This window comes from Trichosurus vulpecula, chromosome 2 (genome assembly GCF_011100635.1).
Source record: "Trichosurus vulpecula isolate mTriVul1 chromosome 2, mTriVul1.pri, whole genome shotgun sequence".
Lineage (NCBI taxonomy): Eukaryota > Metazoa > Chordata > Mammalia > Diprotodontia > Phalangeridae > Trichosurus > Trichosurus vulpecula.
This window is the reverse complement of record NC_050574.1, coordinates 13,230,317-13,293,638: the sequence shown is the minus strand read 5'-3', so window position 1 is coordinate 13,293,638 and position 63,322 is coordinate 13,230,317. Positions and strand designations below refer to the sequence as shown.

The window sequence follows — 63,322 nt, the reverse complement described above, 5'->3', positions numbered from 1 at the left end:
GCAGAGATGATGCTGAGGTCACTTTGGACATCCGCATGAAGGGCTTGCCTCAGATTCACTCCCTCTTTCTCTCCACCTTGTCTATTTCCCTAGTAGGGAGATGAATGGAGGCAAAGTCCGTAACAGTCGGGCAGCCAGCATCACCACAACTTCCTGCCTTGCCCCTTCCTCAGGCACTCTTTGAGGCCATGGAAAAGTCAAAGGCCTGCCAAGAACCTCCCTCCCACCCAAAACGAAAGGGCTCAGAAATGCCAATGTGGCTAGTTAATACAGAAAACTCCATTCCCCAAAGGAGAGAGAAGAGAAGGCATCCTGAACCTATGACTTTGCACAGGTGGAAGGCTCTTAGGAATTGTATTTTGCAGATTTTCTTCCTATGTCCATCAGTTCAACTGATTTTTCTCTTCAACTTTCATGCTTTAGAAAAACAAAACTTTTGTGATCTGAGATGGCTGTCTGGGAGAGAAGGGAAGTGGGGAAAGCTCGGGTGAAATTCTGCTGATGGACAAGAACAAGACCTCAATAAAATTTATTTCACAGAACACTACTGTCTTTGTGAAGAGCATTATTTCAGCGCATTCTTTGTATGTTTTTAACAGTGTTCTAAACACTTATGTGCATTGCCCTCCACACCATTATCTTTGTCTCTGTCTCTTTCTCTTTCTGTCTCTCTCTTTCTCTCTTTTTCTAAATCTCTCTCTCTGTCTCAGTCTCTCTGTCTCCGTCTTCCCCACCTCTCTCTCTCTCTCTCTCTCTCTCTCTCTCTCTCTCTCTCTCTCCCTCTCTCTCTCTCTCTCCCTCTCTCTCTCTCTCTTGCTCTCTCCTTCTCTCTCGAATGGATATAGATATATAGATATATATCTATATATACATATTCCATTGTGTTACGCAGGAATCTCATTTACTGCAGCTTAATATAATTTCAAATTGGTTGAGAAGTGACACACAATCTCAAGTTTGCTCTTCTAATACCAGCATTTATTAATAAACCAATAATATAGGTCTCAATCAGTACCTACCAAGAGAAACGATAATATAAGTCTCAATCAATAACTCCCCATTGTCGTACATTCTTACCCCAATTGATCAGCAGCAATGGGGGAAGCAGCTACATCTGGATCACGTGGCTGGGGAGTCCTAGGTTTGCCCCCAGAGTCCCGACCGAAGGTCCTAGTCTACCGCTCCATACCACTAGCGAGACTCCAAAGATGGCTCAGGATTACCCCCCTTTACCACTGCCTTCGAACAACGAAGACGCTTTGCCAAATGAGTGGGCGATTGATTGGTGGGAAAGGAGCTTTTCTCAAAGCATTCCTTGGAAACATTCCTCTTGAAGAATGCTTGATTCCGGCAAAGGGTGGCCAACCCTTCCTGTGAAACAGTTCTTCAACCTCTGCCTAAGAATAAGATTAGTTAGGATCACATTGCGGGCATACTGGGTGAGGTCAGAAAGTCCGTATGAATTTGCGCATCACATCTAGAGAAGAGCATACACAGGAGGATAGCAGTTTTTAATCATGAGTCCTTTTAGTCATGGACCATTGATCAGAGTGCTTCACTTCGTCATAGTTGATTACCTTCACCATATTGCCGTGGCCGTATATGTGTTGTATGTGCTCAATATAAGTGTCTGATCACATCTAGGCAAAGAACTAATAATGACGCTTTCCACGTATACTATCTGCCCTCCCCCAGGCACTGCATTAGGCACTTTACGCTCATTTCAAGCAAACTGAAGGCACTTGCTTAAAGTTTCCCAGTTAACAAATTTCAAATCCCTGCGTTTTCCCAGTTTATCTTAATGCCAAATACCATCATAAATTCTGACTTGTCCTAAGCATCAAATGAGGAATGACACATTTCTCCTAACGTGGGACCGGAATGAATTCAGTCATACCTGGATCTATGTTCCCAATGCCATTCCACAGCATGTGCGGTTATGATTTTAATACTGTTGCGCTATAGTGTACACAGTTCCCATTTATTCCAAACATTTCATATTATGGGGTTCTCTATTTAGAGCCAATGCACTGCCGACGATACTAAGATTGGCAGTCTCATATGAAGATTTGCTCTACCCGCATCGTCACACTGAAGAGCGTGTTTTAATGAGTTCAAATCGGGATTCCACAATCTCAAAAGGAACCCATAGCTTACGAATTCACTCACGACCCCCGATGATTTCTTAAAATGAAAAGGAGTCTCATATAATTTACAGTCAAGTCTCCCATTGTAAGACACACAGCAATTTTAAACCTTATTTGAATATTCCCCGGGACTTAACTTTAGCTCACAAGTCTCCCTAAATTCGAACTAGATGTTCCAATCACACTCAATTACTTTGTCTTTCTTTCCCGATTCATAGAACTCTTTTGGGAAGCCAGGAAAGGGTTAAGCGCGGGTCCTATTCGAAAGTCGTCTTCACCCTGACACTTTCAAGGACAGAGCCCCCGACCTGCCTCTGCATAAGCAGGCAAGTGCAGGTTGTCTCCTGCTGGAGCTTTACAGTCACAGTAAGCCTTTTCCCAAAAGGTTCCGAACTCTCCAAGCCTCTCTTCGCATTATCAGCGCAAACAGATTAGCACTTTCTCCCTGCCCAAGCACCTCCAAATCCTACATGTTTAAACTTTCTCACTTTTCTTCCTCTGTAGGTAGCCTTCCAGTCGACTTTGATTAAAGCTTCTTGAAAAGCGTGCATGCATGTCTTGTTTCTTACCTTTTCTGATGCCGACTCTGAGCCGAAAAGATTTCTCCTTCCGCTCCCCACCCCCCCGCCCCCACCTCGCTTTTTCTCTCGGTCTGTCCTTCTACGCTCCACAACCTGGCCACAGTTCAGGAATGTAGACGAAGGGAAAGCATCTTTTTGAAAACTGAGAGTGCTTCACATTAACGAGCAGGCAAAGAGAGATTGTTCGGCAAAGTTGGTGATTTGTTTTGTTTTGTCCTTATCCCACACTTCTCTTACTTTCTCCTACCTGCTTGTCGCAATCATATCCCCGATAATCTACACTGCTCTGAGTATATTTTCTTTTTCTCTCCCTCCCATCCACCCACTGAAGCTGCCGCAGTCAGCCAGGCAGGGCGGGAGAGAAAGGGAAAGAAACTTTTTCCTCTATACCATCCTCTATTGCTCCTCTTCTTCGGGAGCCCACGCCCCCAGAAGTCCCCCTCGTCTCTCGTCTTATCACCCTTTTGCCTACATTCTTAGCTACCGTCAGCCTAGCTAGGCAGGAAGCCAGCGTGTCTACACATTCTCCTCTTGCTCTACCGCATCCCCTAAATCCCCAGCAATGAGAGCAGTTGCTTTTCAAATCTCACTTTCTAACTCTACCTCCTCCTGCAGTTTGCGCTTCTGAGTCTAGGACTTGGATTGTGGCTTCCCTCAGCGCTAAGAGAAAGGGCCAACCCACCTCTTCCACTACCCTCTTCCCTTCTTTCCCAAACTGTATGCAACATAGGTCTTTGGCCCACAGGTCTCCAACACCCTTGCCACCTTGCCCTGCACATGCAGGTTACAGATGATCCCGGAATTCCCCCTGGTCTCCGCCCTACTCCCTTGGGCATTCCTCTGCTCTCCAGCCAACTATGTCAATTGTCACGTCCGAAATTACCCTAGCTGGCCATCTCTGTACCTTGCCAGAGGTGAATAGCCCCATGCACTGGGCTTTTCTCACCTTCCCCAATTAGAAGAGCTAATTTGCTACTGGAGAAAGGGGCTGAGAGGTCCGCATTGGTTATAAGAAACGGCAGTTGAATCCATCGAATTACTTGCATGAAACAGGGAAGTCTCGAGTGGCTCCCACACAAACAGTCGCACTAAGAGAGCCTAGCAAAACCGAGGGAGAATGATAGAAATCAGACAAATGGAGGAAGAGCTATAGAGTAGATCATTACTGATGGAGGAGTGTTGGGAGTTTCTGCTTAGTAATCACATCATGTCCAAGCTTGGGCATTAAGCAAAGGTGGATGGGTAAATGTCCAAACAAAAGACTGCATATTGGAAATATGGTGGTCAGGACTGGGCGTTGTGGCCACGTTACGGCTGCCATTGGTCACAGTATCTAACTTGGGACTCTGTCCGAATTATGAATTTTAACAGGTCACCATGGCCAGGTTTCCCTCTTTCATAGAAGTGAAGTTTATGGCTTGCATTTCTTGTTATGTTGGATGGTCTTTTCCCCCAATCTGGCCCCCAGGGATGGTCAAGGCACTTAGGAGAAGGCACACCCTCAGGTCCAGTCACATTGATTCTGCCAGTTGCCCTAGCTGCCTAGACTACTGGGGGATTCACTCCCTTAGACTGAATCCTTTAGTCTCTCCTAGAAACTCAGCCAGCTCCATTTGCAAAACGCTCAAGGATTATCTCTGAGCCTACGGAAGCCCCTTGCTTTCCCTTGGTCTCTCTACTAGCATGTTTCTTGGTGCCATGGCTGCAACGTGCGGACCATAAGACTTAGGAGCTCCAAGGCCTGGGGCGACTGAGGATGATTTGACTCCCTCTATCTAGAAACTCTTAACTGTCTAGTCCGAAGAGGGCAACAGCTAAAGCTGGTGCCTTAGCTCTATGTCGCAGGTGTATTGCTATGCTGCTGTCACACCTGCTGTCTCAACACTTGCTGTGAAAGCTGTCTCTACTGCAACACGACGGCAATCCTCCATTCAAGTGTTTAGCAGACTCCTAAGATTCGTGGAGAAAGATTGTTTCTGAGGAAGGCAGAGTTGGATGCCTTCAGGAAGTGTCTCAGGACTAAAGGTCATTCCATGGTGCTTCGGAGCTGAGTGGGGGGAGGGCAGTGGAAGGGAAGAGAGCACCTAGGTGTGAATCTTGCAGAAGGGCTGGAGGGAAGGAAAGGATTTTTCTCCTGTGGCATTCATCCTGTGGATGGGGGTTGACACCTTCCCAACATAGAGTGCACAGGGCAAGAGATCCTTGGGGGAAACCATATAAAAGGCCAGCCCCAGCTCACATTCAGCAACACCTGCTCAGAACAGAGATTACAATTACAGCTCTCTTCCCCCCTGTCTTCAGGAAGTACTCCAGCAAGGACATCAAAGGTAAGTTAGCTCCCAGGGAGATGAGTCTTTCTTTGACTTCTAGGAAAATGGAGAGGTAGTCTGCTTGAGGAACTGAGGACAGATAGTCTGCCTAGGGGACTTGCAGTCAATGGAGTTAGTGAGTTTGACTCAGTGCTTGGGACATGGTCCTAGGGCCCTGATGCCAAACCAATTCCTTGCCTGCCTAACCTTGCAACGCACCCTCTGCACCAACAGCACATTTCCTGCCTGCAATTTCCTCACTCTCTCACAGGCTTTTAACAAAAACCAAACAAAAACAAAACAAAACATAAAACCTAGAGCCTGGCAGTTAGTAGGCCAAGAGGGGAGGAGGGGGATGAGAGGAGACCAAGCCCTTTCAAGGGGAGCATGTATCTAGCTGGATGCCCTGCTAATGAGGTGTGCAGGATCTGGCCTGCCTAGAAACGGTAGTCACATGGAATGCATGTGGGGATCTCCTGAGCTAGGCTCCAGGAGAACTTCTGAAGGATGGGCAAAGTGAGAGGCCTGTTTGTAGAAAGAAGCTGAAGTGGCAGTAGGTTGGCGGAGGATAGCGATTAGAGGCAGTGGGGCTCATAGAAGTCACAATCTGCTGGAAAAGGAGGGAAGCCTTGGAATCCAGCATGCCTGTAGACGGCTTTGTCTTGGCAGGGAGAAGGGTTACTCTGGAGGAGAGAGAGGTGGGGGAGGCACCAAAATGATTTGAGAGGAAGAAAACAGCAGAGGGACTTGCGTTCAAGGACTCTGATGCCATCCACTTCCAAAGGAGGTAATGGCCTTGAGCTGAGGATACAGGGAGAGGACATGCTAAGAAAGGCTGCAGGGGAGGGAGGGAAATGTCTAGGCTAGCTGCTGTGGGGAGGCTGATGGTGAATCCAACAGAGACTGGTCAAAGGCCTGGTAAAAGCTTCCAAAAGACAATGCCATTCAAGAGTAATAATATTTGCCTTTCCTTTTCACCATCATATTTACCCTGTAATTTTCTTCACAGGTGCCACCATGTCAGTTCCAAGTCACCCAGAGTACAGTGGAAGTGAATTGAATTCTGATGAAGGACTCCATTCGCTTCCTTTGCCAACTTGGCCACCCCAGTTTATCCCTGGACATTTGGAAGACTTGGAAGATGCCCTCTTGTGTCCTGACCTGCAACCTGCCTACCAGACTGATGACGGTAACGACAAGAGCAGTGATGACAGTGATGGTGGCAATTCTGACGGCAGCAAGCATTATCACAGGGACAATCACAGCCATGATCATCGTGCCAGTCGTGTCTACAGCAATGGCTACGGTGAGTAGTGAGGAGGGGCTGCGGGGAGAGCCTTGAGGAGGGCTCAAAATGTTGGGAATATCTCGGAGAAGAAGGGGAAGGGGGAATCTTTTAGGAAGGGTTAAAAATTGGGCACTTTTCAAAACTCGCTGTAATTCCAAGCGGTGGATAATGACAACGTCCCCATCTTAAAAATATGATTGTCGCCACACGATTTTGCTCCCTTGTGGAGATTGCTTGAATGTAGCTTGCCATCAAACGATCCATCATCCCCTTTTTCTCTTTCACAGTCCAACTCCAGGAACCAAGAAAGGCCACTGCTGGCTGCCACCTTCACAACGTGCCAGCCAAGTTGGGACTCCACCACAGAAGAGCTGCAGAGAGAAGTGGAAAAGTTGTAGGAGTGAAACGGAAGGTGGTAGAAGTGCACAAAGAGTGGCAACCAAGATGCCATTGGAAAGATCCTGAAGCTTTGTTTTCAGGCTCCATTTTTGATGACGGTGTCACCATCTCAGTATCTGGTCATCCAGGGAACCGTGGACGGGAAGTGACTTCTGATGAAGGACTCATCGCATCACCCCAGTTTGTCCCAGGACAATTGCAAGATCTGGAAGATGCCCTTCTCTGTCCAGAGCTCCCACCTGGCTACCAGACATGGAACAAGAGGCATTCTCATCGCTGCATGGGTGGTGCCAGAGCTCTGTCCCAGCTGAAGCGCCTTTCCTGACTTTGATCTCTGGGAGCGGAGCTAGGGGACATCAGCTCCCATTTTCCAATTTCCTGCAGGAAACTCCAGACAGCCAATGTCCACTGACTCTAGAGCCTACCACCTGAGAAGCAGAGATGATGCTGAGGTCACTTTGGACATCCGCATGAAGGGCTTGCCTCAGATTCACTCCCTCTTTCTCTCCACCTTGTCTATTTCCCTAGTAGGGAGATGAATGGAGGCAAAGTCCGTAACAGTCGGGCAGCCAGCATCACCACAACTTCCTGCCTTGCCCCTTCCTCAGGCACTCTTTGAGGCCATGGAAAAGTCAAAGGCCTGCCAAGAACCTCCCTCCCACCCCAAATGAAAGGGCTCAGAAATGCCAATGTGGCTAGTTAATGCAGAAAACTCCATTCCCCAAAGGAGAGAGAAGAGAAGGCATCCTGAACCTATGACTTTGCACAGGTGGAAGGCTCTTAGGAATTGTATTTTGCAGATTTTCTTCCTATGTCCATCAGTTCAACTGATTTTTCTCTTCAACTTTCATGCTTTAGAAAAACAAAACTTTTGTGATCTGAGATGGCTGTCTGGGAGAGAAGGGAAGTGGGGAAAGCTCGGGTGAAATTCTGCTGATGGACAAGAACAAGACCTCAATAAAATTTATTTCACAGAACACTACTGTCTTTGTAAAGAGCATTATTTCAGCGCGTTCTTTGTATGTTTTTAACAGTGTTCTAAACACTTATGTGCATTGCCCTCCACACCATTATCTTTGTCTCTGTCTCTTTCTCTTTCTGTCTCTCTCTTTCTCTCTTTCTCTAAATCTCTCTCTCTGTCTCAGTCTCTCTGTCTCCGTCTTCTCTCTCTCTCTCTCTCTCTCTCTCTCTCTCTCTCTCTCTCTGTCTCTCTCTCTCCCTCCCCCTCCCTCCCTTCTTCTGCCTTCCTCTCCTACCCGTTATTTCTCTTTGCACTCTTCCTCTTCATTTGTTTCTCACTTTGGAAAAGCACCTCATTTCAGCGATTTCTTCGGTGGAGGAGCTGGAGTGGCAGTAGGTATTGGGGGCCAAGAAAGGTTTTTCTCCCTAGCCCCTTTCTTGCTGCCTCGCTCATGATTTCCAGTATTTTGAGGCGTCGGCCGCCATGGTTCTGAGGCCCGGGGCCTCGCCTCCGTGCTGGGCACTGTTGAGAGGAGAGTGGGGATCCGCTTGTTGAGCCGGCTTCTGTCCATACTCAACATCAGCCCCTTCGGAAGACCTCTGATTTTGGGAAAGGCCCGAGGAAAGTGTGCCCGTTGCTGGACAATGGCCAAGGTCTTGTCCTGTGGGCGCTTGCCCAGGCCCCAGTGCTTGTGTGCCCTGAGAGGAGGGGAGGCGTCAAGAGGCTCCGGCCAATCAGTTTGGCCGCGCCCTTCTGGCCCTGGGTCTGCATATGAGGGCTCCAGGTAAGGGCTGGACTACACCGTGGCAGGGTGACAGAAGAAAGAGAAGCTCCTCGGCTCCCGCCCTCTTCACCTTTCCTGGCCTCGCCTCCTTGCCTGGCTGGGTTTTGTTGGTTTGTCTTTCGTTTTCGCTGCCTGGCCTTAGGGCTCCACCGCCCCACCTTCCCCCAAAAGCCGGCTCGCTCCGCCTGCACCCCTGTCCGCCCTCAGGGCAATTCCAAGGCAGAGTCCCCAGAGCACTCTGCTTTCCCCAACCGCCCCCCTCTTCGCTCTCTTCCCCTGAAGGGGGAGCAGGGCCGAAGACAGGAGTGCCCTTTGCCCTTCGAGGTCCCCAAAGCCTCTGCCCAATCGGCCCCCGCCAGCGCTACCACCCCCCCCGCCCTCTCGCCCCCCCCCCCCCCCCCGCGAGCCGCGCCGCCCAAGGAGCCATCCTGCCCCAAACCTTGTTCGAAGAGCTGCTGGAAGCGCTGACGTCGCTCTGTGACTCGGGCTTCCTCCAACTCTGTGCCCAGCTAGCCGAGTTCCAGCTCGAGTTCCCCGACATGGACACTCAGGTGCTGCACGACATCTCGGCCTGGGAGGGTTGGCTGCAAGTGGGGGAGGGCCCCCAGCCCTGCAGCTTCTGCTCAATCTCTGGACCTCCGTCTTGGACCTGGACTTTGACCACATGCATGCCATCCCTGCTCAGCCTGTGCAGCAGCCTGGTCCAGGAGCCGCTGCCAGGGACCAGCGGCCACACGGCGCTCTGCCTACTGGCTCAGGCTCGAAGCTCGCTGGCCCAGGCCCAGCCGGGGCTCCTCGTCGGCCGCCGCCGGGAGGTCGACTACTAAGGGCTCTTGTTCCAGCTGCCGCCATGTGACGAGGACGCCCTCGCCGACCTTTACACTCACCCCTCCTTACTGCCTAGCCACCTGCTCGCCGGTCACAGCCTGGGCCACCTCTCCATCCTTGCCCACGTCCTTCGGGCCATGAGCCAACCACACATCCTGCACCCACTGCACTGCCTGCAAGGCTTTTTGGACTCGCTCCAAAACCCCCACTGCTGGGCCATTGTGCAAAGCCAAGTTCTCTCCTAGCCACGGCACACTCTTCCCTCACCTCCAAGCCTCCATCCACAGCCACGTTCCCAATTACCATTACACCCATCCACCACCACCTGCTTGCTTCTCAGCACTGCAGTCACTCCTTGATGCCTTCCTTCATTCCCAAACACTCCCTCCCAAACTCCACTAGCCCACTCGCACCTTTCACTTCACCTCAGCCTCAAGCTCTGCCCACAAAAAAGAAATACCGGCAAACTCAGCTGGCCTCGACTACCCTCGAAAACCAGGGCCGGATGTTTTACACAAAGTGCATGGAACTAGCCCGCCCACAACACACCCCCTACATACCGACACGCGAGAGCACACAAAGACACAAAGACACACACACACACACACACACACACAGGGAGAGAGAGAAATATTCGAAACCTGGTAATGGCCTTTCTCCAGCACCAAAGGCAAAGGTACCTCCTGCCAGCCACACCAAGCCTCTCTCACTTACACACTCCCTATCCGGCAATTAATTGCCTTTTCCAGGGATCTTTTCTCTCTTTTTCAGGCGATTTCCAGTCTTTCCTTGGACCACTCCGGTTACTCACTCTCTCTCTCTCTCTCTCCTCTTCTCCTCTCCTCTCATCCCCTGTCCCTCTGGTTATTTCTCCTTCACCCCACTCTTTTTTCTTTGTCATTTGTTTCTTTCTTGGGAAAAGCACCGCATTCTAGCGATTTCTTCTATCGAGGAGCTGAAGTGGCTGAGCAGGAGTTATTGGGGGCCAAGAAAGGTTTTCCTTCAGGAGCCCCTTTCTTCTCGCCTCTGGATAAGCAGGTAAATGCAGGCTGTTTCCTCCTGGAGCTTTAGAGTCACAGTAATCCTTTTAGCCTTTTCCCAAAAGTTTCCCAACTCTCCAATCTTCTGCTCAGATTGTCGGTGCAAACAGATTGGCACTTTCTTCCTGCCCAAGCACCTCGAATTTCTACATGTTTGAACTTTCTTGCTTTGCTTTTTCTTTAGCCTTGTAGTCGACTTCGATGAAAACCCCATGAAAACCGTGCATTTCTTGTTTTTACCTTTTCTCTTGCCGAATCTGAGGGGAAAAGATTTCTCCTTCCCCTCCCCTCCACTCGATTTTTCTCTCGGTCTGTCCTTCTGCACTCCAGAACCTGGCCACAGTTCAGGAATGTAGGAGAAGGGAAAGCATCTTTTTGAAAACTGATAGTGGTTCACATTAATGAACAGACAAAGAGAGATTTGTCAGGAAAGGTTTTTATTTGTTTTGTTTTTTCCTCATCCAACACTTCTCCTACTTTCTCCTACTTGCTTATGCCAATCATGTCCCCATACTCTTCACTTCTCCGAGTATATTTTCTTTTTCTCTCTCCCCCATCCACCCACTGAGGCTGCCACAGCCAGCCAGGCAGGGTGGAAGAGATGGGAAAGAAACTCTTTTTCCTTTATGCCATCCTCCATTTCTCTTCTTGGGGAGCCCATGCCCCCAGAAGTCCCCCTTGTCTCTCCCAATCACACATCTACCTTCAGCCTAGCTAGGCAGTAAGCCATCATTTCTACATACTTCTCCTCTTTCTGCATCACATCGCCTAATTCCCCAGCAAAGATAGCAGTTGCTTTTCAAATTTCACTTTCGAATTCTACCTCCTCCTGCAGTTTGCTGCTCTGCGCTTCTAAGTCTAGGACTTGGATAGTGGCTTCCCTCAATGCTAGGAGAAAGGGCCAACCCACCTCTACCACTACCCTCTTCCCTTCTTTCCCAAACCTTATGGAACACAGGCCTTTCGGCATATTTGGGGTATCCCCATACTCACTTGGTGGCTCACAGGTGTCCAACACCCTTGCCACCTTGCCCTCCATACGGAGGTCACAGATGTTCCCAGAATTCCCCCTGGTCTCTGCCCTATTCCCTTGGGCACTTCTCCGCTATCCAGCCAACTATGTCAATTGCAGGGTCCAAAATTACCCTAGCTGGAGAACTCTGTACCTTCCCATAGGTGAATGCCCCCACGCACTGGGCTACTCTCGCCTTCCTCAATTAGAAGAGCTAATTTGATACTGGAGAAAGATACTGAGAGGTCCACATTGTTTATAAGAAACGGCAGTTGAATCCATCGAATTACTTGCATGAAACAGGGAAGTCTCGAGTGGCTCCCACACAAACAGTCGCACTAAGAGAGCCCAGGAAAACCGAGGAACAATAATAGAAATCAGACAAATGGAGCTTTACAATTCTTAAATGTAACAACATTTAGATTATAAGAGAAATTGCTTTTCTGACAACACAGATGATACAATTGTTCACCAAATTACACAGTAAAAGAGATTTTAGAAATACAATACCATAAACAATTATCATGTTTTTAACTTTGAAATCAAAACCAATTAATTACCAGTCTGGTGACCTTAGTTTAGTCTGATGAGTTTCCAAATTGCTTTACACAGAAAATCATTCATCTCATCACCACTGACATAAAGTCCCCTTCTAAGAAGATCCACATAAAGTTAACAAATATGAAGCAATTATATTTTACTTAAACCATTTACATTCAGATAGCATTTGTTTTATGCCAAGTATCTTTACAATCATGTGATCCCCATAATATCCCTGGGAGTGAATTCCACCACCATCCCCTTACAGAACAGTAAACTAAGGTAAATAGAACTTCCTTGGGGCCATGCAGTTAGTAAATTTCTTAATGCCAAATAACAATATGTACTTTTTTAATTATATAAATATACATCTAAGTCTGATACTCTTGGGCTTTTAAAAAGAAAATCCACAAATTCATATATTCTCATAACATTTCAGTTCCCTATTCGTGTTCACATTTTCCTGGGAAAGTTTGACAAACAGTTTGAAATCACCTGTTATAATCAGGTCAGTTTGCAATGTGCTGGGTCAATATTCTAACTGCTTCTTTTGGCCCAGGCAAAAAGGAAACCACCCTCAGTGGTTTTGTTGAGGTTTAGTCTCTGTCCACCTATGGCCAAATACTGTTGTGGTTTCATAATGTGTTGTGGTGGAACCGTCTCAAGGAATTCAGAGTCAGACCACCTCTAATCCAAGTATAGGCATTTATTGAGAATGACCCCTCTCATGAAGCAAGCTAAGTTCCAAGAGGAACCAGCAACTTCAGAGAAAGCAAGATGGATTTTTATAGGGTGAAGATGCTGTTTACCCAATCAAAATTTACATAGAATGTAGGAATATGATTAATATTACAAAGGCAGAAGGAATTTGTTAAGGGATTAGGTAACGGAGGAGGGATCCCATCTACGGTTTGGTGGTTAAACATTCTGGTCATGCTGCCCTCTAGCTATTGTGCTATTGTCTGGTCAAGATAGATAGTTAGGTATTGTGGTCCCGTCTTAGGCTAGATAGATGATGTGATTGTGATTGAATACAAGAATGGGTCTGGGGACAGTAGCTAAGTAGAGGTAGTGTGGCTAGGTTCCCATCACACGGACATTCCTGATGCTTCTGTGGGAACTAAGAGTTCAGGGACACACGTGTTGTTCTCATGAGCAGTGAGGCATAAGTTCGGACATCGACAGAGGTGGGGCTGCCTAGATAGGTACAGTGGGGCCTATAATGAGGTTAGAATATTGGGGCTGGGGGCAGCTCTATTAGGATTCCACCAGTTATAGTTTCCACATATTAACAATGAGATAGCTGATTCTCTGGGCAAGGTGATTCAGAAATGCATTCGCCTAAATTGATATTGGGTTGTTTCAAGTTTTCAATATATAGTAATGTTTTAGTACATTGTTACATTTCTAAATTGTGTAATTTGTTAAAGTGTTGTATCAGTATATTGTTGAAAAAGCAATTTCTCTTATGATCTAAATGTTGTTAGGTTAAGAATTGTACTATCAGAGAAAAATGGTGAATGGTTTAAGAAGCTGTTAAGTCATTATATTTGACCACGTAAGAAATCATAAACTCCCAAATTTTGTCTCTATTTTTTTGTGGGTTTTTTTTTTGGAGGGGGAAGGCTGGGCAATTGGAGTTAAGTGACTTCCCCAAGGTCACACAGCTAGCGTGTCAAGTGTCTAAGGCCGGATTTGAACCCTGGTCCTCCTGACTCCAAGACTGGTGCTCTATTCACTGCACTACCTAGCTGCCCCTTTGCCTCTATTTAAAAGGAAGTTTCAGTTAAAATTGTTTTGCTATCACTTATGGAATTTGTGATATTGTTAACTAAGATTTTGTGAAGTCTCCTCTTGTAACTTTTGTCAAATGTGTGCAAGAGGTTTTTGTGACCAGGGAATTTAGGAATTTTGTGGTATTTAAGAATTAATAATATCAGGATACATTGTAAGCTGTTTTTAAGACAGGGAAATATTTTTATGAAGAAATGTTCTGCAAAATCTTTTGTATGATTTTTAGAAAGCCTACTAAATTTCTATCTGTAACCTAATTTATTGCGCTAATTTGATAGTGATGACAACTATATTCAAACCTACCATGAATTTTCTGAGTCTCTGGGTGAGACCCTGATATTTGAGCAGTTATGCTAGAGGTTTTATGGGGATTGAAGATGGATGACAGGATAGGAGATAAAAAATAGGAGAGACACGGAATTTTATGGTCCAGGGTAAGGGGGATGTTCTATGGTATTTCAAGGTAAAGGGAAGAGACTTTGGGATGCCTTCAGGTTAAAGAATAAACTAGGAAAAGGGACAGTTTTAACACTTGGAGCACTGTTTGTATCCTCATCAGTGTCCTTGGATCAGCCTTAAAGCGGTGCTTTCAGAGAAACAAAGTCATTAGTTCCTGCTTTAAGTACCCTAAGAAAGGACGCTAGTCTCATTCAAAGCCCCATTCTAAATTTTTGAGTAGAGGTGAAAATGCTGGGTTGGCTAAAGGCTTCTTAGCATTCTCTGGAAGTTTTGAGATTGAGTAAGGAGTTTTTGAAACACCATCACTACAATCTCCTCATTCCCTTTCCCCCATTCCCTCCTCTTTAGTCAAGATAAGAGAGAGAGCTTTACCTTCCCCCTCCAGGTGAAAGGAGGGAAGGGAGGGGAAGGAGCAACAGCTACCCTGGGGGCCCCATAGGTAATGACCCTGGGCCCCTGGGGCTGGAAAGCCTGGAAGCATTACCCAAGCAGTATGAAGTTAGAAAGCAGCTGGCCTTAAAACTTGGGTAAACTTGCTTTCCTAAAGTTGTAATAAAGAATAAAATCCCTGGAATAGAACATTCTTTCTGAATGTTACGGGAATAATTAAAGGGAAAAGTAATAAAGGTGTATGTCTGTATGGAATAAGGTCCTTAAATGTTTCAAAATGATGTAATAATAATTGGGTATTAGTACAAATGACTGAATTAATTACTTAAGCTAAATCAAAAACATCTTCAGTTTGGGGGAAAAGAATTTAAGGGCAATTTTCTTATAGGGAGGTAACTTGTGGAATACTTTTGCATTGATGGAAAAGTTAATTTTATTCAAAGTTTGTTACTATTGTGAAGCTGTGGTACCCGAAGACCTAGAAGGTTTCATGCAAAGAAATGGGAAATTTGATTTTATGTTGTTACTTAATCAGGACCTAAAACAAGTGTGGAAATGCCAGCTATTTAAGGCCCACTTTAAAGATGTTCCCTAACCAATGTGATATTATAGTCATATCTGAAACTGATTACTGGATCTTGCTATTCAAGACCTTATGGGACTGTTAACTGACTTATTCTGAGTCTGACTCCAGGTATGGATATCAAGAAATGCTTTTGGGCCACTGATCCATGATGTCAGCAGTCCTGAGGGGTATGAACTGCAGAGGGTGATCTCATAGGAAGGTTGGGGAAATTACCGTTCTGCATAAGCTGAGGTAGCATTCTCCTGACTCAATTTCCCCACTATGACACCTAGAAGACTTTAATCCCAGCTCAATGCAGTTGGCAGTCTACACAACTTCTGCCTGGAATTGACATGAAGTCAGGGAAATGTTGGTCCCTTGCTTTAGTTATATCCTTACTCTTTTTATGGAAAATTTCTATAATCAAAAGTTTTGTAAGTATAATACCGAATCTATTAAATAATAAATAAATTAAATTAAATAAATAATAGATTGGTATTAAAACATCTGAAGTTACTATAGTAAGGTGTAAGTATAAGATTGAGCTATTTGGCTTAGTATTTTAGCCCTAACAGCATCTAACTACTTAGACTTAATCTCTGTTATGTGTGTGTATGCGTGTGCGTGTGTGTGTGTATTCTTGTATAAGTCAAGGTCCTTTAATTCTTCATAATGGCATGGAGACAATTAGGTCAAGGGATTACAAAATCAGGATATTATTCTGTTACCTAGTTAATATCATACTTGTCTCAGTTTTGTTACAACTAATGTTAAAAAGAAGAATGGTTTGTGGTCTAAAAGAAGCATAACATGAGCAGAAGTTAGAATGTTTTATGACTTGATATGTACTATGTTAAAAATTGATTATTTAGTGTATTTATTCCTTAAGGGAATCTCAGTCCTCCTGAAGGGGAATGAATAATGGGTTAATGTAAAGTATAAAAAGTTGGTTCTAATGTATCTTGAATGTGACAACTGGCCAAGGTTCCAATTCTGATTTTATAAGAACAATAAGGGTATAAGGGTTGAATGGTAGTTTAAAATTGTGTCAAGATCAATTTTGTAGGAGAATGGACACAAGAAAGCAGATGACAAGTAGAGGCTGTGATGCTGTGATGTTGTGCTGGACCAGAAAACTTCATCAGATGATATTCCCCACCAGACAGCTGTATGAGAGAAGACTTCTGAATCTTAAAGGGACAACTGATTGTTAAATTATTGTGTTTTTTTTGGGTCTCTGTATCTGTATTTACAAAGGGGACTGCCTGCTTTGATTTGTCAATGTGTCAATCAACCTATCCCCCTTCTCCTTTCTCATATTTATTATCTCACTTAAAGGGGAGATAGGTGAGGGAAAGAATTCATATGAGAAAGTGGGTGGAGAAATTATTAACTAGATGTAAGAAAGATGTAGAAAGAGTTTGAATGAAAGAAAAGAGGAGGAATTGTGAGAAACAAAAGAAGGAATTCTGCTTCCACAAGATTAGAGCTACTCCCAGTTTTGAGTGATAACAGGATGTAAGTCAGAGGTAACTGGTTCTAACTGAAGCTGTGACCTAGCAGAACCAGGCTCCTGGTTAGGTAAAAGGTCAGAAGCTTGTACACATGCTTAACAAGCTGTTTAATATTTTCTAACATATTCCCAGGGCAGAGCAAGCTAATTTGAATGCACATGTAATACATGACTAAGGAGGGGGGAACATATCAAGGAGGAGAACATGAAGCGGGGGGGAGGGGGGGTTCAGGAGGTTGCATCTAGCTAATGGAGAGCAAAGGGGGAAATTCAAATTGGAAACATAAATAGCCATAGGGCATAAATGGCTTTGCATTTGTCTGGGCAAGTATACTCCACTAGGAAGTTACCCATTCACTAGGAATATAAAATAAGAGCTTTTCCTGGCTTCAGAACGTGTGTTGTTCTTTCTAGAGTGAGCACGCTTCTCACACACAATTAGTGTCTGAAGCCAGATCTGAACTCAGGAAGATGAGTCTTCCTGACTGCAGGCCTGGCATTCTACTCATTGAGCCACCTAGCTGCCCCATTTCTAAGCCTTGTTGTAACCTTAAAGAAGCACTGAAGGAGTATCTGTTTGCAAGCAGCAGACATATTCTTTTCCTTAACATCCATGACCCAGTTATTTGTGACTTCAGATGCCCTTCAATGAATCTTATTCTAGATATTTAAGATATGTGCCCTCAGCCAGCTTTCATTTTACTCAAGTGACCAACCAGAAAATCTTACCCATTAGACTGAGAGTTCCTTCAGGTTGTGGATTGTCTTTTGCCTCTCTTTTAATCCTCAGAACTGTGGATAGAGATTGCTGGCCTGATGGGTCTAGACCCCCACATGGGGGTGGAGGTGGGGTGGAAGAAGCCCTCAGTAACACAGGTAGGGAGATGAAAGGTGGTAGATAGTTTTAATTCACATCCTGTTCAAGGACTAGTACAGACAGGTCTCAGTTTACATAAGCAGACAATTCCACAGATCTCTACATAAGGCAAATTTACCTATGGATGTGGGTAAGGGAAGGAGGGACACAGGAAGAGGGTCACGTGCCAGTGGAGAGACGGGGTGGGCATGAGGTTCAAGGATACCTGGGGGCTGGGGACAGAGACGTGAGAGCAGAAGAAGGAACATGGAATGGGGTAGGGGAAGGCAGTATGGGAGAGGGGTTGGGCTATAGGGAATCTGGCCCAAACTGAGAGAGAGACCATGGTGGGGAGAAAGGAGAGGGAAGGGGCCAGATATGTGGAGGCCAGACACAGACAGGACAGAAGAGGACCAGTGCCACTTCCAGAGGATGGCAAAGGTCTCCTCTCAGCTGGAATTTAGGAAGTCTCAAGCCAAATCTCCAAGGGGACAGTGGTCTTTCCTTCAGTCTGTTCTTCTGATTTCACTTGGAGGGCTTTTTTAGGTTTGAGAGGGAGAGGCCATGGAAGGCCTAGCTATGGGGCAGGAGCAGAGAGAGTACAGTGCAGTAAAGTTAATATAGGTGGTTTTTTGGAATGTGGATTTCTTTCAGAATTCTTTACATAAAGTTGAATTTCTGTAATGTGAATTTATGTAAAACAAGAACTGTCTATAGTACTAATCTTATTGTTAAAATGATAAACAAAGGCACTGAAATGTTAATTTGCCAAAGGTCATGCAGCCTTTTTTTGGATTTGATCCCAGGCCTCTTTACTCATGCTTCTTTTGTGGTAAGATAGCCACTTGGGGAACCTAACGGCTCAACTGACTAAGGAGAGAGAGTTCAAGAAACAATGGTCTAAGATGCATGAAGGTAACCTTGAGTCAAGCGTCAAGTATCTCCAGGCAATATCAATCCCAGTCAATTCATGCTTAATATCAGAAACATCTATTATCTTTTTTTGCAGCACCTTGTGAGCACTGAATTGGAGCTGTTGTATGTTTGAGGGTGATCTCAGCAGCTTTAATAAAGATACTAGACTTAATTTGTAAGTCAAAATCTAACAGCACCACTTGTGCTGCTGTACCTTTGGTTGTCAGGAATTCCTTCAGGCAGTAGGTTTGTCTTCATCTAAGTGGATACTATGATGTTTTTCACTTAATTGGCTTCCTGCCAACCCTAGATGAAGCAGAAGAGTAAGATGCTGAAGGAGGAGTATGCAAATGGATCTCTTTGGTGCCACCTGGTGATCTCTTTAACCATTTATGTGTGTGGCCATTGAGCCTAAAGAGAATCATGTAACATTTGGGTACAAAGATGCATCCCAGTAGCCCAGCACTGGAGGCCAAAATGGAGAAGATTTCTACAGCCACCACAGCCTTCCCTTTGGTGCTCTGGTAGGTGGGGAGGAAGGAGATCCAAACACTGCAGAACACCAGCATGCTGAAGGTGATGAACCTGGCTTCATTGTAGGTGTCAGGAAGGTTCCTGGCCAAGAAGGCTACAATGAAGCTCCCAAGGGCCAGGAAGCCCAAGTAGCCCAGAACACAGTAGAAGGCAATGACAGAGCCCTCATTGCACTCAATGATGATGTACCCCAGCTGAGAATGGGTGTCTGCAGCTGGGAAAGGGGGAGATGTTCCCAGCCAAATAGCACAAATAGTAAGTTGGATGGAAGAAAACATAAAGACCAGAGAGTTCAATATTCGGGGTCTCATCCACCTCCTAATTGTGCTCCCTGGTCTTGTAGCCTGGAAGGCAAAAATCACAGTGATGGTTTTGGAAAAAATGGAGGAAACTGCCACTGTGAATACAAAGCCAAAAATGGTTTGTCGAAGGAGGCAGGTGACTTTAGTTGGATGACTTAGGAAGAGCAAGGAGGAGAGGAAGCAGAGAGCAAGGGAGATAAGAAGAATATAACTTAGAACTTCATTGTTGGCTCTGACTATAGGAGAGCTTCGGTGCTTTACAAAGACTCCAAGAATGAAAATGGTAAGAAGTGAGAAGGAAAGAGCAGCACATGTCATAGCCATGCCCATGGGCTCTTCATAGGCCAGGAAGACCTCGGCCTTGGGAACGCAGTGATTCCTGTGATTGTTTGAGTACTGATCCTCAGGGCACTTTTCACATTGCTCCATATCTAAGAAAGGAATCATTTCAGTGATTCATATACATAGTTGTCCAATATTTGCCATGGAATAATTACATCAGCTGGATTGGTGACACTATCAAGTCATTAGTCTCTTCCCCACAACCCCATCCCAGTTCTATCCCTGACAGTGCCATCCCTAAGTCCACAAGAAGTTACCCTTCTCCTTTGCCTGGAGTGTGACTCTAAGGGTAAGTTGTTGCCAGTAATTGTACAAATTTTAAAGCAGCCCAAAGAAAAATTGACCTTTACTGGGGATCTCAGTAAAGAGTTGGCATCCCACTTGGTTGAAAATTAATAAGATTTAGGACTGGAAGAGAACTCAGTTGCCACCAAGTCCAACTCATATCTTAAAAAGAGATTCCAACACTACAACATATCTGACAAGTGGTCACATAGTCTGTTTAAAGACTTCCAAGGAGGGAAGGACTCACTACCTCTACAAGTGTTCCATTCCATTTTTTGGGTGTTAGGGAATATTTTTCCCTAGACATCAAAATTAAATTTCCCTCTTTGCAACCACTATTCATTACCCATAACTCTGCCTTATGAGTCCAAAGAGAGCAAATCTAACCCATCCTCCATGAAACAGTACTTAAAATTCTTAAAGACAGTTATTAAGGCCTCTTATTCTCTCCTCTTAAGTAAGAATCCCTAGTCCTTTAAATGATTCTTACATAGCCTGGACTTAAATTTCTTCATCCTTCTGGTTGCCCTCCTCTTGATAGTCTCAAGCTCATCAATGACCTTCCTGAAATGTGGCACCTAAAACTGAACTAAGACTCCAAAGATGGTCTGATTGAGACAAAAGTACAGTGGGACTATTACCATCTTTTTGGTAATTGAAATTATGTTTCATTAGATTGTGATCCCCTCAAGAGCAGGGGCTGGGTTTTGCCTTTCTTTGTATCCCCAGATTTTAGCACAGTTCTTGACACATAGGAGGCACTTCATACATGATTATTTAGACTGAACGAAGGTTATCCAAGATTATATTATCTTTGGATGGCTATCATATCATACTGTTAACTCCTACTGAACTTATAGCACACTAAAGCACTCAAATAAATTTTAGACAAGTTGTTGTCAAACTATGCATCAGTCACTGGGGAATGTAAAAAGGCCCTGTCAGCTCACACTAATCTACCATGTGAGTACCGTGCAGTAACATTTTTCTCTTACATTGAAGGTTTGACTTTGTCCACTACATACAACTGATGAGGCTTCTACTATATACATTTGCTTTGGTAGAACATCATTCTTCTACCTCAAAAATGTTTAAGGACAAAAAAAATTTATGGACAGTGAGTTTTTCTCTAGCCAACATACAGCACAAAACCTGATAATAAAGGAATCTGGGCTTGGTTTTTGAACAGCAATGGTCTTGTCTCCTTAGACTTCATTTTGTTCTTCCTCAAATTCATTTGTAGCTGAGAAATAATTTCAAAAATATTTAAGAATGTCATAATCCTCAGATTAGTAGGTAAGTTATTGGTAGTGGAAATCTTTGATCTTCACTCTGAAAATGGCAGGTGTAACCTTCTTTTGGGGTGCACTGCCTGGCTTCTGGTAGGTAGATGTGACCAAAGAGCTGTCAACCAGCCAATTCCAGACAGGGGTCCCAAACTTTATGTCCTAGCAGACATTATTATGCCTTGAAATAGCTTGGATGATCCAGAAAACAGCAACAGGGAATAAAGTCAAGTAGAGACAACAAGACTAGGAAAGTAACACAGAGAAAATATGTAGGAAGCAGCACACCCAGGGGAGTAACCTAATCAGTGACACCATCCTCAGTGAGCATCAGGTCCAATCCAGTCAAGGTGTGGCACCCAGTGAGGAAGAGCATGATGACATCACCAGAAGACATCAGTGCAAATGCCCCTCTACATACATTCCTTATGTGTGAGCCCCTCACATGTGATTCCTATAAGCCTTCACTCTTCACACTGTTGGTGTTATGTATCTGAAGTGCTTAGTGACATGGGGGAGCTGTTCTATTACAAATCATCTTACTGAGATATTCAACTTAATATCTTTGAAATGCATAGATTTTTTGCTCAGACTGATTAGAGAAAAATAGACACTGAGGTGGAGGCTCATAACCTATTGTTTTGCTGACTGTGGGCCCACAGAACACTCTGGACTATTCTTAAATGACTATATTTTGGGGCAGGGGCATGCCACTAGCACTACAAATACACAAAGACACACACACATATAATTTGTGTGTATGTGTATACACACATATGTATATATGTATGTACAGTGCCTCAGTCATTATCTATGACGGAAGGGGATCCTCTACAAAGGAAAATGACAAGAGTGAATTTAACTGGATTTTACAGTTAATAGATGAGAGACAGATTCATCCCTGCAAATACCTCACCTCTCTTCTTTGCAATGTAACCCCTTGGACAGGGTATACAGTCAAAGCAGCAATGGGGCCAGCCTTGACGTGGAATCTGACTGGATCCAGGAAGGCAGCTCTCACTGCAGACAGAACGAGGAGCCTAAGAACACAAAGAGAAAATAGTGAAGAACAGAGCGCAGAGATCATTGTATCCTTCAATTTTGCTTTGGGAAAAAAATTTCTTCTGATTTAGTTTAATCAGAATAATGGTCCACAAGTGATGTCTGAATTATTTTTTCAGGGCATTTATTGCATTCATCTACAGAAATGTTACTGTACAAAGCAAGCAGAGTGGCCCCATGGAATGAGCATAAGTCTGAGCCTAGCATTAGCAGTTTTCACATATGTGTCCACTGAGGAGCTCACAGACAGAACTTAAAGCTAACTCAATATTCCAAAAACTTATATCCTGTAGATATTCTTATGTAATATGTAGGGAAATCTCTTAATTTCTCTGTTTTGAAAATGTCAATGGACATTTTCATGAGTTACAGGTTTTATATCCTGTGATTTACATGTAACACTGTCTCCCATTATTATGCCTTTGCATAGGTCATCTTAATGTCTGGAATGTTCTCCCTCCTCACCTTCACATCAAAGAATCCCACCATTCATTCAGGACAAAGTTCAGTCACCACCTTCTGCATGAAGCCTATCTTGATTCTAACTGCTTGGTCTCTATTCCTAACTACTTGGATTTTAACTTCTTGTGTATATTTGTATTTATTCCAGATATATACTTTCCTCCATTGGAATGTAGGCTCCTTGAAAGTAGGGATTGACTAATTCTTTGTGTCTGTGTCCCCAGGACCTAACACAATGTCTTAAACATAGTAGACACTCAAAACACTCTTACTCATTCTTGTTTACAGTTGTCAAGGTCATTCTTTCCACATGCAGTGCATCACCTGTGACTGGCCTCCTCTCCAAATGATGGAACTTTTATTGATACTCAGTTCTTTTCCTGATGGGCTTGTGGTATCAACAGCACCGATATTCACCAAGGAAAATGATTTTTGGGGAGTCTCTTGCCCATTTAGAATTTCATACACAGTGGGGGAATCTCCATTGGCATCGAAAACAACTTCTTTCTCATGATGGACCCAGAATCGAACCTTCTTGATATAGTACAAAAGCTAGTGACAAAAAAAATCATACATTACTTGATCTGCCAGGGGAAAGGTAGATCATTATTAGGCTTCAGCCTTCACCTACCCTAAGATATTAAGATGGAACTCTGGTCACTTTGCTCATCTTCCCTGAACTGAGCTTGATAATTAATACTTATGTTAGCTCTCTGACTTGGTCTTCTGTTGCTGTACATGCACAGAGGAAATATAATTTTCTCAGTTCATGCATCTTGGAGAATAAGAGGCAATCCATTTATCGATAAACATTGAAGTGGTTATGATGTGCCAGGTGAGAAACAGCTTGATGTAGGGACTGGAGAGTTGGCTCCAAAGCCAGGAAAACCTGGCTTCACACTCCACCTCTGATACATGCTAGCTATGTGACTTTAGACAAATCACTTAAATTTTCAATACCCCTCACGTAACCCACTATAATTGAAAGAGAAAGTGCCAGTCTGCAATGGTCTGGGAGATTCCTCATCTAGAAGTTCCCCATACCATTAAAATCATAGATCTAGTCCTATCACCGTGTACCTGGCACAGTATGTGATTCCAGGGATAAAAAGATAAAAATGAAAGTGTGCCCACCCTTATGGAGCTTCTATTCTGTAAGGGGAAACAGTGTAGATATAAATAAAGGAAAATATAAAATATATGCAAAATAAAAGCAAACTAATTTCAAGAGGGCACCAGCAGCTGGGAGATTGGGAAAAGCTTTAGTTAGGAGATGATGCTTGAGCTGAATCTAGAAAATAGCAGTGGGCTCTAAGGGCTGGGGATGAGACTAGATTGCATTCCAGGCATGGGAAACAACCTGTGTCAAAGGCACAGAATTGGAAAGGTATGTTATGTACAAAGAGCAATGAGCAAGTAGACCAATTTGGCTAACCCAAAGAATGTGTGAAGAAGAGGAGACTGGGATAAGCCTGGAAAGGTATGTGAGAGTCAGATTGTAAAAACAATTTAAGGCCAAATAGGCCAGTTTATATTTTATTATTGATATAATAGGGAGCCACTGGAGCTTCTTGAGTAGAAGAGTAACATAATCAAATCCACGCTTTGGGAATATCACTTAAGCAAGTAGTGAAGAGCATGAATTTAAGAAGGGAGATACTTGACAAGGAAAGCAATTAAAGGCTATTGCAATAGTCTAGGCAAGAAATTATATGGGTCTGGATTAAAATTGGAAGAAATGCAAAAGATGTACAGAAATGATAACATGTGACACTTCACTGGATATGAGAGATGGAAGGTGAAGGAGAGCGAAGAGTAGTGGGTATCTCCTAGGCTGCAAAGCTAGGTGGCTCAAAGCATATCAGTCCTCTTCAAGAGAAGCAGGGAATTTAAGAAGACACATTTCTTCAGATCAGTTGTACATAGCATCTGAGGTCAGCTGAATTCTACCCTTTTTATACAGATCTTCATAAGGCCTGGTTCATGAACTGAAGTTAAACTCCTTATTTCAGAAATACTGAATTTCCCATCCACACAAACTTTACATGGTGACTTGTATATGATGTTGCTGAGTCATATTTTAGTCATGTCCAACTCATGACTCCATTTGAGATTTTCTTGGCAAAGATACTGGAGTGGTTTGTCATTTCTTCTCCAGTTCATTTTACAGATAAGGAAACTGAGGCAAACAAGCTTAAGTGATTAGCCCATGGTCACACACTTAATAAGTGTCTGAGGCTGGATTTGAACTCAGGAAAATCAGTCTTCCTGACTTCAGGCCAATAAATCTTGGTTGAATTGAATAGAATCCCCTCTCTCAAAGTTATCATTCAATCTGAGCTTGTGAGCTCATTCTCACATCAAGAATTTGAGAGAGCCTTGGCTAACGCTGCCTTCCATATAAAAACTCTTAAAACCATTGGCTCTGAGCTTCAATTGTTTATTGCAGATTAGATAGATTGGGTTGAATATAAGAAATACCTTTCAGATCGTTAGTGATAATTGTCCCAAAATGAAAAGGGATTTTCTCCATGTTTGCCACATTGGAAATGCCAAGTAAGGGGTAAGATGGCCACTTGAGAATCATATTGTAGAAACGAAACCTTATGGGTTATGGAGTTGGATTCAATGATCTATGAAATGTCACACAACTTCCAGATTCTTTTAAAAATTGTGAATACGCTTAAGCCAAGGACTACATTTGAGAACAAAAGTACTTATTAGCTCTCCTGGCAGCCCATTCTCCTTAACCTGCTACTATATGTCAGTCAACAAAAATGTGTTAAAAGCTTACAGTGTGCCAGGCACTGTGTGCTAAACACCAGAGGCAAAAACAGTCCCTGTCCTCAAGGAATTTATGTTATAACCACGGAAAAGAACATGTATATAACTAAGTACCTATAAGACTATACTCATTATTCTTTGTGTCTATGTCATTGTAAATGTATTTAGCTTCTTTTTTTGCTTTTTGGCAGGGCAACTGGGGTTAAATGATTTGCCCAAGGTCACATAGCTAGTACATGTGTCAATTGTCTGAGTGAGGCCAGATTTAAACTCAGGTCCTCCTGACTCCAGGCCCAGTATTCTACTCACTGCACCACCTAGCTACCCCTGTGTTTGGCTTCTTACCTGCCATGGCTGGAAATCCCAGATCTCAGCACATGTCCCATTCCCAAAAGGCCCTTCTCTAACATCACAGGAGATCAGATCCTGGAGGGCATGAGCAATGCTGTACACAGCAACGTAGGCACCATAGGTCTCACTCAGGGTACTGGAGGTCAGCGAAGAGGTGGTCTGGCCTTGCAGATGCTCTTTACCTGTGCAGAATTTGGATCCTTCTAGTTCTGTCCTGTTACTCAGGCAAGCAAGTCCCCGAGTAGGCCATTTACAGTCAAATATTTTTTCCCAAAATGTTTTTATATAATCATTCTCTAGAGTCTCATCTACATGCACGTGGCCAAGAAATTCGGAAAACCCTGGAATCTTTCCCCTTTGTCTAGAAACGGCAAGAGTTTGGGAAATGTTTGGGCAGGCGAGGGCAATGTCACTCTCATCTATGTTTCTTCTTATCCATATCTTTCCTGTGACATCCCTTCTGGAGAGACACTTTAACATGAGGGAGAAGCTAAAACTATTCAGAACCACCACAATGGCTTTGGCTGAGACAGTTCCCATCATATGTACAACATACTGGAAATTTTCATGAAATTTTGGGGTGGCAATATTCATAAGGAACTCTCTGCAGATGCCAGCCTTCTTCAACTCATCACTCAGTAAGTAGCTGGCCTGGTTGCCAAAATCATCATCTTGAGCCACAATCCCCACCCAGGTCCAGCCAAAGTATTGCAACACTAAAGCCACACCATGAGACCAGGATCGATCATTGGGTATTATCCGTAAAAAGGAAGGAAACTGAGTTTTGTCACTGAGACTCACTACACTGGATGCATAGCTGACCTGAAAAAAGAAAATCTTTTTGTAGTTGAGCTAGTAAGTCACTCTCAGAAGAAGGCATTAATAATACTGAGATTAATGTAAATAGTTATTACAGACACCCTGGTAGGATTTACAATCTATACAGCAGGAGACCACTAGGTGGCACAGTGCGTTGCCGGTAGAATCAGCAAGACCTGAATTTAAACTGCTGTTTGACCCTGTGCAAGCGATTTAGACTTTTTGTCTCAATTTCCTAATCATAAACTGGATATAAGACTTACCTCCCAGGACTGTTGAAAGGATCAAATGAGAGAATATGTATAAAGTGCAGCTCCATAAAGCTGAGTAACCAGAATGAGAGAAACCAGATAAGTATTGCTGTATTCTTCATCCTTCAGATTTGATAGGGTATTCTTTAGTAGGGTTAAGACCCCCCTGACTTAACAAACCATGGATCAAAGAGCTGATCTATTCATTTCTAGTGACTGTTTCTCAAAGTTTCCCAGTCCTCTTTAATCTTAGTGACTTCTCTCTGAAACTACCCTTAATTTATTTTTATGTCAATCTTGTTAGTAAACAGTTGTTCCTATGTTGTCTTCCCCATTGGACTGTGAAGCCCTAGTTGTTTTTTACTTCTCTTTGAATTCTGTGCTCTATAGACACACAACAGATGCTTCACAAATGTGTATTGACTTAATGACAAATAAATTGAAATCCTTGCTGCCTTCTATAGGAAAGAATTAAATGGATTCCTACCACATCAAGCCATGACATTAAATCTTCTAGCAACTCTGCCTATAAAATGTAAGTGCTTACATTTTTGAAAGGACTCAGTGATGAATTTCATCACGCTTAAACTGTCCCCCCCCCAATTCGTTGTTTTACTTCATCCATACCTGCAAAATGTCAAAAAAAAAAAAAGTACATTTGGTTTAATGAATATCTACACACAAGATTAAAATTTAACATAATACAGTTCTGTAATAGTCTGTAGCCATGAAGCTTCTACAGGTCTATTTAATCATCTCTAGTTGTGATACTAAAAGTTCCTAGAACAGTAAGCTATCCTCAAAAAAAAAAATGAAATTGTGAGTTATGTTACAAGGATTACTTTCCACTTTCTAGAACATGGGTTCTTAACCTGTGAGTGTAGCTTGGGCTTTTTGTATTTAAGAAACATTTAACATAATTGGTTTCCTTTGTAATCGTATTTTATTTTGTGCATTTAAAAATATCATCCATATAAGGGGTCTACAGGTTTTCCTAGACTTCCAAAGGAATCCTCAATCTAAAGAAAGCTTAAGAATCTCTGTTTCCCAGCTAAAATAGAAGCTGTTTTCCTGAAGAAAATTAAGGAAATAAAATTTTATAAATATCTGATTTTGTTTTCTAGATGGAACCTCCTTCATCACATATCCTGCCAATATTTACCCAATGTTTAAGCTTAAGTGCTGCATTTTTCCCAAGACAAAGGTAGTATTAGTTCTATCTGTGCCTTCTAGTGTTTTTGGAAAATAGTTATTTCAATCACTGAATTAGCAAGTGATGAGCAGCTGAATTAGGATGACGACAGTAAGAAAGAGAAGGAACCAACAGATGTATGAAACATTACAAAGGAAGAGTTGAACTGTCAGGACTTCTTAAGTCATTGAATGTGAAAGGAGAGGGGAATAGTGAAAGATTTCCAGCCTAAAGGACTATGATAAATATGATAACACAGAAACATATAACTAAGTCTCTAGGTTAAAAAAAGTTTTAATGAGGAGATGATGAGTTAAGTTTTTAAAATATTGAATTTGATAGGATGGTATTCCCAAGAGCTGATGGCCAACTTGCAATTAGAGAGGTGCATATGGCTCTAGAGGCAGAGGATTTAGGATCAAATTCTATTTCTGATGTTTATCACCACTTTGGCCAAAATATTTCACCTGCCTATGCCTCGGTTTCTTCATCTGTAAAATAGAGAGAATTGGACTAAATCACCCCTGTGGTCCTTTCCAACTCTATACCTATAATTGTGTGGTTCCCATGAAGTTATACACTGCAAAACAATATTGTGAAGTTCTTTATATATACTATGTAAAAAATCCCATGAGAGCAACTAGAGAGAATGCCAAGGATTGAACCTTGGAGAACAATTAGAAATATAGAGAAAAGTGATGTAGAAAAGTGATCAAAAGAGAAACAGGAGGAAAACCAATAAAGTGCAGTGTCTCAGAAACCAAAGCAGGAGAGAGTGTTAAATGTTGCAGAGAATCTTGAAAACAGGGAGACACCTTTATCCCCACCCCATTCACGTTTCATATTGAATAAACACAAATAATGATTTTCTATGCTTTATAGGATGTATTTACCCTATTACTAGTCCTTTGAAAGGAAATTTAGGCAAAACATTTGATAAAGATTGTGTCTTTTGAGCTCATATTTCTAATGTCATGGAGATTATATTCAAAGATACCCTATTATCTGGAGGCTATTTGAATAGTTGTAATAGTCTCATTTTAATAGTTCAAAATAAGGGTGAATTATTATGATTAGAATATGTTTTTTAATGTTTGGGAGAATTTTGAAAGGCAAATTTTCAGTAATGATTATACTTCTTCGCCTTTGTATTTCACTATACTCAAAATACCATGGTGCAGTATCCATCCTGGATCTATAAAATAGGTTATCTGAATTAGGTATATGTAGATTATGAAATGACAACATGAATCTTTTCAAGAAAAAATACAATTTGATCCTGCTAATACTAAGAACCATAGGCATAAAAAATGAATTGGAAGGAATGGGTAGAGATGGTAGTGAGGCAGTTAGCTTCCACCTAACGAAAAAAACTTCCTTATTGTTAGAGATATGCAGAAGCAAAATGGAGAGACTTAGAAGGTAGTGAGTTACAGTGAAATCTTGCTATAGGTAACATCAGACCTACCAGTGAAATGAAATGTGGAACTATCAAGTCACACTGCCATATGCCCATCAGTATTTGACATTATCTTTAGCTACTTTCCTTCAGAAGTAAAAGGGGAGTGTTTTAAGCTGAGCCATGAACAATCATTGGAAAATGCAAGAAATCTTGCACTTGGACTTTTGTTAACACCTTGCAAATCAAAAATGTGCTCCTCTGTACAGTAAAGTACACTACCATTTAACAACAGGAAGCTGTGTTGCAACAAGTAACTGTATTCCCTTGGGAAAAAAAGAAGGTAGCAAGTTCCCGTAACTGGAGCTGGATGGCCACTTCTTGTCAAGTCTATTGTATTCATTGGAATGGATTGCCAATTATTGGAATTGGTGGACTCTGATTTCTCAACTGTGCCAATGGTTCTGTGGTCTAACTGATCAGGTATTCCCTCCAGTGGCATAAATGGTAATCAGTCCATGAGGGGCTCCTCTCAAGGAGGCTGGCCACTTGATAATAAATTCTTTGTCTATGGCGACCCATAAAACAAAGATTCTGATCTAATTTGAGAAAATCTGCTTTGTAAGTCAGGTCGCATGTGACTGAGGGTGTTTGACTCCTAGGTCAGAGATCAAAGAAGTCTCTTTAATAATATGGAGGCATGAGGTAACTCAATGTGTTGGGTAGTAGGTAATAGAAAATAGGAAAAGAGGCCAAGGTCACTCACCTGAGGAAATTTATAAAGGCCCAACCATCTGGCCATGGGGATGGAAAGAGAAGAATGGGCTTCTCCAACAAAAGCAGCCAGGGGAGGGTTGGACCGGCAGCTATAATTGGGAACTGGATCCCCTTGACCTTTAAGGAGGCCCCCAATCCCCTGAAGGACTTTGAATATAGAGTTCCCAGAATCCCAAATAGAGAATCCCAGGGTAAGGTTGGGCAACAGCTGCACATCTCTGTTGATCTCCTCAATAGCAAAGATGAACGCCCGAGCTACCTGATAACCCCATGTCGAAAATCTGAAAGGAAAAAGGAAGAGCACTGGTATTTACTCCTAACCAAGAATTATACCATGATGCAATGTGGGAACCAAGTGGGACACAACATACACAATTCACACGCCCTGCCTCCGACTGGGATAGGGACTGTACTTGTGAGTTCATGAATAAATGGAAGTCCCAGATGAAGAAATTCTCAACTCAAACAGATCATCCCCTTCTATGTAACTGATAGCCTTAGAGAGTTGTCTGGTCACTGGGAGGTTAAGTGACTTATCAAGAACCACACAGCCAGTTTCAATTAGAGGTCCTACTTGAGACCAGGTTTTCCCGGTTTCAAGGCCCACTTGCTATTTGCCACATAATGATGTCTCTTCTGGGCCAGAATTTCCATGTTGCCTTTGGAAAACACTCCTATCCAATCCATCTTCCTCCTGCCATCATCATTCAATAATCCCTCCTTGGAAGAATTTATGATCTCTTTTGTCCTCTTCTAATCCTCCTAATCCACTAGCACTGATGACATCTTGTCATTTTAGCATCTTTCTCTATGACTCTGGTACTTGGCTTACAAAATAGCTCTCTTCTTAACATCATCCTTAGAGATTTTAATATCCACATTCTGTCTTCATGATTCTATAGCCAGTGTTCTAACCATTATGTCACATAGTTGTCTCAAATTAAATTCCTGAATCCCATCTTATTTTGTTAATGCCTGCTGTGTTTTTTGCTTAGTATTTATTTTGTATATAGGAACAAATATCTAATTCATGTTACTTGTTAAATATCTTTTTTACTTCCCTCCCCCCAACTTGGGGAGAAATTTAATTGTGAACAATTAGCATGCTGGGATAATCTTTATTCCTGGTCCATTTTGAGCCTACTGAAAGAAATCACAGTATGTATCCTTCCTGAGAGGACACACACAAAAGTTTCTTCCATTATTAGAACCAAATTTCAACACGGTCCTCATGAAGGAGCATTTTCCATGGGTGCAGAATGGAAAGGATAAATCAACCCATTCAAAAGTCCACACTGGCTGCCTCTAGGTAAAGGACAAACATAAAACTACCTGCCCTGGATTTCTCCCTCCTTCCTCACAACTCAGAAAATGCAGAGGTGGTTGCATTTATTGCAGCAAGGACTGTCAATATTTTTTTGTGCAAGTGCCATCTGTCATATTAACTTGAGTTTCACTGAAAGACTTAGGTCCACTGTTGGAAGTATTTACACATTCTTGAGAAGCCAGGGCTGAAACATCTGAGCTCTTGAAATGAGTTGACTAGCTCATAAGCTATAAGAAAATCAAAGTGTCAAGTGGGTGTTTAATGAATCTGAGGATAGAGTGTTTAACCACCCCCCCTCCCCCATTCAAGGCCAAGTTTCCCCAGGCCCAAAAACGGTTCAAACAATATTCCTGGGTAGAGAACAGTGAAATGCTCCATACATCAGGCCCAGTGGCCTAGCATCAGTTCCTTAATGTTAGAACAGAATCTAATAGGAGAGATATGTAGAGAAACTACTTAATTATTAAAAGCACCAAAGAGAAAGAAATAGCATCAATATTCCGTACGTATGCACCAAATTGTAAAGCATCTAATACGTAAAGGAGAAATTAGATGAAGTACACTGAACAGTAGGCACAAAATTCTAAGAGTTGTGGATTGAAGCACATTTCAGAAAAAGAGATCTACCAAGCATAACAAAAAGCTAAATTAAGAAGTCAAACACCTGAACAGAACTTTAGAAAGGTTAGCTATTATCAGTTCCTGATAGTTCCTGAATCGAAATGAGAAGGAATAGCATGTTTCTCAGATGTGCATGGTGCATGTGTTAGGCCTTTAAAAACAAACAAATGCAGAAATATTTACCATATCACAAAACACATCACTTCAAAGCACTAATATTCAACATGTCTTTACTGACCACAACATAATAAAAAAATATAATCAATAAAGGGCCTTGAGAAAAAGATCCAAACTTAAATGGAGAATAAATAATTTAGTAATAATAGCCAACATCTATATAGTGCTTACTACGTGCCAGGTATTGTGCTAACACTTTTTAATTATTGTCACATTTGATCCTCACAACAGCCCTCGGAAGCATGTGCTACATTATCTCCAATTTACAAATTAGGAAAGTGAGGAAAACAGAAGTTAAGTGACTTTCCCAGAGCCATACAGCTAAACATCTAAGGCTGGATTTGAACTAAGGTTTTCATGACTCTAGGTCTGGCACTCTCTCCACCGCACTTAGAAAAAAATCTGAGAATCAGCAGATCATTTCATCCCAGAGAATGAGACAGCATCCCCAAACTTCGGCAATTTATCGAATGCAGTTCTTTGGAGCAAGATGATATTTCTAAACATGTTAATCTATAAAAGAGTCAATGAAGATAATGAATCCAGCCAATTAATTCAATATGAAGCCAAAACAAAGCAACTACAGAGAGAAACCTGGAAAAAACTTGTATGACCTGACCTTTAATAAAGGGAGCAGAACCAAGAAAATAATTGATACAAAAATATTTAAAGACAAAAAAGTTTGAATGACTTAAAGACTCTAATCAACGTAATGACCAGACGTGACTCCAGATGAGCAACGGATTACCCATCAAATTACCCGTCTCCTCATAGAGGGGTGATGCCCTTAAGGTGCAAAATGAGACACACATTTTTAGACATGGCAAAGGTATGTATTTGTTTTGATTTACTGTTCTTAATTTTTATAAGATTTGTGGGAATTTTCCTCATTTCGGGAAATTTGAGGGAAAGGGATCTAGCCATAGAAGGAAAGAAGGAAGGAAGGAAGAGGTCACTGATGCATATTTAACGCATAGAAAAATAGCAACGTGAGAAGGCACTGTAATTGTAATTTTAAATGTTTTTAAGGTTTAAAAATGTGTTTTTGAAGAGCACCAAATTTGGAGTCAGAAGACCTGGGTTCCAATCCCAGCTCTGCCACTTAGTGCCCGAGTGGCTTTAGCACTAACATTAAGAGGGATAGGGAAAGGCTTCTTGTATAAGGTAGAATTTTAGCTGGCACTTACCGGGAAGCCAAGAAAGCCAGGTGACACAAATACATTACGTACTAGGGACACCAGAAAAAACAAAACCGACCAGAAGTCTAAGATCAAAACCAACAGGTTCCACAGTAATGATAGAGTGGGAAGATATCTGTGGTGGGGTGTAGAAGAGAGCTCACAATTCTCTAGATCTCATTCCAAAATGCCTCCTGAAAATCCGAAGGTACTCACTGTGTAAGGTATGTCTCAGCAGGATTCGCAGTGACTGAGGGCAGAGATGAAAAACTGATGGTGTGAACAGGGAAGATGCCTCCAATTATTACATCCCCCATCCTTTCAAACCTCAGGTTTTTCGACTTCAGGCTTAGTCCCCGTGGCTCTGTCAGAACGCAAAAAAACAGAGATCCCAGAAGAAAGGAAATCAGAAAACAAAGAAACATTTTCAGAGTCCCTTTCCTGTGAACTCTGTCGGCAGGATGGATTGGAAGAAGACAATTGTCAGTACCTCTTTCAACACTTGTGTGGCAAAACTAGGGTGAGGCTACCAAGAATTTATCTCCATCCTCAGGGGCTTTTTTCATCCTAGCTCTAATGTATGGGTTCAGGGGTGTAGTGGGGGGCCCAGGAAGAGACATTTGGGAATATTAATTGCAAGCTGAAAGGCTCCTCTACTCCCTTCTCTGGAGGGAATACTGGGTTAAAGTTGATTTGGGACCTAGACCTTGAGTCTCAATATGTTTCATTCCCCTTGGCTATCACTACAGGGATTGGTTTCTTCCCACTCCCTTCCTTCTTGAAGCCTAGGGAATGGAGATGAGTGCAAAACCCAAGGGACCAGGGTTCACAAGGAAAAGTGTTCTTTGCACTTTCCAAATATGCTACCAGTGATGAGCATTCCCTGGGAGCTCTCTGAGACAAAGCAATGCCCCTCAGCCACCTGTGTCTTTCTGGTGACAGGGGCACCCGGCGCTTCCTCCAGAGAGGCCATTGAGGCAATTGCCACCACTTCACTTAATGATAGAATAATAGTCCAAGGGATTCCTCGTGGAAAGAAGGGACCTGGAAGGTGTGTGAAGCAGGGATCCCAAATGCTGCCAAGGCTAACAGATGTGACAGGAAGCCTCGGCCACTTCTGGGGGGGAGAGGGAGAGTGGGGGAGGGGGGAGGGGGGGAGAGACGGAGAGATCCGTTGCCATGAAGACTGATACATCTGAAAACTCCTACTGTTCTATTGGTGGATGTGGTTTCATCCCATCCTTGCCCCTTCCTTTCACTCCCCTCCCTCTCCTTTCCTCCTAAGCGAGTGCTAAGCCCAGGAGAATAGGTGCCCCAGATTAGCCAGCTTGAGCTGGCCAGGCCCCCCGGGCTCTCATGCTGGGAGATCCAATATTAGCCAAAGTCCAGGGGCACAGAAGCCTTGAAGGTAGCTGCTGACTTGGACCTGGGCATAGAACCCTGGGGCCAGGGAGAGTCCTGGGCTGGAGTCTGAGTACAGAGGTGGCATGAGAATGACCCTCCTTCTCCCCTAATAATGATAACTGAGGCAGCTGCTATTGCCCCTTTTCGCTGGCTCTTTAAGGCTGGCAGAGCCCTTTCCTAGCAAGAGCCAGGTGAGGTGGAGTATAAATATTCCTATTCCCACTTTACAGACTGGGAAACAGAAGCAATGAGTGGATGAGGTGCCTGAGAGTCACAGTATCATTGATCTTAAGGTATAAAGGGAAATTAAGGGTCATCAAGGAAAGACAGGGAAGCCCAGAGAGATGGAGGAGAGATTGCCCAAAGCCACACAGAAGAGATTCTTTACCATTTTGTGTCCTGGACCTCTCTGGCAAGTTGCTGAAGCCTAAGGACTTCTTCTCAACACAAGGTTTTTAAATGCATAAAATAAAACATATGAGATTACAAAGGAAATCAACTGTGTTGAAATACATTATCAAAATAAAATCTTTAAGTTCAGTCCCAGGTTAAGAAATCTAGTATAATGGATAGAGGCATTACTGGACTTAGAATCCAGAAGGTCAGCTTCAAGAAGTCTAACTGTGTTACCCTGGGCAAGTAACTTAAACTCCCTGTGTCTCCAGTTTCCCATCTGTAAAACGAGATTGGTCTTGTCAGCCTTCCATCTCTAAATCTACGATCCTACCCAGACCCCAAAACTAATACTCTAAGACCATACTAGATTACTTTCTTGATTGTCATTAAGAACAATTGCTGATGGTGCAAACATTAATAGGTTCTTTGTTTTTAAAAAGGAACTTTTAAAAAAAAAGCAGTTTGTGGACAGCTAATGAGGGCATCAGCTGTTTAATGTTTGTTTTTATTTCATCATTTTGTACAATTCCATCTCAGTCTCTCTCCCTGTTTCTCCCCCTCCCTGACCCCAACTCCCCACATGCATGCTTTTTTGGGTATATCTATCCCCAGGCAGAATTCCTGAATCTTAAAGTGAGAACTGAGGCCCACTATGTGTGTTTGTGTACATGCATGTGATTTTGGTTATCTACATTTAAATGTATTCCTAAATCAACTTCCAAGAACTATAGCTTCGTTACAAAGTAGTATTTCATTCATGCCCACTGTTCACCTTGTGCTCCATTTCTTTCTCTTTTTTTGTGAGGTATTCAGGGTTAAGTGACTTGCCCAGGGTCACACAGCTAGTGAGGGTCCAGTGTTTGTAAATCCCACAAGTTTAACGACTGTGGGAAAGCCTTCAGATGGTTCACGCAACTTTCTTTCCATCAGAAAAGTCATGCAGGAGAGAAACTCCATGAATGTAACAAATTTGGGAAAGACTTTTCCTGGAGCACAAAACTTATCAAACATCAGAGAATTCATACCGTATATGAGAAAGCCTTTGTTCACAACTCATATCTCCTGTCCCACAAGACAATTCGTGCTGGAGAGAAACCTTATGAATGTACTGGGGGGGGGGGGGAAGACCTTCAGATGAAGCACATAATTTGGTTCCCATCAAAGAATTCATATTGATAAGATGCCTTATAAATCCAGTGAGCGCGTCCTTTCTCATTCTGCTGGTCAAGATGCCAAAAGGGAAGAAGGCCAAGGAAAAGAAGATGGCTCTGGCCCCTACTGTGGTAAAGAAGCAGGAGGCCAAGAAAGTGGTCAATCCTTTCTTTGAGAAGCAGCCCGAGAACTTTGGCATTGGTCAGAACATCCAGCACAAAAGGGACCTTACTCGATTTGTCAAATGGTCTCAGTAAGTCAGACTGCAGCGTCAAAGGTCTATTCTTTATAAACATCTGAAAGTGCTACCAGCAATTAATCAGTTCACCCAGGCCTTGGATCTTCAGACAGCTGCTCAACCACTTAAACTGGCTCGCAAGTACTGAGGTGAAGCAGGAAAAGAAGCAAAGGCTGCTGGCTCAGGCTAAACACAAAGCTGCAGGCAAAGGAGATGGCCCAACTAAGAGACCACCTGTCTTTAGAGTAGGTGTTAACCCTATTACTACCCTGGTAGAAAACAAAAAAGCACACTTGCTAGTGATTGCACAAGACATGGACACAGGACATTGAGCTAGTGGTCTTCCTACCTGCCTTGTGCCAAAAAACAAAGGTTCCTTACTGTATTATCAAAGGTAAAGCTAGACTGGGTTGCTTAGTTCACAGAAAGACCCTCAACAAGCATTGCCTTCACACAGGTTAACTCTGCCGATAAGGGAGCTCTGGCTAAGCTGGTAGAAGCCATTAAAACCAACTACAATGACAGATATGATGAGATCCATCGTCACTGGGGTGGCAATGTTCTGGGGCCAAAATCAGTGACTTGTATTGCCAAGTAGGAAAAGGCAAAAGCTAAGGAACTTGTGATCAAAATGGGTTAAATGTATATTTGATTTTTCCCTATGTAAAAATAAAAATTTAAACAGAAAAAATGCAATGAGTGTGGAAAGGCCTGTAGGTGGAGCCCACAGCTTATGTCCCATCAGAAAACTCATACTTGAGAGATAGCTCACGAATACAAAGAGTGTGGGAAAGCCTTTATCTATGTCTCATCAAAGAATTTCCCATCAAAGAATTCATACTGGAGAGAAATCTTATAAATGTAATGGTTGTGGTAAGACCTTTCAGCAGAGCTCATCCCTTGTCTTTTATAAGATGATTCATACTGAAGAGAAACCTTATGAATGCAATGAATGCAGAAAGGTTTTCACTCATAACTCATCCCTCATTTCCCATCCAAGAACTCATGTTGGAGAAAAACCATATGAATGTAATGAATGTGGGAAAGCTTTTACCCTTACTTTGTCCCTTACTTGCCACAAAAAGGCAAAATGCAGAGAAGTCTTAAGATGTTAAAACATTATAAATATTATAAGAATTTCAGCCAGAGCAAAACATCTTACTGATCATACATATTAAAGAGAACCCTTAAAGACAAATTTGCCTTCCTATTTCATTTGCCACTGTGATTGTTTCAAACGTTTTTCTCTACTCTCAGTCCTTGAAACTCGGTATCTATACCTGCTATATGGCAGATATATCCTAATTCACTAAGATCAATTATAGCCTGATAAGTTCCTAGCCTTACGCAGAATTTCATGATGGACTACAGTCATGTTTATTTTACTTCTGACTCAGCTTTTTCTGACTTGTCCCTTTGGTCTATGTATAAAATGGAATATTATTGTTCTGTAAGAAATGAGGTTGAAATGAATGTTTCAAAGAGTACATATATGAAGTGATACAGAATGAAATTAGAAGAATCCAAACAACTTATACTATATATTCAATAGTTTAAAAACTAAGAATTTTGAAGTCATGTTTCAATGAAGAATGACACGAGCAGAACCAGGAGAAAAAGTCATACAACACTGTAAAAACAAAAAAAAAATTTGAAATCATGAGAACTTAATGAATACAATGAACCTCCTTGATTTCAGAATAATGATGACAAAGCCTGGTATTCATCTGCTAACAAAGAAATGATAGACTCAGGGTGCAATATTTCATTCCATTAGATTGTGAGATCCTCAAAGGCAGAGACTGTCTTTTACCGTTTTCTTCTGGTACCCTGAGTCCTTAGCACAGTCTCCGGAATATAGCAGGCACTTAATAAATGCTTATTAACTGAATGACTGAGACATATTTTGGACATGACCAGTAAGGGAGTTTGTTTTGGTTGACTATGAATATTGTTTGCAGTAATTTTATGTCTTTTCATTTGGGTAGAGGTAGGAGGAAGAGGAAATATATTTCTGCTAATTGCAAAATTATTTTTAAAATTTAACGATTCTTTAGTGATATTTTATGGGATATGATCTTGTTTCATTGTGTTCTAGAAAAGACGTATTTAATATTTATGCATTTCTGCATTTTGTGAGGTTTTAATTATTTAACATATGGTCAATTTTTTTTAAAAAGATGCCATGCCAATGAGAGAAACATGTATACTGCTTTCTATTCCCATTCAACAATTACCAGATGTCTATCATATCTAACTTTTCTAAAATTGTATTCAAGTCTTTGGCTTCTCTCTTGTTTGGATTTTTGTTAGATTTATCTAGATCTGAAAGGAATACATTAAGGTACTGCATTATAGTTTTACTGCATATTTCTTCCTGTGATTTAACTTTTCCTTTATATATTTAGATGTTATACCTTTCAGTGCATAGATGTTTAGTATTGATGTTAATTCATTGTCTATAATACTTTTCAATAAAATGAACTTTTTCTGTGTATCTTTTTTCAGCAAGTCTATTTTTTCTGTAGATTTGTCTGAGATTATGATTGCTACTCCTGCCTTTTTTGCTTCATCTGAAGAATAAAAGATTTTGTATCAATCCCTTATTCTAACTCTATGTAAATGTTTAGGTTCCTAGTATGCTTCTTATAAACAATATATTTTTGGACCATTTTCTAATATATTCTGCTACTCCATTTTATGGGACAGTTCATCTCACTTACATTCAAACTTTTGATCATCAATTATGTAGTCCTCTCTGTCTTATTTTCTTATACCTTTCCTTCTCTTTGGCTCCTGACCTCTCTTCATAAAGAAGAAGGTGGTAAGTAAGGAATATACTCAGAAACAGTGTTCTAGGTTTTATGCAAATTGTTTCTCCAGTGCCTCTCTTTTTTTTCCTCCCTTAGACTCCAATTCACAGGTTCTTACCCTTTCATTCATTTATTCAATCATTCAATTTATCCTATTTGTTGGCAATGATCTTAGATCTCTAAGAACACAACCATTACTAGCAGACTTGATGCTATGCTAAAGTGAGGTCATGGTGAATTCTAGGGATAATCAAAAATCAAAGGGTCAGATGGAGAAGAAAATCAAATTAGAATTTAGATAGTTGGTCATGTACTTGAAATTGGAATATGTTACACAGTAGGCTACAAAATCCCAGCAGCTAACTAAAGGGAGTTAAGACATAGTAAATAGTTTGGGGATGTGAGGAGGAACGTGCTAGTAAATGTTTAACAATTGACTCTCTGACACTTTTAAGTTTAATCTACAGTATTAATATTTCCTCCACAATTTTCTTGAATCCAGACAATCAATAAAACAATAAATCAAGCCCTTGTAGCATTTGACAATTTCAGGTATAAATGTTCAAACTGAGTATTTAACAATTGGTTCTCTGAATTGTACGCAGTAACAGTAATATTATATGATGAGCAGCTGTGAATGACTTAGATATTCTCAGCAATACAATGACCCAAAACAATCCCAAAGAACTCACGATGAAAAATACTGTCTCCAGAGAGAACTGATAGCACCTGAAAACCAAAGTATACTATTTTTCACTTCCCTCTTTCCTTCCTTTTTCTTTCTATTTAGTTCAAGTTTTCTTCCACAAAATGACTAATATGGGGATGTTTTACATGACTATACATGTATAACTTGTATCAGATTGCTTGGCATCTGTGGCTGAGAAGGAAGGAAGGAGAGAGGGATAGAATTTGGAACTTGAAACTTAAACAAATGTTAAAGAATTATTTTACATATAATTGGGGGAAAATAATATAGTCTAAAAGAAAAACTATTAGTTCTCTGGTATGAGCTGGCTCCAGCACACCCCGGAGGTGAGGGAAAATTTAGAAAGCCTTTTTTTTTTAAGTTCTTCAGCTTGTCAAGCATAGTTGAAAAAATGTTTCAGATGTATGGAAGAATTTAAAAAGTGAAGTTGTGACTTCAAGTCCGAGGTTCCCAAACCTTGTTATTTCATACAGCCTACTAGTATTTTTCCCTTATTGAGGAAATTGGTGGGGGATAGGATTTTCTCACAATAAAACCTGAACCCAGACATTTACCTTGAGTGGTTGGATGGGAGTTAAATTATAACTGCTGTGAGGGACTATCAGTACTCTCAGGAGGAGGAAAAATGGAAGCTGGCTGGGCAGTAAGGAGGAGGTAGAGTGGAGAAACTGGGCTATAATGGGTGAAGGGTAGGAGTTATGTTGGAGATGAGCCCCAAGATCATCTATCTGTCTCAGGATGACCCATCATCCAATTAGCTGATCACATATACCTTGAGGACAAGTCATGAATCTCTTTGTAGTCATGCCATGTCCCCTAAGTTGCATACTAATACCACTTGGGTTTTTTTTTTTTAAAAAGCAGGTGTTTATTTTTCTTCTTTCCAACTCCTCCCCATGATAAAAAAGAAATAAAAGAGGAACAAAACCCTTTTTAATAAATATGCCTAGTCAAGTAAAAAAATGCAAAAAGCCTGCCATATAGGCCAGGTCCAAAAATGTGTCTCATTTTTTGTCAGTCTTTCCTCTCTGACAAGAGGTAACATGTATTCTTCATCAGTTGTCTGGAATCATGGGTAATCATTGCAGTGATAAAAGTTAAGTCTTCCAGAATTGTTCCTTTTAACAGGATTGGAAAGGCTGTCTGCAGTAGGTGTGTCTAATCCCTCTCTTCTCACTCTTTTTCTAACTCCTTTTAGTCTGGCTTCTGACTTCATCATTTAATCAAAACTACTCTATCCAAAGTTATAACTTTTTCCTCAACCCTCATCCTTCTTGACCTCTCTTCAACCTCTGATACTCAAAATCACCCTCTTCTTGATACTCTCCTCTCTAAATTGTTATGACACTGCTAGCTCCTGGCTCTCCTCCAGTCTGCCCAAGATTTCACTCTGGATCTCATGGTTTGGACAACAATAGGTCCCTGCCCTGCCCAAGTACAACTTAATGGTTATCTTTTGGGCCCTCCTGGCTCAGAGTGAATGTAAATAGAAATTGTTTCTCTTTCAGCCAGCAACCCTGAGGGTCTTCCCCTCTCAATTTGATTTTTTTTAGTAAAGAGGCCATCCCTTGATTCACTTCTTAAAGAAGCCTATTCACTGAATGGGTGTTTGTCTCACTCAAAGTGAGAAGTTGAAAAGACCTTAACTTAAAAGGGCCAAGGTCTCACACAGCATCCTGGGCCATCGCCAGTCATCCTGATCAATATCTAGTCACTGGACCCAGGTGGTTCTGGAGGAGAAGATGAGGCTGATGACTTTGCACAGCCCTCCCTCATTCAAATCAAATTCAATTGCAAGTCGTGTCATCATCTTTCTGATGCCAAGGTCTTCAAGAAAGAAAGACAAACCACACAGCCTGGGCCCTCTTCTCGTCTCCCTCTATACTATTTCTCTTGGTGATCTCATCAGCTTTCATGGTTTCAATATCATTCTATGCAGATGATTCTCATTTCTGTTTTTCCATCACTAACCTCTTTTCTGACCTCCAATGTCTAACTGCCTGGCAAACATCTCAAACTACATGTCCCCTAAACATTTTAAGCTTAGCATGTCCAGAACTGACTCGTTATTTTTCCCAATGCTCTCCCCTCTTCCTAACAATGCTATCACAGTAGAAGGCACCACTATCCTTCCAGCCACCCAGGTTTACAATTTATGTATCATGTTTGACTCCTCACTCTCTACCCACCCTCCCTATCCAATCATTTCTATATTCATCACATGCTTTTCCTCCTCCTCCCTTCTCCGGCTGCTACCACACTGGTGAAGGCCTTCGTTATCTCTCGCCTGGACTGCTGCAATAGCCTTTTAGTTCATCTCCCTGCCACAAGTCTCTACCCATGCCAATATTCTGCTCAGCTTAGAAGTAAAATTGATCTTCTTAAAGGACAAATCTGATCATGTCACACCCTCTCCTCCCTCTTTCCTGCATTCAATAAACTTCACTAATTCCCTACTACCTCTAGAATCAAATAGAAAATCCTATACTTGGCTTTTAAAGTCTCTCCCTTTCTCTCCCACTCCCTTCCTACCTTTTCAATCTTTTACATCTTCTTACAAGTCTCACATCAGTCTTCTTACATCTTACAGCTGGGTGGCAAAGTGAATCCAGCCCCAGACACTTCTTATCTATATGGCCCTGGGCAAGTCACTTAACCTCAATTTTCTTGTCTGTAAAATGGAGATAATAACAGCCCCTACCTCCCAAGGTTATACTGTAAGGATCAAATGAGATGCTCATTGTAAAGTGCCTAGAACATAGCAAGCATTGTATAAATTAAATAAATTTAAAATTATTAATATTAATTTATTATTTGTTCTCTATAATATTAATAATTAATATTAATACATTAAAATTATTAAATAAATATGAATAAATAAAATTAACTATCCTTTTGATTCCACATGCTCTGTGATCCAATGATACTGGCCTCCTTCGCTTTTCCTTGACTATGACACGCCATCTTCTCACTCCAAGTATCTTCCCCAGCTGTTCCCCAAGCCTGGAGCTCTGTCTCCCAACTTCCTTTCCTTGGCTTCCTTCAAGCATCAGCTGAAGTCTCACCTTCTGCAACAAGCCTTTCCCAGACTTCTTTAATCTTAGTGCCTTCCTTCTGAGGCAACCCCCAATTAATCATGTATATATCTTGTTTGTACAGAGCAATTTGCATGTTGCATCCCTCATTAGACTGGGAGCTTCTTGAGAACAGGACCTTTTATTTATTTATTTTTGCTATTCTCTGTATCCCTGCACTTTAACACAATGTTTGGTGCAGAGCAGACACTTAATAAATATAACTTGACTAAGTGACAAACAATTTGCAAAAGAAGAACTACAAACTATTGATCATATAAAAAAAATCCTTCAAGTCATGAAAAATAAGAAAAATGCACATGAAACCAACCCTGAGGTTTCACCTCCCACCTAGCACATTGGCAAAGATGACAAAGGAAGAGAATGGTCAATGTTGGATGGGCTGGGTTTTGTTCTAAGATTCCACCCATAAAGTCCATTATTTAAAATAATGTAAAATACATAACTGAAGATTTCTGTTAAAAGAGAAATTTACAATTGAATAAAAATCACCACATACTATCTGTACAGGATGTCATTTCAAATGAGGGCTAAAAAGGTCACACCTGATAATGATTTTCTCCCCCAAAGCCTAACACAATGTTTGCCACATGGTAGGTGCTTAATAAATGTTTGTGGATTGACTGAAAGTTTGGGGAGTGAGTGGTATAGGTAGGGACAACATTACAGGAAAGGGATGGGATAAGGGCAGGAAGGAAGAGAGAATTGCTCAGGCCTCTAACTAAAATCTCCCAGGCCTCTATCTAGATGGGAGAAGGGAGGAGAATACATGTTTATATAGCACTTAGGAGTCAGACACTGAGCTAAGGGATTTAAAAATATGATCTCATTTGCTCTTCACAACAACCCTGAAAGGTAAATGCTGTTACGATCCCCATTTCACAGTGGAGGGAACTGAAGCAAACAGAAATTAAGTGACTTGTTCAGAGTCACAGACCTAAAGAGTATCCAAGGCCAAATGGGAACTTGAATCTTCCTGACTCAAGGTCCAGTGCCCTTTTCACTATGCCACCTAGCTGCCTCCTCAAGCACAGCTGACTGCAGGCTGGGTACGATGTGCACTATGTGCCCTCACACCAGCTCAAAACTTTCACTAGTAACATAACATCGATTCAAAACATTTTCTTAGGCACCTGGAATGCATGACTTTGACCTCATACTGGCCACTGTGGACTTCAGCCAGGTCCTAGTCTCCGGGGTTCTCTATGACAACAGGTTGCCTCCCAATTCCCCAGCCTCAACCTTCCTACCCCAGGTTTGCCTACAGGGGACTCATAAGATGGAGCAACACAGACTCCCTCCCCCACATTACCCAAACTCTATACCGGGGCTGAGACCCAAGAAGTCTTTCTGTTCACTTTCCTTCCTCCTTTCTTTGCCCTCCCCTTTCCCCTTTTCCTCTTCCTTCTCTCCCTCTTTCCCCCCTTCCCATCCTCCCTCTTTTCCCAATCTTCCCTCTTTCTCCCCCTCCTCCTGCTCACGTCCCTCCCTTATTTGTCTTCTCCCTGAACTCAGCTCCTAGAGCCTTCCCAACCCCTGCCCCCCTCCCCCATTGTAGTCCTAACTGAAATCAGCTCCTGGAGGCTTCCCGGCCCCCCTCCCCCATTGTAGTCCTAACTGAAATCAGCTCCTGGAGGCTTCCCGACCCCCCCTCCCCCACCCCACTCCAGTTCTAACTGAACTCAGCTCCTGGACCCTCCCCAACCCCTCCACCCACACTCTAGTTCCAACTGAACTCAGCTCCAGGAGCATCCCAACCCCCACCTGCCCTCCAAAATGCTCCTAGGCCTCCCAGTTCCGGCCCCAAACAAGTGCCACCCCTGAGATCCCAAGGCTGGGGTGGATCTGGGCGGGGCAGCTCTTTCATTTGCATCCCACCTGGCTGGCCAGGCCACACCTTTTGTGTGCTCTCCTAGGCACACCAGAATATTGCCCTTTCTCCAAAGAATCCTGGGAACAGAGCTCAGGCTCTGGGCATGCAGAAGCATCTTTCTGGGGGTCAGACAGACTAGCTCATGTCTGTAAAACTGAAGGCCTTCAAAAGGGCCCAGACAGCCCAGCCCAGCAGCAGGAATTCCTGGTGATTCTTTCTTGGCTATTATTGAGGGTCTTGCAGCCCCGGGTGTTTCCTCCAGGGAAGGGAAGCTTGCAGCCACTCCTCCTGGGCCAGGAAAGCACTTCTGAGGATTCCCCCATCTTACCTCAGAGGTGCTGCCCTGCACTTTACAGATCCTCTTCTCTGATGGAATCCTCGTCCAGCAGTCTTTGCCTCTGATCACCTTGACAGGCAGCCCCCACCTCTCTCCAGCTGCTCCTGTTCCAGTTTGTGGTGTTCTTAGCCCAGCATCCCAAATCTTCAGGTGCGGAAGCCCGTCCTCTGTCCAGGCCAGCTCAGCACTGGAGCTGCAAGACCACAGGGTAAGTAAGATACAACAAACACTCAGCATCCTGAGGTCTGAATTTAGGGCCAGTTTTGGGTTCCAATGGCACAGCATCAACCCAAACAGTAAACAAAGACACCCTGACTCTACCTGGCCCCTTTAACAGCATTCCTGGTGCCTGGTTCCCACTTCACTGAGGGACAGAGGGAGGGGGCTCTATTATCTGTTCACGGCTTGGGGGGGGGGGGTGGCGCAGAGCGGTCATTATGATTAACCCGAACTCAGATGCTTTTTACTCTTCCCCTTTATGTCACTTTGGTCATTGTACATATTCTTCTCCTGGGTCTGACCACCTCATAGACCTCATAGAGGTCTTTTTGTAATTCAGCTTTCTCATGTCTTAGAAATATTCCATTACATTCTCCTGCTACATGCAACACTTGCTTCAACCATTCCCCATTCAGCTTGCCATCTTTCTTTCCTTGTTCATTCTACTTTCACGTACAACATACATTCAAAGACATGTAATTGTGTACTTTTATGAATATTTGGACGTTTTAGGACCTTCCTCCCTGGCTTTGACCTGTTTGGGTGGGATTGATGGGCCAAAGGATAAGAACAGTTCAGTGGCTTTTCTCACATTCCTCCAACAAATTCTCTTAAAAGGTTTGGATCAAGTCAAAGCTTAACCCATAGTGCTCGGGTGTGCTTGTCTTCTAATAGACACTCCTGTGTTTAGCATGTCCATCTGCAGCATGGTGTATGTAGCATGATAGAAACCCAGGAGACCTGTATTAATTCCTGACTGACCCATACTGTCTCAGTGACCCAGGACAAGGCAATTTACCTCTCCATACTCTAGGCATCTAAGACTCGTTGCAGAGAAGCTGCCATGCTACCTTGCTAGAGGGAGGGAAGGGTCCCTATAACAGTGTAATCACAGGTCCACTCCCTGTCTCTATCATCTTTGCCAGTTTGATGAATGTTCAACCTCAGAGTTGTTTCATTTGTGTCTGTCTTATTCCCAACAGGAGTCATTCTTGTCATGTGGATCTATGTAGTTTGTCATTTTTCTTTTGGAAGATGAATGTTCATGTTCTTTGACCACTGATCTACTGGGAAAGGTCCATGGTCTGAAGAGGTGGATCTATTTCTTCTCTCTCTGATAACAATCTTGGATCAGAGGTATTTGATGCAAAAGTAAGTCCCCTACTCAAATTTCTCTTATCCTGGATCCATTGACCACATATGTGTGTATAAATGCATATGTGCAAAATCCTCTTAATTTCATGCCCTATTGCCTATTTTATCTTGTAATTATACAAGCAGTTATTACTTGTGTACCGTGTACCACATTCTTATTGGTGCTGGTTATACAAAGACAAAATGAAATTCTCTCCCCTGCACTCTCCCATTTTGTTTGTTTACATATTCAGAGTTGGGAAGATGTACCTCTGTTTTCCTCTACTCTTGAAAAAAGGAGGTTTTTGTACTTATTTCTAAAATATCTTGTATATGTCATTTGTTTATAATGGCTTACATGTTGTCTTCCCCAATTAGATGGTGAGTTCCTTGAAAGCGAGGACTGTCCTTTGCCTTTCTTTGTATTCTCAACACTTGACACAGCCCTTGGCATGTACTAGGGGCCTAATAAAAGCTTGCTGATTGTTTATTGACATGTTGAAGTTTTACACTGAATATGATAAATATGGCAAAGTGGATAAAGCCTAGGACTTGGGGTCATGAAGACTTGAGTTCAAATAGTCCCTCAGACATTTGCTAGTTTGTGACCTTGGGCAAGTCATTTAACCTGTTTGCCCTAGCTTCCTCATCTGTAAAAGGGTATAGAGTTGTTGGGAGGATAAGATGTTATTTGCAAAGCAATGTAATTTATCTTGTAATTATACAAGTAGTTATTACTTGTGTACCGTGTTCTATAGATCTTTAAGCATTCTATAAATGCCAGATGAGGAGAAGGGGGAGGAGGAAGAGGAGGAGGATGATGATGATGATGATGACGTCTATCTAAACTATGTTTCGATTTCTTGGTTGGTTTGTTAAATAAGGATCACCGCTCCCCAGTAGTTTTCCTTCTCGTACTGGTTGATCAAACACAGGGCTACTGCTCATGATTGCCTCTGGGTCTTGCTTCTCTCTCCTCTTCCGTAGGTGCACTTCTCTGTTTGCTTGCTTTTTCACCAAGTTTATTTCATGAGTTTCAGGAATGTCCAGTGTAGCCATGTTGCCAAAAGCAACTCACCTTAAACACATAGTTATAGAAAGTTTTGTGGAGCACTTACGGGTTATGTGACTTGTCTATGGCCATAGTGCTAATACATATCAGAGGCAAGACTGGAACCCAGATCTCTTTGACTCCCAAGTCCAGACCCCTAGTCAGCGATCTGCGACAACACTGTAACATTGATGATAATGTCCCGATTTTCTCTTGCTTTTCCACCAACCTTTCTGACTCTTCAGTTTCATCCATGTCATGTTGGTTAACTATGGGTGCTCTCTAGGGCTCTGTCCTGAGCCCTCTTCTCTTTTTCAATGCTCTCTTTCACTTGGTGAGTCTATCTCCCATAAGTTCAATGATATATCTATATAGGACACGATTAGCCGATTCATGTATCCAGTCCATCATTTTTCCTGAGTTTCAGCCCCACATCACTGACATCTTATTTGCCAATTCAAACCGTCCTGTAGGCATCTCCAATTCAATATGTCTAAAAGAGAAGTCATTATCTTTCCCCATTAACCCTCTCCCAGTCCAAACTTTCCTATTATTATCATTAGCAGCATCTTTCTAAGCACCCAGGCCCAAAACAACATTGTCATCCTCCACTCCTCTCAGTCATCCTGTAGATCAAAACATTTGCCTAGTCTTGTCATTTCTTCCTTTATAAAATCTCTAGTACATGTTCCCTTCATTCACAAAGAATAAACCATTTTTAGGCCTGCATTATCTCTTACCTGGACTATCGTTAAGTGCCTTCTAATTGACTCTGCTTTGAGTCTTCTCCCTGACCCAGTCCATCCTCCCCTCAGCTGCCAAGCTGATTTTCCTAAAGTGTAGTTCTGACTATATTACCCCCTAATAAACAAATTTCATTGCTTCCTTCTTACTTTTAAAATCAACTGTGAAGGTTTTTTTGGGTTTGTTTTTTGTTTGCCAAACAAATCTATTCATAATATAAAAACTTCCTAACTTTGCAATCTTCTTATACATTACTTCCCTCCATGCACTCCAGGATTCAACCTCTCTGGTCTACTTGCTGTCCCTCACAGAGGAACCAGCATCTTCCATCTCATCTCTATATCTCGGGACTGGCTGTGCCTCATGCCTGGAATGCTCTCCTTCTTCAGTAGAGTGTCTTAGAATCTCTCATGTTCTTCAAGACTCAGATGAAACACTACCATCTGATGTGTAAGGGACCTCTCCTGGTTCTCCCCAGCTGCCATGGCCTTCCCCTATAACTCAGTATGCATCTTGTATATACTTACATTTATATTTGTGTGTAAACACACACACACACACACACACACACACACACAATCTTCCCCATTAGAATGTATTTTGAGGTCAGGGACTACTTCTTGCTTTCCTTTGAATCCCCAAGTTTTAGCACAGTGAGTGGCATTCACTAACTACTTTAAAATGCTTAATGATCAATTGCTTGAATGTATTAATCACCCAGAGAAGTTTCTTTATATATTCTTCTGACTTTCATGTTCTTCTCAAATGGAAATACTTTGCTCATATTCATACCTTATTCCAAGTTATTGTTAAAGGCAACTTCTCTAGAACCATGCTAGCAACAGGAGTTATCTATTAATAATAGTAAATAAATGCCAGCAAGGAGAGGCTGTTGCTTTGCTCCTTGTTCTTGTTTGGAAAGTATCTAGGCTTTCTCCATCGAAATAATAATAATAGTGATTATGGTGGTGGTGATTAGGAGGAGGAGGAAGTCGGTGATGTTGATGATGATGATAAGTGTGGTGGATGCATATATGCACAGAGATAAGTTTGAGGTAATTAGGTTTAAAAGAAGAGCCTTTTCCTAACTACACTAGTTCTAGAGTTTTTTCATATAAATGAGGGCCAGTTCTGATGAAAATTCCTTTCCATGTCTATTGATAGAATCTTTTTGTACTGTGCTATGTGTTTTCCTCAAATCAAACCATTCTTGCATTGCCAATATGGGTCCAGATTATTCTCAGGAAATAATTTGTTGTCTATGTCACTTCAGTCTCTCTGCTAAGTTTTATTTTAAAATCTTGTGTCTTATTCATCAGCAAAACTGGTCTATAGTCTTCTTTCTTTGTCCCTCTCTGTTCTAGGGTATCAGGAATACAGAAGTAACTGGGTAGTATGATTTCTTTCTCAATAGTTCACGAAACCATTTGCAATGTGATTATTTCTCTTTGAATCTTTGTTCAACTACATTTGATCAGCAGCTACAATCTTTAGTTACCCCTCCTACCTGCCTCCTTCCAACACAAACCTTTGGCAGTTGTCTTCTGCCTTGCTGATTTTGGAGTGATATGCTAAAGACTGTGGTCACAGTTTGAGAGTTTTATAGGTTAGTAATCCACCTCACTGGAATTATCAGTCTTGTTAGTCTATACGTGTATCTAAAAATTTCTGATGATTCTTTTTATTCAATGTTCTTTGTGAATTTCATTTTGTTCCTTTTATTTTTTGTATTTTTATTTTCCCCTCTGTACATCTGTGTCTCTTGATCAAGGGAGCTCATTTGTCACTTTTCTTTAAACTTTCCAAAAAAAAAAAAAAAAACCAGCTCTTGGCCTATCATTTTGGTAGCCTTTTTTTTTTTTCCAATTATGCTTCTTTTTTTCTCTGATTTTTCTGATTTCTGTGATACTTTAGAGTATGGCTATTTGTTTACTCTGTGGCTTTTTAAAATTGCATGATCAGTTCATGAATCCTCTCTTTTAAACATTTATGAATAAATGTATTCCCCAAGTTCTATTCTGCTAGGTCATAATGATGGGAAGGTAGTTGTAGATCAATTCAGAGAGCAAGCTCTGGCTAGGTCTACCATGGTGAAATGGCTTTGAGTACATTTCAAGCAAGAATCTGAATGTGTTTTTTCATGTAATTTCTAGTTAAGGGGGTGGGGGGAAGAGATCCATCTCCCATTAGGTTGACCCCTTGATAAGGAATTATTTTGCTGTGTCAATACATAAGGCCAAAATACAAAATGTCTCTCAGGCCTATGTAGTTCCCTTCGTCTTCTAAAAAGGAGTCAAGAGTCTGCCAACAATGTGATTTATAGGTCATTTATGCTGCCTACTAGATGTTGTCAATATAAATGAAATCCTCAACCTAGGGCCAATGAGTGAACATCCTCCTAAGGGAATTGAGCTGTGTCCACTTCCGTGTTCTTCCTCTCAATGAAACCAAAAGACAGAGGGAAGGGACAGCTAAAAGGAAGTGTGTGGAGCTCATAGGTTCTCCTCGGATGGTCAAAATGGGCAGCAGAGTTGTCACCTTTGGCTATATTATTGCACCAAGAAGCAACATCTCGTGGGATATTTGGGCATCTTCTTTGCCAAGACGTGTGATAAGTACTTTTAAAACCAGGAAAATCCTTTCAGTCTAGGCAACAAGAGCTGAAGCTCAGTATTAAAACAGAGAAAGTCAGTGAAGAATTCAACTAAAATCTCACTTACATCAATATTGAATCTTATGTTTAGAGGCAATGTAGCATAATGGAGAGCTGGCTTGGAACCAAGAAGACTTGAGCTTCAGTTATGCCTTTGAAAGACCTGGGACATGTCTCTCCACCTCTTAGGGTTCTAGAAAACTCTCTAAGATTGGAAGTTTCAGAAAAAGTGTCAACGTGGGGTAGTAGAGAGAATATTTTCATCAGGGAGTTACCTATACCAATGAAATCATAGCTCTGTTCCCTAGCTGTACCAATATAATTTGATGCTCAGTGTTTCCAGTGAAAAGGTGGGAATAGTTGAGGACATTGGAAATACTTTGAAAAATATGCATCAAAAATAAGGATGGAGAGAAGCTAAAATAATGCAGACTACATGGTTTGGTTATTTGTTTTTACCTTGTGATTACTTTACTTTGTGATTACTTCACCTTGTGATTACTTCATTTAAAAATCTGAACAAAAATTACTAGAAATGGCGAGCATTGAATAGATCTCACAAAAAAATGAAATTGATTAAATGTTAACACACAAAAGCATTCATTATGGATGTCAGAGTCCTTTCTGAATTAGATTTTGGCCAAGGAGCAGTCAGACCACTAGCAAGTTGAAGCAAAGATTCAAATTAGTACAAAGCCAGAAGAATAAAAAATGTAGAATGCAACGAAACAACTTAATGCTGACCTGTCTAAACAAGTTATTTATAGGGGGAAATGGAAAATGAATAGAAAAAGATCTGATATTTTGTAGGAAATTAATACAATCATTGTCTAATAGGTTCCAAACAAATATCATTAAGGAGCAGGCCTCATGAGCCTCAAAAGTGCCCCTCCAAAGTCAGAAAACACTTAAATTACTTACCAAGAGGAGAAAGAGGTAACACAGGCTTAGAACATATATCTGTTGTAACACCACACACAAAAAAGAATTATTAAAGAATATGAGCAACTGATTGACATAAAGCAAAAGTTGAGAGTAAGCCTATTTAAAGATAGGTGCAGAGAAAAACCAACTCATCCAAGTCTTTCTAAGAGCATTTTAGGGCCAAACTGGAACTACAAACAGAAGACAGATGGGTAACATTTGCAAAGATTTTTAACCCAATTCTTTTAATAGCACAGAAAATGCCTATACCCAGTGGTGTACTGGAGATGACCCATACTGGCTCCAGAGAATTGATCGTCAAATTTTCAATGTGAGCATTTACATCTCAAATATTGACAAATGCTACAAATGAGGGCTTGATTTTTGTTCTGTGAATTGTCTATGCTTAAGGAAGTGATGGAGAAAATAAACTTAATAGACTTAAACACGAAAGTGTCATACATACACGTTTTTGCAGAGAGCCAGTTGTTAAACATTTATTAGCATACCTCTGCCTGTGCCCCAACTTGAGCTCAACTGGTCTTATGTGTGTTTTTAGAGGAAATAGAGTAAACCTGAAAGAGAAAAAACCATGAGGATAACAGCCAAATTAGATGAAGTGTCCATAAAAGGGATTCATTTTAGAAGAGACACAACTGTGAGGAATTTGAGGAATTGGTTTGGTATCTGAATGGGGATAAAAATCTAGAATTTCATTAACGTAGGACATGCTTTGAAGTAATTATCCCAAATTCCACTTGCACTGAGTCAGTGCCTCAAAGGATGTACACTATATCCTTTTATGAACTCCAGAAAGGCTGGGGGTGGGGTAGGAGTTGAGTGTCTTACCAGTACCATCTATCTCTAGTCCCTAGTAGATTCCCCAAAGATGATCTGTTAAGAATCTATCAGCAGGCCTTGAGCATATTTTTTTTTTTGAAAAAAGGTAAAGTGTTATGGAATTACTAATTACTAAATTCGTAAAGTATGGTACAAGAAAAAGCTGGTACAGAACATCTTCCCAAAAAAAGTGACACAATCTATCTCAAGTATACTCAGAGTCCAAGGGCTAGTGGGATCAAGCTTAGAGAGCACATGTAGCAAAGGATTAGCTCACAGCTCCTCACTGTTTGGTGTCCTTTCAGTTTTGTGAGGAGTAAAGAAGTTCCCCTTAGGCGTGGCATAGCTCCTTTAGTGGTCTCTTTGTAGAGCTGAGAATCTGTGTACAGTCTGTAACTCAGCATTTCCTCTTCTTCTGCCACCTGTATTTCCCAGGATATCATCATATTCCTACACAAAACCTCAATATGAATTCACCCTCCCACTAAAGCATGTACTTTTCTCTTTCATTTTTAATATCTTATTTTTCTCCAATTATACGTAAACACAATTTTTAATTTTTTTTTGTTTTGAGTTCCAAATTCTATCCCTTCCTTCCTTCCCTCCCCTCTCCCTGAGACAACAAGTAATGTGAAGTCATGTAAAACATATTTCCATATTATTCATTTTGTGGAAGAAAACTCGGGAGGGAGGGAGGGAGGAAGGAAAAAATAGTGTGCTTCTGTTTTGAGATGCCATCAGTTCTTTCTCTGGAGGAGGATAGCATTTTTCATTGTGAGTCCCTTGGAATTGCCTTGGCTTATCGTACTGCTGAGAATACCAGTCATTCACAGTTGTTTATCTTACCATATTGCTGTTTCTATGTACAGTGTTCTCCTGGTTCTGCTCACTTCACTTTGCATCAGTCTGTGGTTCAGGTTAAATGCATACTTCTCCACCAAATTGTTCCCATAATTTTGAGGAATTTTTCCATTCCAAATTTTCCAAATCAGTTTTTAAACTAAATGTCTTCATTTCAATACATTTCAGGGTTTAGTTTTTGCTATTTGCTAAGCATACTAGAAAATAAAGGAGATCAGGAAACTGGGACAAATTCAGCATGTGGTTTTTCCTTTGGGCACTTGAGAGCAAGGGAACAACTCAATGGTTTGCATCAATCACTTTCTTTTTTTTATTTTAATTTGTAATATGTCATTTCCAAAAAAACTATTTGAGACATTCTATGGAGCTTATATACATGTGCATTTGTTGCTGTTGTTCAGTCATGTCCAAGTCTTTGTGACCCCATTTGGGTTTTCTTGGCAAAGAGACAAGTGGTTTGCCATTTCCTTCTCTAGCTCATTTTACAGATGAGAACTGAGGCAAACAGGTTTAAGTGACTTGCCCAGGGTCACACAGCTAATATGTGTCTGAGGCTGGATCTGGATTCATGAAGAAAAATTTTCCTGACTCCAGGCCCAGCGCTTTATCCACTGTGCCACCTAGCAGCCCTATATGTACAGCTTATATGCAAATGTATATACGTGGGATTTCCATAAATAGCTACGGCCCTGCTGTTTAAATGATCCTAGCCAGCCTGTTCCTCCTCTTCTCAGGCTACAGCATAAGGAAATAAGCTTTCCTTTCACTCCTGGCATTACAAAGGTGAACCTGAGCATCCATTTATTTTATCCATTTGCTTGATATGAGCGAGGCACTGGGCTTGGCACTGGAACAACGAACGGCTCTTTCCTTGCTCGCAGAGCTTACCATCGACATGTGCTATGACATGTACCCAGATAAGTCTAGTACAATTAAAATTGAGAAGGCAGATAGGCCAAACAAAGAGGACCAGAAAAAGCTTCACGTGGGAGGGGCCACCTGAGCTGAGCCTTGAAGGAAGACTGGGAGATAAAATGGGGAAGCAGAGCCAAAACTAGGGTCTGTTTGTCCCTAGTCTAAGAACCACAAACTATCCTCAGGTCTAACAGCATGAAACACACCCATATTCTGGAGATTTAAGGGCAGTAGATATCAACCTGTGGAGACAGACAGATATCTCAGGACAGAAAAATGTCCCTGCTGGGGAGGATCGTTGGATATCTTCATCTTAGAACACCTAGTGATCTAGAATAATATTCTGTTTCTCCATATCTAGTATATAAGAAATGTATTCCTTGGGTGCTGGATGAAGAAATCACCTGTATAGCAAACTGAATCATGAATATTGGGAGGAACTAAAGGAGGGCTTTAAGGCAATTCCCCAACCCTTCTAAGAATCAAGCTATAGCTGAAAGGGGCCTTAGGGACTATCTCCTTCAAATCCTTGATTTCATCAAGAGGGTAGTTGAGGCCTCAGGGAAGGAATATCACTTGCCCAAAGTCATGGAGAAAGTCTCATTCAGCTGTTTCTGAAATTGAGGCTGAACTGAGGCACCACCGCATTTCCATCCCCTAAAAAATCAGAGCTGGAAGAAGCCACGGAGACCATCACCTTGGAAAAAGACCCCTTCTCAGTCAACAAAGACTTGGTAAAGGAGAAGGGAATTGGGTATAACATCAAGTGGTTTTGAGATGTAGTATAGATTCTTTCCTTGGTTTATCCAATTATACATGCTCATACAAATGATTTTGTATTACGACCATTTCTTTCCTACAGTGACCATAACCAGGCATATAACATATTAACTATTGCTAATTTTATAAAACTAAGTGGTGAAAAGTCCTCATTATTACTGTCTTAGGCTATTGTCTTTGTCCAATACTAGATCTTCCTTTTGTCCATTATACCCATACTATGCATGATAATTTCCTTAGTTTTATTCAAGAACACATCTGATGATGTCATTGATCTGTCCCCTTCACTGGCTCCAACCATTTAAAGTCTGAGCTCTTTTATGTTGTTGTATTTCTCTTAGAACTAAGCACTGTCCTTTGGTCATTTTAGGTACATAATAGATTGTTGTTGAATCTGATCAATTTGAATTGGTTTAGTGTTAATATTGCCTTTCTTCCTATGGTACTCATCCAAATAGGCTTTTTGGAAGTTTCAGAATAAAATCATTCCAAGTTTATCATATGAATTGTTTCTTTATGATTTCAGGAGACTGGCACGAAGAATACAAGACAAACTATACAGGAGCAGTCAACTATATGGAAATCCAAAGATATCCCCACAGTCAAAGCTAGGAAATGACAACCACTTTTGCTTCCAAAAGAAATAACATCATGAATCTTCAAGAGAAATTTTCTAGGGACCTTGAAGAAATAAACCTTTCCTTGCATCACCTCAGTTTTAAGCACAAAGTGCTGAATCCTCAATATAAAATTACTGGGAACACTAAACATACTAAGCATGTCCCTTGGCAAGACTTGGAAAAGGGGGCCCCTCAGGACACTTGGAGGGAAATTCATATTAGGGAGGCACAGCCATCTAGAATAAATAAAGGTGATTTTTCAATGCAGAAACAAATGACATATAACATAAAAGGAATACAACCTCATCCCATGCCAAATGATTCACAGAGGCTACTAGATCCACATTTGTCTGACAAAGCCCAACAAGCTGCTTCTTTATCCAAAGAAAAGAAAATCTTTGAGGATGGCCAGGTGAAAGATCTTAGGGAAAAAGAAGACACAGACATCAGGCCTCTCAGCAGTTACCAATGTCAAAATTATGACAGTTTACCTGCCAAAGAAATCAGGTGGGAGAAAAATCCTAGCAAGGACATCTCTGAAGGAAATAATTATTCAAGCACTCACTCTATAAATAACAATGGCCTTATAGTGGAGAACCTCTACATAAGTGAAGACCATAGTACGCAATTTAGAGACAGTTCAAGCTTTCAAGTTCATCAGAGAGTCTGCATGGAAGACAAACTGAACCAAGAAAAAGAGTATGACAAAAGATTCAGTGATACTTCAAAGCCTCATATTAATCAGAGGGTCCATACAAGAGAGAAACCCAATAATAGTGAAGCAGTGAAAATTTTTCATCCAGGTTCATACATTCCAGTTGTTCAGAGGGCACACACAGGAAAGAAACTCTATCAATGCAAAGTGTGTGACAAAAGATTCATTTCCAGCTCTAGCTTACGTGTTCATCACAGACTCCATACAGGAGAGAAACCCTATCAGTGTACTGAATGTGGAAAATGTTTTTCTCAGCTGTCACATCTTCATGACCATCAGAGAGTCCACACAGGAGAGAAACCCTATCAATGTGAAGAGTGTGGGAAAACATTCAGGGTCAGCTCTACCTTTCATGTACATCAGAGAATCCACACAGGAGAGAAACCCTATCAATGTAATGCATGTGGAAAATGTTTTTGTCAACTATCACAACTAAAAGCCCATCTGAAAATTCGCAAAGGAGAGAAATCCTTTCAATGTATGGAGAGCAAGAAAAGATTCAGAAACAAACCAAGCTTACATGGTCGTCCAAGAATCCACACAGAAGAGAAACCTCATCAATGCAAAGAATGTGGGAAAAGATTTAGGTACAATTCAAACTTACAGGTTCATCAGAGAGTCCACACAAGTGAGAAACCTTTTGAATGCAAAGAGTGTGGGAAAAGATTCAAGAATGATTCAAGTCTTCATGCTCATCAGAGAGTCCACACAGGTGAGGAACCTTATCAATGCAAAGAGTGTGGGAAAAGATTCAGAAACAACTCAAGCATTCATGCCCATAGGAAAGTCCACACAGGAGAGAAACCTTTTCAATGCAAAGAGTGTGGGAAAAGATTTGTAAACAACTCAAACTTAAAGGTTCATCAGAGAGTTCACACAGGAGAGAAACCTTTTCAATGCAAAAAATGTGGGAAAAGTTTCAGGTTCAACTCCAGTTTTCATACCCATCAGAAAGTCCACACAGGAGAGAAACCTTATCAGTGCAAAGAGTGTGGGAAAAGTTTCAGGTTCAACTCCAGCTTTCATACCCATCAGAAACTCCATGCAGGAGAGAAACCCTATCAATGCAAAGAGTGTAACAAAAGATTCAGGGATAACTCAAGTTTGCAGGTTCATCAGAGAGTCCACACAGGAGCAAAACCTTATCATTGTAAAGACTGTGACAAAAGATTCAGTACCAAGTCAAGCCTTCTTGTCCATCAGAGAGTCCACACAAGAGAAAAACCCCATCAATGTGTCACATGTGGGAAATATTTTGGTCAACTGTCACATCTTCATACTCATCAGAGAATCCACACAGGAGAAAAACCCTATCAATGCAAAGTGTGTGACAAAAGGTTCAATTCCAAATTTAGTTTACGTATTCATGACAGACTACATACAGGAGAGAAACCCTATCAGTGTACTGAATGTGGAAAATGTTTTTCTCGGCTGTCACATCTTCATGACCATCAGAGAGTCCACACAGGAGAGAAACCCTATCAATGTGAAGAATGTGGGAAAACATTCAGTGTGAGCTCTACCTTTCATGTCCATCACAGAATCCACACAGGAGAGAAACCCTATCAATGTAATGCATGTGGAAAACGTTTTTGTCAACTATCACAACTAAAAGCTCATCTGAAAATTCGCAAAGGAGAGAAATCCTTTCAATGTATGGAGAGCAAGAAAAGATTCAGAAACAAACCAAGCTTACATGGTCGTCCAAGAATCCACACAGAAGAGAAACCTCATCAATGCAAAGAATGTGGGAAAAGATTTAGGTACAATTCAAACTTACAGGTTCATCAGAGAGTCCACACAAGTGAGAAACCTTTTGAATGCAAAGAGTGTGGGAAAAGATTCAAGAATGATTCAAGTCTTCATGCTCATCAGAGAGTCCACACAGGTGAGGAACCTTATCAATGCAAAGAGTGTGGGAAAAGATTCAGAAACAACTCAAGCTTTCATGCCCATAGGAAAGTCCACACAGGAGAGAAACCTTTTCAGTGCAAAGAGTGTGGGAAAAGATTTGCAAACAATTCAAACCTAAAGGCTCATCAGAGAGTCCACACAGGAGAAAAACCTTTTCAATGCAAAGAATGTGGGAAAAGACTCAAGAATGACTCAAGTCTTCATGCTCATCAGAGAGTCCACACAGGAGAGAAACCTTATCAATGCAAAGAGTGTGGGAAAAGTTTCAGGTTCGACTCCAGCTTTCGCACCCATCAGAAAGTCCACACAGGAGAGAAACTCTATCAATGCAAAGAGTGCAACAAAAGATTCGGGAATAACTCAAGTTTGCAGGTTCATCAGAGAGTCCACACAGGAGAGAAACCCTATCACTGCAAAGACTGTGATAAAAGATTCAGTACCAAGTCAAACCTTCATGTCCATCAGAGAGTCCACACAGGAGAGAAACCCTATCAATGTGATGCATGTAAGAAATGTTTTTCTCAGCAGTCACATCTTCATGCTCATCAAAGACTCCACATAGGAAAGAGAAACCTATAAATCATAGAAGTATGGGAAAGAATTCAGTCAAAAATCAAAACTTCATATCCCTACATAATTAAAAATATTTCAAATGAGGTTTATGGGGAAAGCTATATTCAAAGTAGATGCTTCTAAGATCCTTAGAGAGGCAACGTAACTTAGTGGACTGAGAATTGGTCTCCAATTCCAGAAGACTTCCTCTCAAGTCTCACCTCTAACACAAAATGTCTGTGAGTCACTTTACATCTCAATGACTCCAGTCACCTCTCAAAGATCCTAAGTTGTTGAACAGGTGCCTAAGGGAGTTCCTCCCCAGGAGATCTCTATTAACGTAAAATGACATAAGTGGTTATACACACTGAAACAAAATAACCATCAAGAAGTTCACCTTGGAAAAGAAATTTTCTAAATTTCTTGAGTCACACAAACAATTACTGAGAGTTTCCAAACACACATAATTTCTTGAAATTCTTACTCCCACTTCCCTGGCCTCCAACGTGAAACTTACCTTTCTATAGACACTCTTAACTTGGTCTCAGAATTTGTTGCTCAGATACTTATCCTAACCTAGGAAATCACAAGAGGAAAAAGACCTTTGCTGCCACCCTGATCCAACTCATATCCATATCTTCAATATATTACATATGTGTGTATGTTTGTGTATGTATATATGTATCTCCTAGTAGATGATTACCAGTTTTCTGCCTCCTTCAGTCATGCTGCTTATTCCAAAACTTCCTTCTTCATCCTATGCAGACTCTGTGATTTTTCAAAGATTCTAATTTGCTCCAGCTTTCTTTACCTGCTTGCTATATGCGCCTCCTTTCTTTCAAACTTTTAGCAGATCAGATATAGCCTTGGCTCTCCTTGTTATTTCCTGCGTAGGAGATGTCAGGTATTTCTAAGTGACTCATTAGATTTTTCTGTGTGAGAAGAAATTGAATTTTTGTGTCCCTTTATTACGATCCCTGACTTTCTCCCAAAGGTATCTATGTGTGGAAAATACATATGTCTGTCTTTATACATGTAAAGGCATACATACACACTCTTCAACTGAAGCCCATTTTAACTATGTTGTTTCTTTCACCTCCCAATAACTTCCAGCATGATAACTACAGCTATTTCCTCAAACCACATTTTCCCCTGAGTTGCATCTTCAGTCATGACACAGAAAGTACAATCTGAGTTGTCTTTCCATTCTGTGGATAATGAGAGGAATTACTTATGATACGGAGCTAATCATGAATAATGGTTTGTCTTCCTAAAATCATATCTAATGGCCTTGACTCATCTCATAGGCTTCAGTTTGTGGGGGTTTTTTAAACTAGATAACTTGCATATGCGTAATCATCCAGGGAGAGGGGTGGGCTAGCCACAAAACCTCCTGTGATTTGTAGCTTTGGAAGAGAGGAGACTACAGGCAGCATCATCCCTGGAAGGAGGTGGGAAGCAGAGCTTTGACAGCAAGAGAGGATCCTGGGGGATGTGAAGGGAGAGGAGGAAGGGAGTGGGAAGGGAATAAGCAGTTAGACAGCACCTACTATGTGCCAGGCACTGTGCTAAGTGCTTTACAAACATGGCATTTGGATGAGCAGGATGCCCTCAGAAAAACCTGGAAAGACTTACATGAGCTGATGCAAAGCAAAATATACTGGGTACAAAGTAACAGCAGTATTGTAAGATGATCAGCCATACAAGGATCCAAGACAACTCTGAAGGACTTAATAATGGAAACTGCTACCCATACCCACAGAAAGAACTGATGGTGTCTGAATATAGATTGAAGCATGTCTTTTTTTACTTTACATTTTTGAGGGGGTTTTTTTGGTTTATGTTTTCTTTCACAACATGACTATTATGGAAATGTTTTTGCATGACTACGCATGTATAACCTATATCTAATTGCTTGCCTTCTCAATGAAGGGGGAGAGTGGGGAGGGAGGGAGAGAATTTGGAACTCAGTGTTTTAAAAATGAATGTTAAAAACTGTTTTTATGTGTAACTGGGGAAAAATAAAATACTAAATAAAAAAATTTTTAAAATATATCATTTCACCCTCACAACAACCTTGTGAGTTAAGTGCTGTTATCATCCCCACTTTACAGTTGAGGAAACTAAGGAAACAGAAGTTAAGTGATTTGCCCAGAGTCACACAGCTAGTAAGTGTCTGAGAGAGGAGGAGAAGAGGGTGCATGATGAAAGCAGTGAAACCACCATGGGAGCTGGTGACACCTGCAGTTCCCTTTTGTTGAGCTCTAAAAAATGAGTACTGTGTCAACAAGTGGAGATGTCTATGACTGTGGATTGTTGTTGTGTGCCAGTTGGGATTTTTTGGTCAGATGCTTATTCCAGTAGCAAGACTGATGAGGGAAAAACTGATAGGAACAAAGGACAGTCCTTACACAATCCCTGACTTATTTCCACTTAAGTGTGTGGTTTTAATTTTTTGTTAGAAGATGACATTTGCCATATTTTTACTATTAATCTTCAAAATACCTATAACCAACCTTGTCTTTAACTTGCCTCATGTCCTTTCTTTGTGACCAGAGGGTGGGAAAGCAGTGAGAACCCCCTTCAAAGACAGGCTTTCCTTAGTATAGGGCTAACAGATAAAACCCCAGCCCACAATTGGAGAGTTCTGCTCTTTTAAAGGGGACATAAGCAAAAGGTTACACTGTGGGGTTCTTATCAGGAACAATTTTTTTTCCTAAGAACTCAAAATATCAATATTACCAGGATTTATTTTTTCTCATCTTGACATTTTAAAGCTATTTGGTTGTTTAAATTTTAAAATCATTATGATGGCGTCTCATCACTTGAGTGGAGTGTAATGTAAGCCAAATAGTGGCTAATTCTGAGGAAAATTTCACATATCACTTGTCACGAATGCTCCGCTCCTTGGGTTTTTCTTCTGAGACAGGATGCTCCTGGTTTCGGAACTGATTAGTTTTTAAATGTTATCTAGTAGCACCCTTAGGTACCACCTAAGCACGTATGAATGTTTGGCATTTGGTGCCACAAATAAGAATGCTCCCGGTTTTGTGACTGCTTTTACTCTTATATCCATTGCTCAACTGTTGTTTGAGCATGCTTAAGTTTAATATTTGTTATTGCTGCTGAGCTATATCATATTTGACTAAATAACTTGGTCAATTGTGTATGATTATTTGGTAACTAAATATTGCTATGATGGGACAACATTGTGATTCTTCAATAGTATTATTAGCAAAAAAAATTGCCACCTTGCAAATATTGGTGCACGTAAAGATTGGTACTTGGAATAGATTCTGCATATGGGAATGGAAGTGTTCCAAAAGTTTTTGGACAATGGGATAGTCTACTTAGAAAAGAGTTCAGGAAAAACCAATAAGGATGTGTTATATGAATTGTCAGAGTCATGCAATCATAACAAGTTAGCAAAAACAAAATTTGAACAGGGAGCAATTACCAGACACTGGTTTATCACACCACCACTCCATGTGAGGTAGAGAATACCTTTGATAAAATTGTGATTCTAATGAGTGAAGGAACAACAAAGTACTACAATCTGATGATCAAGCACGGAAATACATTCTGAGTTTTCACTCATTCAAGAGGTTAAGGAAAAACCTTGGCCAACTATAACATGCTAGTGTTCTAGCAAGGCAATAACCACAATATAGATAATTGTGATTATGCCTATGTACTTCTGTATCACAACATATGAGAATGTATAGGAGGCAATCACTCAGACACCAGAGAACCAGATCCCCAAACCAATAAGCCCAATCCATCGTTGCAGCAAAGGATCACTCCATCTCCAAGCCATTCACCCCACCCCACCCCACCGCTGGGACCTCGCCAC

The 63,322-nt window shown here is 41.5% G+C and overlaps 2 protein-coding genes across 2 annotated transcripts; one reads left to right on the top strand and one right to left on the bottom strand.

The window, feature by feature from the left end:
- Positions 1-18,643: 18,643 nt before the first annotated feature.
- On the bottom strand, positions 18,644-30,267 carry LOC118836069 (extracellular calcium-sensing receptor-like). The gene is made up of 5 exons (XM_036743421.1): positions 30,217-30,267; positions 25,784-26,611; positions 22,979-23,206; positions 22,047-22,170; positions 18,644-19,648 (listed from the first exon to the last, which is right to left on the bottom strand). The coding sequence occupies exons 1-5, from the start codon at positions 30,250-30,252 to the stop codon at positions 18,663-18,665; spliced, it is 2,202 nt and encodes a 733-aa protein (XP_036599316.1). The 5' UTR covers positions 30,253-30,267; the 3' UTR covers positions 18,644-18,662.
- Positions 30,268-33,991: 3,724 nt separating this feature from the next.
- LOC118836257 (zinc finger protein 345-like) lies at positions 33,992-59,496 on the top strand. Its single transcript, XM_036743591.1, has 8 exons — positions 33,992-34,012; positions 36,261-36,435; positions 36,528-36,735; positions 37,553-37,805; positions 45,625-45,755; positions 57,201-57,441; positions 57,610-58,533; positions 58,786-59,496. The coding sequence occupies exons 1-8, from the start codon at positions 33,992-33,994 to the stop codon at positions 59,494-59,496; spliced, it is 2,664 nt and encodes an 887-aa protein (XP_036599486.1).
- The last annotated feature ends 3,826 nt before the right edge of the window (positions 59,497-63,322 follow it).

Excerpts from the sequence above, each read along its gene's own strand:
- LOC118836069 (XM_036743421.1), bottom strand. The coding sequence starts at position 30,252 with ATGGCCAGATGGTTGGGCCTTTATAAATTTCCTCAG. Across the intron at positions 22,171-22,978 it reads GGAGAGGAGGCCAGTCACAG|GCTCCTCGTTCTGTCTGCAG; the intron begins GTGATGCACTGC and ends TTGTGTTCTTAG. Across the intron at positions 19,649-22,046 it reads TTACATTGCAAAGAAGAGAG|ATATGGAGCAATGTGAAAAG; the intron begins GTGAGGTATTTG and ends TTCCTTTCTTAG.
- LOC118836257 (XM_036743591.1), top strand. The coding sequence starts at position 33,992 with ATGGATTGGAAGAAGACAATT. Across the intron at positions 45,756-57,200 it reads TGGAGCTGCAAGACCACAGG|ACTCCATACAGGAGAGAAAC; the intron begins GTAAGTAAGATA and ends TGTTCATCACAG. Across the intron at positions 57,442-57,609 it reads GTCAACTATCACAACTAAAA|GTTCATCAGAGAGTCCACAC; the intron begins GCCCATCTGAAA and ends TCAAACTTACAG.